This window comes from Xenopus laevis, chromosome 2L (assembly GCF_017654675.1).
Source record: "Xenopus laevis strain J_2021 chromosome 2L, Xenopus_laevis_v10.1, whole genome shotgun sequence".
NCBI classification, from domain to species: Eukaryota; Metazoa; Chordata; class Amphibia; order Anura; family Pipidae; genus Xenopus; species Xenopus laevis.
Window position 1 is genome coordinate 41,168,153 of NC_054373.1, and position 72,089 is coordinate 41,240,241.

The window sequence follows — 72,089 nt, forward strand, 5'->3', positions numbered from 1 at the left end:
TTGCTCATTAATTACAGCCTTACTGGGCCCCCCGCAGTCACAGGGTCTACTTTCTCTCTAGTGACGCCCCTGCTATTGACCCTTCTACATGTGATAATGGGGTTAATTTGTTGAGAGGAATTTTTGTCTGGAGTGAGATTGATCAGTCCAGTGGTCAGCGAATTTTGTTGAAAAATGCGGGCATTTTGTGCATATGCCACTTTATTTGTGTGTTTTTTTGTGACAATCCTAATGTCCATCATTTACTAACATATGTACCTCACAGAGTTACCCAAAGTGACCAATTAACCAACCAAGCAATAGCCTTGACATGATCTTAGTAGAACAATGAAAGCTGAAATTTAAATGGGCACCGTGCTCTTCTATTCTGCTGTAGAAGGAATGATGTTACTTGTCACACTGAATAGATATTACATTAGATATAACACTAACAGTCTAACTCCCAGTTAAATATACTGTATGAGTTCTCTTGTTGTTAATTTATTGGTGTCCCATATACTCATCTTCCTTCTGAAGTTGCTGAACTAAGTTGCAGCTATCCGTGACATTTGTCCATGGAGATGTATCAATCTCCCTCCCTGGACTGGAATTCAAAAATAGGCCTTTGCATTTTAAGTACACAGAGGCCAAACAAAAATAGTGACTGTCTATGGCATCTTACAGCAGCCCCTCTAGCATTTTCCAGAATCCACTGATTACCAGTCCAGGCCTGCTCCCTCCCCTAAAACCCAGTAGTCCATGGGTCAAGCAATGTAGCAGATAGAAGTGTAATATAGGCCATACAAGTGACGGATGGCTTGTCCGGTAAGGTTTCTAATCAGCCATGTTATTATTTTATTATAATGTCAGGAGATGTTGTTTTAAAGCAATGTGTTAAAAATGGGAGTTTCTTCTGAACCAGTTTTTCAGGTTCCCTTTAATTGGTCACTGACGTTTCAATTGATGGAAAATATGCCCTATCATCCTAACATCACACAAAAGCACAGGATGGCCCTTTCACACACTGAAAAGACAACAAATGAGACAATGCTGAATGATACAATGTTAAAGTTTACAGGTTAAAGGTCTGCAGGGGTCAGGTATCCCCCACAGACAAATACAGTGATTCGGGTAAATACCATACATAATATACTAATAAGGAGTACGTTTGAGTTTGCCGATGTATCATGATTAGAGTTACACAAATCACTGCATAAACTATGCTAGAATGTACTGTGTAAATATCTCCATAATTTACTGTATTCTGTATAGCATAAGCCATCCATACACAGGCAGACCTTTGTGTTATCCAGCTAATAAAATTGTGTCATAGGCTGAATGGTTCCATATTACATTGGGTTTAATGGCAAAATTACATTCATATGCTCTTTCAGCCATTGGCCATCAAACTGGCATTTTCTTGGAAGAACAGATTTATTGACAGAACTGCACTAACCTAATAGGAGCGAAAGACAATTTGTTTAACTGCCCTTCATTCCGATTCCCCTGCATGCTGACTGGTTTAACAGGAATAGTAGTGGCACAAGTTGTGGGAAGCAGATGGGTCCCTAGTGTGGCATACCACTACTTCTCTTAGCTCCTGCCCTGCTATACCAGGCACTCATGTGAATCCTACAGCTTCTGCCACTTTGCAGCACCCACTGCATTGGCAATCCCTGGGCTGAGAGTTATTCAGGAGTAAGAGCATCCCCCAGATATGTGCAGTGGAATTCAGATGTTACTTAAATGGGGATCATTGACCCCATATAAAAATAAATGCTCTGTAAGGCTACAGATGTATTGTATCTTTCTATCCAGACCCCTCCTATTCATAATCCAGTATTTTATTCAAATCAATACATGGGTGCTAGGGTAATTTGGACCTAGATTGCTGACACTGCAGTCTGGAGAGCTGCTGAATAATAAGCTAAATAACTCAAAAACCTTCAATAATACAAAATGAAAACCAATTGCCAACTCAGAATATCACTCTCTACATCATACTAAAAGTTATCTCAAAGGTGAACAACCCCTTTAAACATAATATATTGCTATATTATTATTATTATTATTAACATATTGCGTAGCACTGTATATTAAACTACAAAATACCAATTGCAAATTGTCTCAGACTATCATTCTGCATAATACCAAAAATGTATTTACAGGTAAACAACCCCTTTAAACAGAACTCATACTGCCATTCAACCATCCAATGCCAAGTTTTCGGCTACATTAAACTACAAAATAATAATAAATTGCCTCAGTATATCACATCATACCAAAAATTAATTTACAGGTACACAACCCCTTTAAAATGCTGCTCACAGATGATTAGAGATAAAGGGAAGCGTGTTTTACAAATTGGCTCCAGTAACCACTGATGTTATTTTGCTTGTGGCAGTAACACATAAACTGCTTTGAGAGCTCACTGTGAAAACAAGTGACCGCTGCACCTCTCATGTGCTGATGGGCTGTGGTCCTTTGATTAATAAATTCTTTTTGGCTTATTAATTAAGATGGAGTTAACATGCACTGTGACTCTGTTTAGGATACCTTAGTTACTAAACCTATACTTAGCACCAATCTATGTAACCTCCTAGTCTCATTTCTTTACAAACGTTATCCTTCTGTTTTGCCTCATTCATGTGCCATAGGTAAAAAAAGAAATTTGTTGTTGCTGCAGATGAAATTCTGCTCAGTTAAACAATGTTTGCATGTTATCTTTAGCGCAGTTAATACAATGTCTGCCATTTGTAATATATTTCAATAATGCATGGCAGTGATAACATTCTCATAGTCATTGTCTCTTTGTCTACGCAACAGGTAATCAGCTTGAAAAAGGAACTAAAATGTTCTGAAAGCTTGCTTTGATTATATGTGTTAGCCAATAAAGGTATCACCTTTATACCACTTTTGTTATTTTTTTTTATTGCAAAAGGGTTGCCCTGTAACATTTTTACTGGTTAACATGATACAGCAACTTTACCTTTATCTATGCACAGATGCCATGGATCTATTATTAAAATGGAAAGGGTTATATTTCTGGTTTCTGCAGTTAACACAAGAGAAAACATTACATAAGAACACTTCAGAATCATCTGACTAATAATTATATGGGGGAAAAAAATCCTTGTTATCATTTACTTATATACATCCAGAATGACTAGTGCAGCATGACAGTGTACAGTAAAACCAAAGCAGAGTGATTAGTGCCATCTAGTGTCAACCCTATGTAATTCTATACATGTCATTTCTTTGTCTAAAACTCGAGGGTTTCTATGAAAATCATCCGATAAGCTCTTACAATGTTCTCTGTTCATAGGCTGACTGTGACTTTATTTGTCTTTGCTCTTTGTGAGACCAGTAAGTTATGGGAACAAAGAGAGAGACGGGTGTCTGGACTGAGATTTAGAATAGAGCCTGGCAATTCAAGTACACAGAGGCCCAAACTACCCCCAGTCAGTCCAGGCCTGCGGGGGTTAACACTATCTGTTTAACCCATCACGGCTTAGATGTTGTTGTTTTATACATTGCCACACAACGCAGCAAAGATCAAAATGCAAATTGGAACAATAAAATCCAAGGAGCTGGAAATGCCCTGCTAGTTGTATAGCTGTCCTGTCTCTTTTACAATGTCTGGCATTTTAAGGGTTACATGGTGTTTTCTATAACAAGTATTGGTGATCTGGCTGGAATAAACATTCCAATAAACAAAACCAGGTAGTGCACAATGTAATATTCACCAGCGAATGGCTTTACATTGCGAGCAGTACTAAACATTCGCAAGACGCTATTTTAAATAACGCTTGTGACTTTTAATTACATTCTCCCTTTATAGAAACAGGTTTTCCTTGCAAACATAAACTATAAAACAGGCAATGCTTGAGATAAGACCGAGTCACTACATTTACTTTCCGTTTAGTGATTCATCTACCCTTATCTCATGTATTGCAGCAAGCACAGTGCCATATCTCATGGTTAGGGCCAAGTTTTTGTGTTTTTTATGCACTTTGTGTTCTTGTACCATGAGTCAGATAAGGCAAGAGCAATGTCGCTGTCATGTAATTCCCCTCAGGGCTTATTTAGATTCCTTGATAATGTATATTATTTCCTCAGAGTCATAACCCCAGCTATGACACTTATGTTAATAATTATATTTTATTACTTAAGTTTGCAGTGGATAAAGCTACATATTATTGCATGTTATGGCTCCTGCCCTTTAAAAGCTTAAAGTCCTGTCATTTAATTCTGGACTCATTTTGTATCCAATAATTATTTACTGACATGGGCTGGTATTTGTTTACACAGTACAGGGCTCACCAATGAGCATCTCTGCCTATGGCATACGAGTTCTACAGTGTATGAGTTAGTCATGAATTTTAAATCCATTAGCTGTATTGAATGTTATTCAATGCACAGCAGTAGTAGCACGCTGGAACCTTCACATTTCTGCAATATCTGTCACTGTGCATGTCTATTAAATTATTTTAAATCATTTAGTACACAGCAGGGGCTTATTTCATAAGGGCAAAAAGTGGATGAATAGCTTTATGAGTCTTTATAGGTACAGGAAAATTATCCTATGTTTACGGTTCATTTACCATTAAGGTTTATTAGAAATGTAATAGAAATTAATCAAGCAGGTACAGTATATCATTTGCTTTGCAACCTGGGCAGTGGCCCTCCTGACCTTCGATGGCAGCACCCTGCAAGTTACAAGGAGCTATAAAAAGCCTCTCCTGGTAACTATAAAATCCAAATTTCAGAAAAGTTGCTCACTGCACTAGTGATGTGGCCCTCCCATACCCCTTCTGGCACAGGAAAGGTAGGACACTGGTGGATGAGGGGGTGACATCTTTGCAAAGGCCACCTTAGGGCAACACAGGGGCCAGAATCATCCCTGAATCTGGGAGTAAAGAACATGGGACCCCTGGCCTTCTTGTCAGCTGGGTTATTCATACACTCAATAGTTGTAATCTGTGCTTGTATAGAAGCCCCGGACAGGCAATCTGTCCATTTGGCAAATGTCCAATGGGCCAGTCTATTTAAAAGACCTGAAGCTACTGAAATGAACCAAAGCCATCGAAAAGAGCCAAAGAAGAAGCCACAGAAGCTGCTGTTGCCAAGGAGGAAAACATTTTTAAGGTAAGTTTCCACTGAACACCAATGTGTTTTTCTTTCATGAGAGGGAAAGCCCTGATCTTCAATGTTGCTTTTTACTTTCACTTGGGGGGCTTGTAATAGTGTAAAATGTTGATGGTTTAATATAAATATTTAAGTAATGATTAATACATTTATTTAGCTTTGCCACTAGGTGGGGATAGAGGATAACAGTTGTAAGGGAAATTCGTCAGTAGGTGGAGAATAGTAGGTTATATAAGGGAAGGTTTCAGGAAGTGATTTTGAGAGATGTATCATGGGAGGAAAGCTGAGCAGTGGGCTCTGCAGCAGTAGAGTCTTCTCCTGGAAGAGGTAATGAGCCTAGGTAGTGTGAGGCCTAGTGGTGTAACAGTACACTCAAGAAAGTGTAGCGGCAGTGTGTATTTACTGGAAGTGTCATATGTGGAAATCTGGGAGATTGAGCCCTGTGAAATTGCTGCTGCTTAACTGAAGGCCGTGACAATAAAGAGAACGTGGTTGAACTTTCTGCATTGTGTGTTTCACTGAAGGGTTCTCCCACACAAAAAATAGGTGGTGCATCAAGGGTTAACAATGGGTACGGCACAGAAGATATTTGCCCCTGTTACAACCTGGTCGCCGGTGTTTTTTTTTTTACTTTTACGGGGACACCCTGGCCACCAATGTCGCACATTTAAATGTGGGCTGCTTTGATTTTTTTGCCAGAGCTGCTTTTTACTCCCAGTCCAGCCCTATTTAGTAGTTTGGATTCAATTTCCCCTTATTTACTTAGATGGAACTATAACACGGATATCTCAATTACTCACTCTATGGTCATCCTGACAAAATCCTTCTTCCCAAACGAGGGTCTCTCAAATACTAAACTAAAAATAAATAAGGGCCAATAACAATTTAAACAAACCTTCAACTTTTTTTTACTGAATCTCTACAAAATGGGAGGGGAGACAGTTCTAGTTACAGAGTCAGTAGAATGGGAACATTTTATTGAAGGCTTTGGAAGTATGCTTTGTATTTCCTACTACAAACAGGATGGAGATGTTATTAAGTCGGCACATGGAGTAAAGAAGTGCCACGTTTCTCAATATTCTTTTTAAAGTGTGCTTGTAGCTGTAAACCTATCTAAGGTATCAGCTCTGGCTTTTGAGTGTGTTCAAAGGCAGATGTAAAGTACGGAGAAAGCCTTCACAGGCGAAACGTGTGTCAGGAGTATAACTCCTTCAGCAGATTCGCAGCAATAACGATTGTTGCAGTGAGGGGACAGCACTTCAGGGGGAAGGCAGAATGGTGGAAAATCCTTTCTTTTTCTAAATACAGGTACACGATGGACGGACCTTCCATATCCTCATTACAGTTATACAGACTCCTCACATGGGCAATTGCTCCTTTCCAATACCAGGTGTTGCAATATAACTAGTGATAGGGAATAAGCCAAATCTATTTAGGTGCCTCTGAGAGGACACACCATATTGTATTTTTTTGCCTGTAGTGATGTATTTTTAAGGATATGTTACTTTTTGAATGGTCTGCCTGCCGTTCCTATACACACCATTAATTACTTTATTCATTGTGCCACATATACTCTCTCGTGATCCCCACAACATACTATGGGGCAAATTCACTAAGCGCCGAAGCGCCGAACGCTAGCGTCAATTCGCTAGCGTTGGGCATTTTCGTTACTTCGCAAATTCACTAACGAACGCTGGCGTAGATTCGCTAGTGTTACTTCGCACCCTTACGCCTGGCGAATTTTCGCTACGGACGTAACTACGCAAATTCACTAACGCGCATAGTGTACTGAACGCTACCTTTTACGCTAGACTTCCTTCGCCACCTCAGACCAGGCGAAGCGCATTAGAGTAGATAGGGATTGCTTCAAAAAAAGTCAAAATTTTTTCTAAGTCCCAAAAAAACGCTGGCGTGTTTTCTACATTATGGGTGATAGGCTGAAAAAGATTGAAAATTTTTTTAGGGCTCCCCTCCTTCCCCCCTACATTTCCTGACTCATGGCAACTTACCTATACAGTGGACACATGTGTAGGGCAAAATAAAATTTTTATTTGATGTTTTGAAGGTTTTCTAGGCATTTGTAGTGCTGATACGTATTCCTCCATTGAAATTTGAATTTGGCGCCGTATGCAAATGAACCATCGCTAGCGAAACTTCGCTTCTCTTGGCGAATCAACGCTAGCGCAACTTCGCAAACTTAAGCTACCCCTGTGCGCAACTTCGGATTTTAGTGAATTTGCGGAGTGCTGGCGAAACTACGCCTGGCAAAGTGCGGCGAAGCGCGGCGAAGTTGCGCCTGGCACAACTTCGGATCTTAGTGAATTTGCCCCTATGTGTAACTAGACGGCATTTAGGTCGATGTAAGATCTGGGTGGGACCAGTATATCAATCTATAATACCAGATCAGCATACATCTATCAATTTTAAGTGTTTTTAACTTGTGAATTTTTCCCTCATTTTTTTCTATTTTTAAAGGAGCCATTAAATGTTATGTTTTAATTGGGTTATTTATTTATTAGTGGAAGGTGAACTGCGTACCAGACAATTGGCACTTTACACACTATCAGCACTTTAACTATGAATTAACTTTTTTTGGTTTTCACAATACTCAACAATGACACTCATTTCTGTCTTTCACAATATGAATTGAATTATTGATTGAAGAAACCAATATTTAATTACACCAAGATGTGATTCCCTTGTTCACACTTTATTCCAGCACAATACCATTCATTTTACACTCAATTTGTTATAGATTGTACGACATAATAACTCTCTTTAGCAATTCCTTACTTCTGTAGTACTTTGTTGGGTTTTTTTAATTTATAGAGTTGTCAGCACATCTATTTTGCTATTTTGGACTCGTGAACTAGTGGTTGCAGATGCTTAGAAGGTGCGGAAACCATTTTTACAGAAAGTTCTGAGTCCCCTTGTGCCAAATGTGCTGTACTTGGTTCTTGTACCTCATTGAAAACCAATAGGCAGTAAGTTGTTACAATATTGATAATAAACAAGGCAGTAGCATAATTCATGCCATGTAATGTCGTGTCATATATAGTATTTATACAGATGCATAATTTCACCTCTTTTTTGAGCCCAGCACTTAATCTGTGAGTCTTCTTATATGGAGACAGGGACTCTTCATGTTGCCCCACCATATAACCTCACATAGCCTTGTCATACCTGTTTGGAAGGTCTGGATAACCTGGGGCTAAATTGTCTCGTTTTTTTTCATGGAACTATTTTGGGTCATGGCCAAATTCAACAATTGTCCTTGCTCCTGGGCATTTGCTAAATATATTTGTGTGTGTGGCAAAACACTATGTAAAGGGTTCAGTGAGTATTTTTCCCCAACCTCAGAGCTGATTGCATGAGCCCATATGTCTATTATGAGGAAAAACCTTATGTGAATAATAGAGTGTGAATCTCTATTAGGAGGAATAACCTCGGAGAAGCCCTTAAAGTTTTCTTGTTGTTAGTAACTTTTATTTATAGTGATACATAGCTAAAGACAGCAACAACAGAAAGAAAGGCACACCATTGCAGTACAACTGCTCAACAAAAAAATCAATGGGGTCAATTATTAACCAGATACAAAGGTAGTTTCTGCCCAAAAGATACCAGTCAGGAGCAATCATGAGTTAAATAATTTCTGCAGGAATGAGAAGCTGATAAATAACCCAACAAATGTATGTAATACAGGCGGTAGGCACACTTAAGCCCATATAAGACTAAATACCACATGTTCACCGAGGCCTCTGTACTATATGCCTGTTACTTGATATTCCAGAAGACGGCACTCCCTGCAAAGTATAAAACAAAAGAAAAGCCACTGGCACACACAATCCTAGGGAACTAACCCCTTACTTTATTATTACTCTATTATGTCAAAACCACACAAAGTTTCTGGGATATGTCCCTTCATCAGGTATTGATCAGTGAGTAAACAAAAAACACCACTCATTAATATACACAAGGGCAAAAAAGTCCGTAGATGCAAATGTTTTGTCCATTTTTTTTCTAGAAAATTAAATTGGACATTACAGAATAATCCAATTGGATATAATATAGACAAAACATATGTATCTATAAACTAGGGGACTGTGTTGTTCTCCTTATGTATATTGATGTGGGGGTGGAGTGTATTTAAGCATGTTTTTGTTCAATTACTGATCATCGTCTGACAAAAGGGCATGCCAACAAAACATTGTGTGGTTTTGGCATAATAAAAAGTTAGGGGCTAGTCTTTGTGCACCTGCAGCCTTACTTCTGTTTGGAACACTTCAGCCTCCAGTACGAGCATCTTTGCAGTAATGTGGTCAGCAAATGAGGGAACCTGTGTTTATTTGGGGCTACAATATTGTTGTTACCACATGCAAGCAATAAAACAAGCTACACCCAATAACACTGGTCAAGAAGGTTTTAGTAATTGTTGCTGCTGCTGAAACCCCCCATGGGTGTACATCATAGGGGGGTACAGCTCCAGTGAGCAACACAGCAGCTGCTCCAGCACAGGGGAAAAGTAGGCTTTGATGGACGTATTTTAGTTAAATGGACAAAAATCTTACAGTTATGTTTATTGGTTTCATAATATTTCCTGCAGAATCACAGCATTTATTTAGGAATGACAGGCGCACTCCAGCAGTAATAACACTGCAATAAATAATCAGTGAGCTGCAGATATTCCCATTAATGTGCTAGGCATACATAACAACTATGATTATTTTGACAGCTCCTCCAACTGAACCATCATTCTGAATCCAGTTGGTAGTATGGCTTAATTATTCTAGAGTCTTTGGCTCTGTAACATAATAACAGTAGGGTTTCCCATAATACATAGTTATTTCCCTGTGGCATCATAGCAAGCACAGCAAGTTTGGAAACATGATTTACACCTCATACTGGTATAATCCGAAGCTGTTTGGGCAAGCAAAAACAAGATGCTTTGTAAGAAACTTTATTGTTGTTTCCCGTGTGTTTAATTATTTGCCATTCTCTTCTGTCTCTCTCTGAGGCTTATGGTACACAATGCAATTCAACTGCCCCTGTGCTCAGGTGGAAAACAGAGGTTCAAATCAGACAGGAGTAACAGAGAAAGGCATGACGGTAAATAGTATTATGACATATACATACTCACTCCCATAAAATAATATTTATTAGCAATATAAATATATTAGAATTTTTCAAAGCCTCACAAGGTTCTTCCAAATACTTAAATATACCCAAACTGTATATGTACAAGATATATTTTTATATGGTATTCCTATAGCCCACCCTCAAAAAAGTAAAATGCACAGGTGCAATGCAGGCATAGAAAGGTAGGGTGTGACCCAGCTACATATTTAGAGTGTAGAGAGGCAGCCCACCCTCTTAGTGTAGTAAGAGGGTGATCAATACACCTAAACTTAGTAATTTGAAATTCCCATACAGCGAGGAACTATTCAGTGCAGCAGCTGTAAAATACATTCTGGTTGGGCAGTCAACACTGTCATAAAGGCCACAAAAGCACTGCACTTCTGCAGAGAAGCATTTTCAAAGATGCAGAGACATAGATGCAGTAAACATTGCAGTTGGTCAAGCAATGCAGTTATAAAGGCACACAGTCACATCTGGCAATGCTGTTATAGAAGTGCTGAACTACTACTACCAAACAGAACAATCCACTGAGAATGTTATGTGTCTTATTGCTCTTTAAACACTTGGGGGGCCATCTTCCAAAGCTTTGCCATTCAGATGCAGCATGCTGTTTTGTAAATTATCATTGGTTTCTTCATTTTCTAAAAGATTTTTAACATCATATCTCTTCCGGTAAAGAATTCTGCAGAGGACTGTGACCAGGAACATTTCCATAATGAGAAGCTGCTGGTTCATGTCTGACAAACAAACAGAAATATATACATACGGTATATTAAAAAATAATATAGAGTCAGTCAATGGGCAAGAATGATCTCCCACACTCCTTTGCCTGTTTTCTGGGTTTGGGGGTCCTAGTTGAAGTACCCCAGCATCATATAGTTGGGCTTTCGCTCAAAACATGTTGTATATAGCTATTTACACCCATTAAAACATTGTTCTTTGTATAAAAATAAAGGTGACTTTTATGTTAGGTTATACTATGCTGAATTTTAGCCATTATCTTTATTTTGTTTTTTATGTTCAGGCAATCAGCTAGTCATCTAGAATGCAAACAACCTCTTAGTTTGCTAGATAGTTTTAATAGCAAATTGGGATGTTGGAATAAACCAAGTTTTGGTTGGAGAAGCATTACAAAAATAATGACTACAAACCAACCAAAGGAAAAATATCCTGCATTAAATATACACGGGATGGAAGCCAATGGGCATTTTGAGGCACTCAGGACTGTGGCCAAGATTTCTGATGGTGGCCCTGCCCCTACTGACAAAAAAAACCCATTGTGTGATAACTAAGTAATTGCTGGATGGACATTTAACACGTTTTTATGACTCTTCACACGGGGTCTTTTGAAATATAACATGGAGAGTGGGCAGTTTTCTGTTCTATTTTTGGGTCAGTCTTTGGTTGCTTATTGTATGGCTTTAAGGGCTCAGGTTAAGTGACATGAAAGTGGAGGACTACAGGGAATCTGCAGGTGCATTTTAATTTCCCATACTATAACATGATAAACATAAATAAATAATCTGAGAAAAGTGAAGGTACTTACAGGAGGCCCTTGAGGGGCCAGGGAGAGGAGGAACGCAAGAGATAACACCAGTTGTACCAAGAATATTGATGATTGAGGTTTGCAGCTGGCTCAGAATGACTGTAAACTGTAATATACAAAAATCAGAATATATAGTTAAAACTGGTTTGAGGGTATGAGTGGGCAAATGATAATAAAGGCAACACTGTGACAGTAATAGCCGAAGGCCCATCCTTCATCCTTTGTATACAGTAATGAGCCTTTGTATGATATGTGCCTCTTAGCAGTAAATAAGAAGTGATGTTGTTATAGTTACTCCAAATAAATATGACCATTATGGCAGTGGAAGAATTACCTATGCAACTAAGATGCATTAAATGAGTCATTATAGCTGCTGCTCCATTTTCAGAAAAATTCTGGGACATTTAAACACCTTCATCAGTGGAGGAAAGTGGACACAAACATTCAAATAAGTTATACATGAAATCCACAGTAAGCTCACCTCATTTCCTTCAAGGCTGTAAGAAATAACTTATTGCTAACTTGTAGTTACTTTGCAAGGAAGTGTTTAGTATTACTATACAGTAAGTTAAGGACATGGCCATTATTATGTTCATAGCTCTCCAATATATGTATGATGAATGTCTTTAAGAGCTGACTCATTCAGATGAAATAACAGATTTTTGTAGTATAAAATGAAATTTTTAACTAGATTCCCATAAGCCCAAAGAGGTTTAAATTATTATTTGCAGGAGTAACCTGGCCTAAATATTTGTATGAAGAGCTAGAATGACTGTAATGGAATTATACAATGCAATATGACCTCCCCTGCAGCCCGATTGCATTGCGTTAAGAAGAAAAAAAGGTGCGTGGGGCTGGAGGAGGGGCGTTGTGGTTGGAGCAGGGGGGGCAGAAACCCTAATGAGTTTGACGCTGCAGAGAAAGAGCATTGAAATGAAAAGAGAGATGGCCGGCTCAACTATACTTCATTGTCATTACTCACTATGGGGCAAATTTACTGAAGGGTGAAGTGACCTGAGAAAATTCGCCAGCGTGACGTCATTTCGGTACTTTGCCGATTTATTAACGGGCGCAGGCGTAACTTTGCTAGTGAAGGAGATAGACACAAGCGCAACTTCGCACTCTTAACGCCAGGCGAATTTTCGTTCTGGCGAGCGGACGGAAAACTGCGCAAATTCACTAAGATGCGGATTTTAACTGTTAGCTGTTCCGCCAGACTTGCCTTCACCAGCTCAGACCAGGCGAAGTGCAATGGAGTGTATAAGACTTCCTCAATTTTTTTGGTTTAAAAAAAACAAACGCCGGTGTCTTTTCACTTTTTCAGGGTAATAGGCTGCAAAAGTCCGTAAAAATGTTTTTGGGTACCCGGGTTCCCCCCTACGTTTCCTAACATATGGCACATAAACTATACACTCATGCTCATGTTTAGGGCATTATAACAACTCTATTTTATTGTTTAAGGTTCCCTGGGCTTGTGTAGTGTAATGTATTTGCTGCAACATATACGTCCATTCAACTTTCACTTCCCGCTGTATGCAAATTAGCCAACTGTAGCGCAACTTCATCTTGCTTGCCGAAGTAACGCTAGCACAACTTAGCCAGCTTTCGTCGACCTGGACATAACAGCGCATGTTAGTGAATTTAATCGTTCGAACCTTTATCGCAAGAGGTAACGTTCACTAAAATCTTAGTGAATTTGCATAGTTACGTCCATTCGCCAGAGAGCAAATTCGTCAGGCGTAAGGGAGCGAAGTACCGATAGAGTCTATCTCCTTCGCTAGTGAAGCTATGCCGGCGCCCGATAGTAAATTCGCGAAGTACTGAAATGACGTCACGCTGGCAAATTTTTGCCCGTGTTAGTCATTTTGTCCTTTAGTATATTTGCCCCAAGGTATGAAGATCCAAATTACTGAAGAACCTTTATCTAGAGGTCCAGAGCAGTCTAGATAACAGGTCCCGTGTCTATATTACCTATATACAGTATATTACCTTTATTTAACTCAATAGATCATCCGAAATTTAGCAGCATCCTCCTTTACTCCTGCTGCTCTGAGACTGTCACTGAGAATGAGGATTCGGCACACACCCCCAGATGCAGTGTTTGCCCTTTTTTTATTGGATTTGTTTGTTTGTGAGAAGAAAATACAATGTAAAATGCACCGACAACCTGCAATTCTCTGCACATCTTTTTTGTGAATGTCTGTAGCTGCCAAGGATATTTTAAAGAGACATTTAAGGGGGAGTACGATGATGATCTTACCTGATAGACTGCAAATTTGGGAATAATACTTTTCTCACTCAAGGTGTTTCTTACTAGATTAAACATAATTCCCACTGCCCATAGGGCTGTTATTGTGATAACACCAACGCCAACACTGATCCAGATTGTAGCTTTGTCTGCAGATGACTGGAAGAAAGGAAAAGAGTACACGATTTTAGTTGTTAACCATCTTATATTACATTATAATAGCAGTTTTGGGCCCCAGTCCTTAAGAGGGATTAAAATGAGCTGGAGAAAGTGCAGAGATGTGCAACTAAACTGGTTAAAGGGATGAAAGATTTAAAACATGGGGACATGATTACTCTTTTAAAAGTACATTAGATAACACTAGTGGGGAATCATTTTTAGAATCTGGATCTTAGAAAAGATCTAAAAACCAGAGGCCACCCCATTAGAACTAAACTTTCATTTGAAGCAGCGTAGGTGGATCTTCACAGTGGGGGCTGTGAGGTTGTGGAATGCCCTGCTGGGTGATTTTGTGGTTGCCAATTCTATTAATGCTTTTAAAGGGGTTCTTCACCTTCAAAATAACCTTAAGGATGATATATAAATTGATATTCTGAGACAAATTGCAATTGGTTTTAATTTTATTTTTATTTGTGGTTTTTGAGTTATTAAGCTTTTTATTCAGCAGCTCTCCAGTTCACAAGTTTAGTAATCCAGTTGCTAGGGTCTTTATGGAAAGAAGATAAACACAAATTTGCAATAACAATAGATTTGAAGCCTTACAGAGCATTTGTTTTTAGATGGGATCAGTGACCCCCATTTGAAAGCTGGAAAGAGTCAGAAGAAGAAGGCAAATAATTAAAAAAACTATAAAAACAAAAAAACAAAGGCAAACTAAAAAGTTGCTTAGAATTAGCCATTCTAAAACATACAAAAAGTTTAACCCTTAAAGAGTGACTTGGATGATTGCTTGTTGTACGTATGGAGTTCATTTGGAGAGGTTGATTTTTTTTAGGGACTCTTGTCAACCCAAACTAACTATGTAAATATAATCAGACTATGGAACTCCATATCAGTAACATAAATTACAGGTTTTCCTATGAGTTTATTTTTCTATTAATGGACAGTGAAGCATAGTACATAGAAAGCAGTTTCTATCTGCAAATATTTGTTTTTTATGTAAATAGCAGCAGCCATGATATTGCTCCAAGGGGTCTTGCTATTAAATCCACATAACATTAAGGGTCCTATTTATAAACCATCAATATAACATTAACTACTTCATACACACTTCAATGATTTCCACTGGAACTGTTCATAAAACTTCAAAAAGTACTTTAAGGGGGTTAGTATTCAAGTCTAACGTAAAAAAAATAAAATGAGAGTTTTTTTCACTCGAAAGCGCACATTTTTGGAGGAACAAAAAACTCAAACAATTCTAGTTTTTTTCCCGAACTGATTTTATAAAGTTTTTTCAAGATAAATAGGGTAAAAACATGGATTCTAGTTTGGTCTGACTTTTTTACTTAAAAAAATCAGAAAATAACGGTTTTGATAAATAAACTAAAAATAGTCAAAGTAGTTCTTGAAATGCTAAACTGATACTGAAATCCCATTATTTCAAGGTGAATTGGGCCCTACAGTGCTTTTTCTGATTGAAGGGCGACTAGATGAAAGGAAGAGTGAGATAAGCCAAGGCTTACATTTAGCAAGCTTAGAGGCCCATTTACTAAGGGTCGAATATCATGGGTGAATTAACCCTCGATATTCGACCATCGAAGTAAAATCCTTCGACTTCGAATATCAAAGTCGAAGGATATACTGCAAATACTTCGGTCGAACGATCGAAGGAAAAATCGTTCGATCGAACGATTAAATCCTTCGAATCGAACGATTCGAAGGATTTTAATCCATCGATCGAACGATTATCAAAAAAAGCTTAGAAAGCTTATGGGGAAGGTCCCCATAGGCTAACATTGGTGCTCGGTAGGTTTAAAGTGCCGAAGTAGGTAGTCGAAGTTTTTTTTAAAGAGACAGTACTTCGACTATTGAATGGTCGAATAGTCGAACGATTTTTAGTTAGAATCGTTCGATTCAAAGTAGTAGTTGAAGGTCGAAGTAGCCTATTCGATGGTCGAAGTACCCAAAAAAAACTTCGAAATTCGAAGTTTTTTCAGTTCGAATCCTTTACTTGAGCTTAGTAAATGTGCCCCTTAGTGTAAGCATTTTGAAGATCATAGCCACCTCTAATGTTTATTGAAATCCCATTATTCAAGGTATTTTAGTGACTTTAAGAACAAAAATGAATGTGTCCAATATACACTGATTAAACATTTGTTATTTGTAAATTAATAGTGTCAAACATATGCCAATAACAATTTACCATTAAAGCTTCCTGCATTATTGCTATAAACACATAGGAAGGTTTTTCTAGATCCCAGGAGATCATGCAGAGTAGAACCAGGCCTGCACAATATGAACCTCAAAACATAGATTTTGCTATAATAAATGAGTCTAAATGAGTCTAAAGAATTTGACCGATTTTTACCCATCTAGATCATGCAGAAACATTGCAATTTCCTATAAATCTTTCATGATTTCACAATAACACAGATAAGTACTTACATTGCCAATTACAAAGGTTCCATTTGTCCAGAGAACCACAGCCAGAAACATAAGTACCGGACGTAGCAATGCAAACTGAAAGGTACCCAGCTTCAGGATGAATAAAGTCCGTCTACAAACAGGACAGAGAGCACAGTTTTGTAATGAAAATTGCTTTTTCCTGTACTCAGTTTTGAAAACATTTTTTTTTTTTTAAAAGGTTTTTATTTAGCATTTTCAAACAACAAACAAACAAACAAATATTGTATTATGCATGGTTCCATCTTAGTGTAAACATATCACACAGTATATCAGCATTTGAAATATTTGAATCCTGTACATTTGTATATACTTTAATTCGGGTATAATTCTGGATCTATTGCCCCTAGGGCACTTAAGTAGGTGATATAGATATAAATGACATTGACATCTTGCCATCTCTAACATTAAGGCTCCTCAGTGGCCTCCAGCCAGTCCCGCCACACTCGATCATATTTCTGAGGGCATCCTCTTGCAGTATAGGTGAGTTGTATTAGGGGGAGTGTTGTTTTTAGCAAGTTCAACCAGCCATTAAATGTGGGTGGTTGGGGGGACATCCAATTCAGGAGAATACATTTCCTGGCATAGAACAGTAATGTACGAAAAAGAATTCTCATGGCCGCCCTTGGGGTTACCTCATCTACTACACCAAGAATACACACCTGAGGGGTTATCAGGTTGGGTAGTGACGTTTTATCCTGAATATAGTTGAGAACCTGAGACCAGAAGGCTTGGATTCGGGGGCATGACCAGATGAGGTGTAGGTAAGACGCCTCTGAGGCCCTACACTTAGGACACTGTGGTGAGTCGAGTCTGTTCATACGAAACAGCCTATTTGGAGTTAAGTGGAGTCTATGTAGGATCTTGAACTGAATCAATCTATCTCTGGTCGAGACGAGATAGTCATAGGCCCTATCAGTTGCCTCCTCCCAGTCCCCATCCTCCAACCCTGGGATGTCTCTGCTCCAGGCTGCACCCGCTGCGTTAAATGGAGGCTTAATAGTAGCTAGGAGAAGCGAGTACAGCCTGGTAACAAGTTTCTTGGTGGTAGGGGCTCTCAGGGCTGATTCTATCTTGGATGTTGTAAGGTTCATAGCGTTCCCCTGAAATTGAGCATTGGTGGCCTGTCTAAGCTGGAAATAGGAGAACCAGGGGAGAGATTCCTGGGTTTGGACATGTTTAATTTCGGTCCTGGGGCATATCATTCCATCCTTAACCAAGTCCCCTAGTATACGTAGGCCCCATTGTGGCCATATTTTGTACTCTGCTATATGTTGCAGATGTGGGAGAAAGGAATTTCCCCATAGGGGTAGATGAGGCGACAGGAGGGGTAGTGCTAGATCGCAAACTTTAAGCGATGCCACCCACGCTTTGTATGGAGTTAGTATAACTGGGTGGATTGAAAACATTTTTAGTGGATAATCTTGTCATATATTTTGTTTATAAATAATTTTTAAGTATGAAGAAATATGATATAGGATTAAAAGTTAAGGTAATAAATCACTAGAGCTCATTTACAAACGCAAGTCCAACTGTGATCATTTAAATGACATTCACAAAGGTTCATGGCAATCCATGCTCCTCTAAATTGGCGCATTGTTCCATAATGCCACTTCTATTCACTCTGAATAATATGCAAGGTGTAAAGTACAGGGCAAAGGAATCGGATCCCTGGGACTAACACCTACCTACTTCCAGGTATCCATATATGTGTCACAGCTGTATTTGCACCAAATGAATTGCTTGCTGAACAGTTACCGGCATTTTTCTATATCTAGAGCCTTCATAGTGAGCACTGTGCTTATTATATGGATGAGGGGCTAGGGTGTGCTGATGAGCTATTTCCACAATGTTGGAAATTATGCAACTGAAACTCCTCCCACTAATACCATCAAAATTAATATGCAACTGGCACTGCTAAGCCACATGCATGCTACTTAGTAAAACACTCACTTTTGGTAAGTGCCCTCTTATCCTGACTGTCCATATCACATCAAGTCTGTGTTGCTTATTTTTTTCTTTTGCTCTAAGCAAAGAGATTCCATGAAACTGACCTGTTGATGTCTTTATGTGGCAGGCACAGACAACAGCAGCAGAAGGGACCAGTGCTAATCTTGAGCTTCGTATCACCAAATTTCCTGAGAAATTCTCTTCTTCCCCCACATTCATTTACCAGCATGAGCTGAAACTTGTGTATTAGCATCGCAAGGAACCTTTAATAGAAAGTGGGTTAAAATGCTTGACTAAATGCACATAAATACTATTTCTCTCTGTTTACCCACTGAAAATTAGAGATTTTCCCTCTCAAGACAAAATAGTAAATGAAAAATTACATGTCAAGAAGATAAAAAAATCAGTAACAAGCAGAAATCAGTAGCAATACAGCTCTGAATTACGGAAAGGCCATCTCCTATAGAATCCATTTTAATGCAATAATTAAAAATTTAAAAGTTTAAAATTATTGATGCCAACTAAGATATAAATGCTCCTTATTGAAGGCAAAACCATCCTACTGGGTTTATTATGGGGGTTATTTACAGGAAACTTAAATTTATCTCATGTTTTTATTAAACCAAGCTCAACCAAACTCCTATCCCCAATTTTATCTTGTTTTTCAATAATATAACTTGGGGTCGTGAAAAAAACTTGATAAAAATTGGCAAAAACCCGAATTGGAACTTTTTCAGATTTGACGTTCGAATCGCATGATTTTTTCAAGTTATAGTCCGAGAACCCTGAATCACAATATCTTTAAATTGTAAAAGGGACATCTCCCATTGACTTATACATGACCTCGACAGGTTTGAGATGAAAGATTTTCGTATTCTGACGTTTTGCCCAAAAAACCCAACTGGAAATATTGTGGTTTAGTAAATAACCCTTTAATAAATTACTTTTCAGTAGACAAGTTATCCCCTTATCTGGAAAACCCCAGGTCCTGAGCATACTGGATAACAGGTCCCATACCTGTACAATGTATGTCTATGAGAAGCATAGACAATGGGAGAATGACCACTGGTGGCCATAATATTATTTACAATTTTGATGGTCTTTACCCAATGTTCAAGCACAAGTTTTATCATCACACAATTAAAACCCAGGAAAGTACCGAAAACGTACACATTGGCTGTGAAGTCTGTAAACATGGTGCTCCGTGGAATCCACATTCCAAAGCAGGATGTTGTTGCAATCATCTTAAAAATAAAAGACAAATATAATCAGATGTTACTCAACAAACAGAGGGCCAGTAAGTGCTACCTGTTAAATGGTTGCCATGCATTACTAGACCTTCTGCAGATGTGTCTTTTTACATTACCCCCTGTGTTAATGTGCACACTTTGTTGTGGGATCCGTTATGCAGAAACTCATTATCCAGAAAGCTCTGAATTACAGGATGGCTGTATGCCATAACTTCATTTTATTCAAATAATCCAAGTTTTTAAAAATGATTTCCTTTCCTCTGTTATAATAAAACAGTACCTACCAGGCCACTGAGAGCAACATCCAGGGGGTTGGTGAACAACATGTTGCTCAAAAGCCACTGCCTTAAAAAAATGTAATTGTTTAGCAAGGGGCAATTCCAAGTATCTTTTCAGTTAGTCTTTATTATTTATTTATTTTTTGTTTCTTTGTTTATGTTTGTTTTGTTTTTGCTGCCTTCCTTTCCTTTAGACTACAACTGAAAATGCTATCTGGGTTTATTTTATTTTCTAGTATTATCGAATCAATTTCAGAATTTCACTATGGTAATCAACTCCTAGCAACCATATAAAAGTTTACATTCCAAGCCTGAGAGCTGCAGAACAAAACACATACAGAACAAAAGAAAAACAAATGAAGACCAGTTGTAGATAATTTTAGCATTGCTGATTTTTCACCCAGACAGCTCAGTTTCCGGAATCCAGATGAAAAGTGACTGCCGAATTTCAAAATTAGGAATTCTAGTCTTTTAAATGAATGGCGTGGCCAATCGGCCATCACCACATCATAACCCCACCCCTGTCATCACGGGCACGCCCCTGGATCAGCAACCAACCGTCCCCCTGACGTCATCTGCCTGATCTCTTTCCGCTCTCGCTGCCGACATAAGTTGGTAGCCCTAACTACTGGTATTTCACTACTGTCATTAGAAAACTGCTGCTAAATTAATTTCATATTTATGCCCCCTATGGGAAGTGAAGGCAAGAACAAAGGAAACTTTTCATGGCTGTAATGAATGGCAGACTTACCATGGCTCCTGAATTTATCCAAATGATTATGGAATTTTTGGGGCTAGCAATTTTTCTGTACATATAGTAAGCTTCTTCCAAGAACACCAACAGTGATACCAGCGTCATAAATGTCAAAATAGCAAAGAGCAATATACCAGTTATATCAAGACCTAGAAGAAGAAACAGAACAATGGCATTTTTAGTTTGCTTGTAGTATGCCACCTTTTTTTATAATCTGATAAAACAATTTAAAGACTGCTGGCCTTAGTTACATGGTTTTGTAGTTACATACATAGTTAATTTGGGTTGAAAAAAAGACCATCAAGTTAACCCTCCAAATAAACCCCACTGCATATTTACACACATACCTATACAGAGCAACAATACTCACATACATGAAATTATATATAAAAATACCTATACTTAACATCTACTAACTGTAGATGTTAAGATCACAACTGGTGGCATATGTATCGCTTTGGTTTTCCAAAGTCACCCGAAGTTGCCTCACGAGGAAATATTCCTGATATCTGCCTCTAATGTCCTGTAATCTATATATATATTAAAGACTAGAGCCTAAAACTGCACTGCATACGAAAGGTGACGCCTTACCAGGGATCTATGAAGAATTTTTAGTTTTGCACAGTTCAGCCTCAAATTCTCTGGTTGAGTTTTTTTAGGGGAAAAACTCAAATCTTTAGAGGGGTTAAAAAAAACTCAAGTTTTTCGAGATTTATTATGCTCCAAAACTGCTAAATATCCGAATCCGAAAATATTCCAGCTAAAACCTGTCAAAGTAATGTAAAAGTCAATGGCAGATGTCCCGTTTACAATTGGAAAATATTTTTTGCCTTCATGATGTTCAAAGGTTTTGGGCTGTTTGAAGCTGGTCTTTGTTCGAAAATCCGAAAAATGTGTGGTTTTCAGGTGACAATTCAAAAAAGCTTTATGATTTGAATTGTCATGCGATTTTGTCAAGACTTTTCCCGCACGTACAATTTTCGTTCAAATTTTTTAGTATATTAAGCCAAATCATGGTTTGGGAGTTAGGTTGTATTTTTATTTTTAAAATAATGAGAAATATTTAAGTTTTAAAAAATACCCCCCTTAGTATCATCAACAAAAATGGAGACAATGCTTATAATGTCATCCTCAAGCAAAGGACAGACCTTTAAGACCACTAACAACACTGGTCCAATTAAAAAGGCAATTTAATTTGTCTCGCAAGATCTTTTGAACGTAAAACCATGCTGACACAAATTCATATAACATTGTAATCTGAATCTGAATCTCTAAACATGTGGGTTTTTTTGTATTTCTCTAAAACTATAAAAATTCAAGACTTTTTAAGTGTAACAACCATGAAAAACTCTAATACACAACTTCTCCTAGTAGAAGCTGTTGAGGTCCCATAGAAGTCAATGGGATCCTATTGGACCTTTTTTTTTAATATACATTCAACCGTTTAGAGGTCTTTGGATATTTTTCGTTTGTAATTGTCCAAAAAACGAAAATAATTAATAGATACAAATAAATACAAAGTACAATAAGAAATACTAATAGTTTAAAAATCAAGATTTTTCTCTGCTCTCGTCAACCAATTTACTATCCTCTGATACTAAGGGTCCCACCCCTTCATTTTTTTACTATTTGCATATATCCTTTTTATTAGGGTGCTCAGATGTTGTTGACACTAGAGGATTTCTCTTTATTGCAATATACTATTCTTTATGGGTCTCCAAAAGCGCAGTTTGAAACCAGCAATATTATCATCAGGTAGGAAGCCAATATTACTATTACCATTTTAGCAGAATTACATTATCCTCTATATGTCTTGCACTTTCTTGCCACACCCCACCTCTCTTCACTGGTTCATGCATTCCTTCATTCTTTATGTAAGTAGAATTACTAATGGCCCTGTTTTTATTTTTTTGTAGGATTCAAACCAAACAGAAGGTAACAACAGACAAAACCTACATTGCTAGTGGTCTGGTAAAGCCGAACATCATATTTATTCATGTTGGTTTAACTATAGATGATCACATATGATGTGACCTTTGTTATCAATTGTATTTAAATACGTGTTTCCTTACCAGTTCTTTCCATGTTCACACACACACAATTTCAATGCATATGAATGGCAAAAGCTACATCTTTGTTGCATTATATATCGTGCAACTAGTGTGACTATTCATTTGCTGCCTGTTAGACACAATAGGATTTTGGAAAATATGAGGACATTAGAAGTCACCTCAGAGTTCCATGTCCTGTATAAAAACATATGGTCATGAAACTACTCGGTAACTTATAATAACCTTATATTTTACAATAAGGGGGTACTCCACTATATAATTACAGGTGACACAAAGGAAATGCATACAAACTCACTGCCCCTCTATTGTTTTCAAGGTACAAATATTTTTAAATCATCTAAAGACAAGCTAATTGAAGGCACGTCCGGTATCATTTAGGCTCATAAAGAAAAAGCACTGACCCCATCAAAACTAAATACAGTGAGCCTTAAAATATAGCACCAACACTACACATTGTTTGTGATATCCAAAATAAATACAAAGAGTGGTCCTATTAATATACCTAGGTGGGGGCCCATGGCTGTATTGATGCAGCCTAACACCTATGTTTCTAGATACTTACAAGGCAACGTGGAAATCTGACTTAAGAGCAAAGCACATTTTAAATTTCGACATTTCGAAACATTGTTTTTCAGTTTCTTCATTCCACATTCACACAGATGCAACATGCGGCCCTCAGATCTTTGCTTTCCTAGGCCTGGGCTTTTGTGGCCTGCCCAAAAATCTGAGCCTATAAATATATTTGAATAAATAGGGCACTCTGGGCAGAATAACCTACATCTATATTTTTAAAGGAACGAGTGAATTCATTATATTAAGTATTAATGAATATTAGCAGATGGTTTTGTTTGCAAACTATTGCACCTTATGCATTTGATTTTGATGTGTCAAAGCACATGCAATTGCAATTTCACTTTCTTGTAAATCAAATTCAGTTGTACTGAAATTTGGCATAATTTTCAGCACTCATCTTCAAAATGATCTCTGCTTCTTGTGGCACAAGTATGCTCCTCCTATTGATGCAGGTTGCTGTGGGAACCCTGGAGCTATCTGCACCTTTAAGGTGGCAGTAGCTCAATAGTCCCCCTGCATCAATATGCACAGAATATGGAACAGATGCAGTGGTGCTAACTTCAATTATGCAGAACTACAAGAAGAGATTTTGTCTTTTTTTGCCTTGATCCCTCTATCCGTTATCGATTGTATTCATGTATGTAATCTGTATGTTCATTGTACAGTGCTGTGGAATATGTTGGCACTTTACAAATATGTGTTGATTATAATAATGAGCTCAGTAAACTAGCCCAATGACTAGGTACATTTTTGAGCAATCTCAACTGCAGTTCCGAACGTAAATGGGCTCTCTGGAAGTTTATCAGAAACACAGATATTTTAGTGAATGCATAAATGGAGGATTTTTGGGAGGTTGTTTACTAAAACTCGAGTTTATTAAAACAAAGTTAACCAAATTCCCATCCACGAATTGAACTCATTTTAAATCAGAAATTTGTCTCACTAGTGCAGATAGCGCAATTGCTTAGGGTCAGGCTACACAAGCAGATTCAGGGAGATTCGTCGCCCCAGCGACAAATCTCTTCTTCGGGGCGACAATCTCCCCGAACTGCCTGCCCTCCGCCTGCTAAAATGAAAATCGTGTCGCTTCATTTTCCGGAGTCACCCGAAGTTGCCTCACGAGGAAACTTCAGATGACTTCAGAAAACGAAGCGCTGTGTGTGCCTATCCCCAGGCAATTTTTATTTTAGCCGGCGGAGGGCAGAGGAAAGGCAGTTCGGGGAGATTGTCGCCTCAATGAAGAGGAGATTTGTCGGTGGGGTGACTAATCTCCACGATTCTGCTCGTGTGGCCTGACCCTTAAAGTTAGCAGGAGAGGCTTTTTGCAGCCCCTTGGAACTCGTGGAGTGCTGCTGCTTGAGGCGAGTTTCTCAATTCACCTCATTGCTGAAGCATCCCTGATTCTGGTTATATTTACATTAATACTGGACAATGACCCAATGTTTATCTTTATGAGATGCCGGTGAAAGGGTGTGTGCACTTCAGGTATTTAATTACAGACCTGAAGAAGTTTCCAGCACTTATGGGAACTTATTTATTTATAACTGTGTATTTCTAAACACAGTATGATACTGCATGGTACAAATGATTGGACACAGTAGATATAAGCTGGTTATGGCTGTGCTCCAAACTTGCATCACAGTGAAATTACTGGTGTCACTAACCTTCAATAATCATAGAGAACAACCATAAAACTGTAAAAATGTAGGTGTGACTTTCACTGGTAACATACCTATAGGTTATTCACCTTGTCACCATAGTGCCCTTAAACTGCAGGGTACAACCTGTGTGCCATTGGCCTTAAAGCACCTAGGTAAGCCCTGAAATAAGAATGTCATTAAATGAGGTAAGTAAAAGAGCAGTTTCACTGTAAATTGATCTAAAGGAGGGCTAAGCCCTGAAACAAGAATGTCATTAAATGAGGAAAGTAAAAGAGCAGTTCCACTATCTGTAAATTGATCTAAAGGAGGGCTAAGTCCTGAAACAAGAATGTCATTAAATGAGGAAAGTAAAAGAGGAGTTCCACTATCTGTAAATTGATCTAAAGGAGGGCTATGAATTGAAGATCATTTTGCAAATTAAATTGCAAAATGTAGGTGTGCTACATTGATAGAGACCTATTCAAACAGCTAATACAATAAAACTGTAGCCTCACAGAGCTTTTTAGCTGATGGGTCAGTGACACCAAAAACCACATTCCATTTGGAATTGCAAGCTGTAAATAAGCTTTAGGTTCTATTGCAAGTCTCTGGGGCAATGTGTTTTTGGAAGGGCTGAACATCATAGAAATATGACTGAATGTAACACGAGTATACATATCATATGCATTTATATTTACTGTCAAACTCAGATTCTTTTGGTTGAATTATTTCCAAATTCTTAGCGTATTAGAAATTTTAATTCTTCTCCATTACAATTTAACCTGTGTAACCATTAATCTCAGCATACTTTTTAGTGTGTATTAAATATCAAGGCTTTATCACACTGGATGTGCAGATGGAGATTATCTCTCTAGGGGGCAGATTTACTAACCAGCGAAAATTCGCCAGCGTCCACTTCGCACCCAGCACAACACATCTCCAGACGAAAATTCACTCAACGCTATTCACTAAGTTGTCGTGAGAGCCGAACGCTGGTGACTTTTTGCTAGTGTTACTTCAGCAATGCGAGCATTTGATAGTGAAGATGTGCTAGCGTTCATTTCTGCCTAGCGAAACTTCGTAAGTGATCTTGCACTCAGGTCAATTTGCATAGGGCGGGAAATTTAAAGTTTTATGGACGTCTTTATGCTAAATATTGATGTTAAATATGAGATAAAGTAATTGTGCATGTTTCCTGTTGAATCTGCTGATGCTGTTCTAGTACTAGAGTCTTATGTTTAAGGCTTCGTGTTGAATCTGCACAGTTGGTGCATGTACTTACAGATTACACTTTTTAAAACACATGTCCAGGGAACCTTAAAGAGAGTTGTTATAATGCCCTACACAGGAGCCCACTGTAAAGTTAATGTTCCATATGTTGGAAAATGTATGGAGAAAATCGGTTACCAAAAAAAGTTTTTTAAGGACTTTTGCAGCCTATCACTCTGAAATAAGGAAAAGACGCCAGCGTTTTTTGAACTTTGACGCATTTTCCACTCACAGAATATGATGTAAGTGACAAAAGATTGTGGAAGATCTATATACCCCATTGCAAATCGCCTGGTCTGAGCTGGCAAAGGCAAGTCTGGCGAAAGAAAAATCTGCATTTTAGTGAATTTGCGGAGTAACATCCATTTGCCAGAGTGAATTGTCACCTGGCGATAGAGTTGCGATAGCGCCTGGCTCTTTTGCTAGTGAATTATCGACTGGCCAGTTAGTAAATTGGCGATGTCTCTGTGCATGGTAATGCTAGCGAATTTACGCTAGCGTAAGCCACTTTGCCCTTTAGTAAATCAGCCCCTAGGACTGTGCTGTTAACATAAATGGTAATCAGCACAGCAGTCTGTATTTCTGCAAGTTAAACAATTGTTTTTCTCATTTTCTACAGATGTGGTGAGTGGAATCTGTCAGGACACCAGCTTGAAGTACAGTTTAATCTTCTATTTGCAGGCATCATGTCCACAGCATAAATCAAATAAAGTGTCCTGACATATCTTATATATTAAGGGAGGTAATTGACTTGCAACAACCTCTTAATTTCTCAGCTGGAAATCTCTCTGGAGTTATATCGCCCTCTTCAAAATTAAGAGTTATAAGGTGGGGAGGATAGGAGCCAGATAATTTTGTTTTTGTGTTTTTATCAACAATTCAAGGAAGCCAACAAACTACTCAGTCATATGCTCTTTTGATTCTTCCAGCTTATAAATACCTTCAAGTACCTAATTTCAGTGGTATAATCATGATCTAACTACCTTGCCCCAGAAAAGATTACAGCAAAGGCACATCTGGCCAAGCCTCTTTGCAATATAAAGTATATACCATGCTTGAAACTCTCATGACAAAGTACAACTCACATATTATAATAAATGGCACAAAGACCTACACCCACACAGGAGAACTGAAAACACATACTAGGGCCAGAGACAGCCTGTTTCAATGAAAGTTGTTAAAACCCATACCTGTACTCACTTTGTATATATTTGTGCATTGTCTTGCATCCATTCAGCATTATACTGTATGATCAGATATTTTGTACTTGTGTCCTATTGTTGTATTAATAAAAAAAATCACGTACTTAGAAACTCACATGTCTAGTCCACTCAAATCACCATTTATCTATATTATTGCTCAATCTTGATTTATTTTCACTTTTGCTTAATCTGATGTATATGTCAGCTGCCTATCAAAATAAACAATCTCCCACTGTTTCACTTCCCTAGTTGTAAAAAAGCCTTCCATTCATTCCCAGTGTAAATCATGCAGTAATAATAAACTCTTATAGCATTCACTGTAAACCAACACTATCATTAGTGAGTGGTACCCTGCTCTCTCCTGCACCACAAACCAATTCCTAACCTGCAATCTCCTATGTATTAACACTTTAATTGTCTATGGATTTTACTGGCAGGTTTCTATAAACTGACTGACTGTTTTAATGGCAGTTTTACAGATAAATGATAGTTTATCTCTTAATAAAAATGAGATCTGCAGTTTACACTTGAGACTAGTGGCATTATAAACTTATAAACATTTTCATAACTTAATGTGGGATTATGTTTACAAGTTGTAACTGTTAAATATATGTTATTTACACTTTTTCAACCAATTGAGGGGCATGTCACATTTGTTTTAGGGTGGGCTCATGTCTAGGACAATAGAGAATCTCATTTGTCTTTCTTTTGCTTCCTTGGAAATTTTTAATAAGAGGCCACTTCCAGTAATTTCACCAACATCACAAATAAATACATATATATGACCTTCAAATACCCGCCATTTTTAAACTGACGTAAGTGCAAGTAAGTTAATGAAGTTTCGCTAGGAAGAAAGTAACGCTAGAGAAAATTTGCTACCCCAGCGTTCTTTTGCAGAAAAATAATTGCGCATTTTTATAAATACACTTAATTATGAATCATGAATGTCTGACGTAGTTGTGCGCCGTATGGCAAAGTTTCCTGAAGCGAAAATTTGTAGGCAAGTAAATATGCCCCTTGGTCTAAAGAGGACATGTCTCCAGTTTATATGTATGGTCACCATGGTCACCTGAAAGATAAAAAATTATTTTTCTCCAAAGTTGCAAAAATGCAGAATCAGAAAATCCACCATCTCAAACCTGTCAAGGTCATGTATAAGTCAATGGGAGATGTCCCTTATACAAGGGACAGGTTTTACAGTTTATTTCCCGACCTGACCTTATTGAGATATTTTTTTAATAAATAAGATAAAATTGTGGATGGTAGTTTGGTCAAGCTTGGTTTAATAAAATATGAGTTTATTCTTGTTGACATCCATAGCAATCAGTGATGTGCGGGTCGAGAAAAACTTGACCCGCACCTGGTCGATGCAAACCCGCCCGCACCCGGCTTCCCCCCTCCATTTATAGACCCGCACCGACCCACCCCGCGGATGATGTCACAAAAGGAGCCGGGCAGGTACGAGTCTATAAAACAGGAAGTCGAAAGCCAGCAGTCTAAGGTCACTTGACCCGCACCTGGTCGATGCAAACCCGCCCGCACCCGGCTTCCCCCCTCCATTTATAGACCCGCACCGACCCACCCCGCGGATGATGTCACAAAAGGAGCCGGGCAGGTACGAGTCTATAAAACAGGAAGTCGAAAGCCAGCAGTCTAAGGTCACATGTGGGGAGAGCGGGCAGAAGAGCTCAACCTGCACCTGCCTGCAACCCACCTGCAACTCGCAAGAGGAGCAGCGAGATCCGCCTGACCCACAGATAAACTTGCAGGTATCGGCCCGGCCTGCACGTCACTAATAGCAACCAATAAGATCTATGTTTTCTTTTTTTAAATGTTAGTAGTTGTAACAAAACTTGTTACTCATGCCTGACACTGATCCAGTTAAGCACCCATATTAGTCATCTGAACTTCAATGAGAAATAAATACTGTACTTTATACTTATCATTGCAAATTCACTAAAGCACAACAAAATGTTCTTTGTTTTCATATTTCCCTTTTCTGACACAACATACCTTTTCAAATGGGGAGTGACTGGAAATGAGAGAGTTGCATTAGCTGCCATTGTGCCAAAAAAGGGGACAGATTCACTAATTGGCATAATTTTTGCCAGCATCAGCTTCGCACCCATCGCACCACTTCGCCAAGCGTAAATACGTTACAAATATACTAATTCACTAAAATGAGAAGTTTCGTCCTGGGTGTGGAATGCTGGCGTCATTTCGCTAGCGTTACTTTGGCTTTGCGAGCATTTCATAGTGAAGATGCGCTCGCATTCATTTGTGCCTAGTGAAACTTCGCTAGTGATCTTGCACTTAGGTCGATTTGCATGGGGCGAGAAATTTAAAGTTAAATTTAAATGTTGCTGCAAATGGTTTAAGTTACCGGTTTATATTACACATGTCCAGGGAACCTTAATAAAGACAAAGAGTTAATATAATGCCCTACACGAGCCCACTGTAAAATGAATGTTGCATATGTTATAAAATGTATGAAGAAAATCGCTTACCCAAAAAGAAGAAGATCTAGTTGTTTTATAGCACTTCGCCTGGTCTGAGGTGGCAACTCTGGCGAAAGAGCTAACGTTCAGTAAAACCGCGTGAATTTGCGGAGTAACATCCGTTCGCCAGAGCAAAAAGTTGCTAGTGACGCCCCCGTTCGTAAGTGAATTGGCGTCTGCAACTGTTAGTTAATTGGCGATGTCCCTGCAGGATGACCGCTAGCAGCGCTCCTGTTCGTTAGCGAATTGACACCTGCGCTAGTTAGTTAATTGGAAATGTCCCTGCAGGTGGCAACACTGGCGAAAAGTAGCTAGCGTTAGCCACTTCGCTCTTTAGTAAATCTGCCCCTAAGACTCGTCCGACTACTAATGCTGAATACAAAGTTGGGTTAAAAGGTTTTATTGGCACTTCACAAGCAGTAACAGGGTGGAAAAAAAACTGATTTGTTTCTCTAAAGTGTATAATAGGCAGCATACTGTATTAGTTTGTTCCTGGGTAATGGTAGCTTTCCAAGGACAGATTCTGGCTACCCATTTGGCTGTTTTACAGTAAGTGACTGGTGGGGCCCCTGCATTCCTCAACCCCACACTCCAGTGCAGACACATTTAGACACTACTGCCTGTATCCTGCCACTTGCATCTAGCTAGGAATAAGACTCATTGTTTTCTACAAAGGGTATAAGAGGCCACTTGCCCCAAAGGAATCTATTAAACCTATTTAAATCCACTTACAAGTAGCAGCTAATTTCTTTGAGAGACAAAGGATTTAGAGAGTTTGCTCAAGAAATGTTCTTGCACTGATGATTTGTTTTCTGCTTAAAAAAAACATAAATGTATGAGATCACCTCTTGTTGCAAGTTATCATCTGTGTAGTAGTAGCAGGTGCAAAGTTTACTCCTGTTCTACAAACCCATAGCAACCATCAGAAGGACACATATACTGGATAGTAGTTTGAAAACAAACATCTAATTGCATGCCATGAGTAACATTTTCTTGTTATTACTTTACCCTTTAGTACGTATACATATATAAAAGTATTGAATGCAGGGAACCCACCTCTCCTCCTTTAAGCCATTGGCCAAGGTTCAAAGATGCATACATATGTTAGGGTATTCTCCCTGAGATAATTAGGAAGTGTTTGTCCTTTGGTAGGAATGGGGGCAAAAAGTTATTTTAAAGAACCATATCCCCCCCCCAAAATTGCAATCCTAAACTGGGCAGTGCACATATATGTTTCAGTATGACCCAACACCCTTCACCAAGGAGTTGTGGACTCAAGAAGAGTAAAGGCTGACTGGCAGGCTCTTGCCCCATCTCTGCTAAGAAGTAGTGGTCCACATTTAACAAACAAGTTTAGTGCCTAGTGTCTCCTAGTGTTTTAGGAATTTCAATCTAAAACTACTGTATATAGAGAAGTTGGATTCATGCATGATGTCTCTGCGTACAAGCATGATCAATCTTTACCCCTACCTATAATGCACACTAAATTCTTGCACAAATCATATTTTTGTTCAAAAACTTCAATTCTACTTCAATATCAACTTCTACTGCTCCTTTTTTTGCAACTGAATGGGCTCATACATTGGCACCTCAAGTTTTTGTTGCCCCTTAAAGGAATACCCCAGCATTTTGTGGGTCAAATCATCTTAGGCCAATGGAGATGTTGACCATTTAAATTATTCTACACAAAGAATGTATTTTTTATACTATTATTTGGTGGGCCCCTGCTGAGTTTTTTGAGTACCTTGATGCCCCCTATTTTCTGCTATTGGGCATAACCAGATTGAGTTTTTTGTATAAAGTCACGGGTACTATGGGATGATTCACAAGTCATCCCCAAATAATCTATATCATAGATTATACCAAGATTAAAGGTATATAAAATCATTGTCATAACACTAATAATGTCATAGTCATTGCTGGAGAAAAATGATGATTTAGGAAGGCTTTGTCTCCTCAAAAAGATTTCAACTGCCATATACCTTTACACAGTCATATGTTCTCTAATTGAAAGCTTTCTATTGGTAGCCTTAAGCAAACTCATAACCTTCACCCTGTTCATACAAGCAGCAATATCCAGGGCGACAAATAGGCATTCACCCAAAATCTAACAACACTAGCCATCAGTTTTGGCCCCACTGCTTTGAGCTATAAGGGACAGGCAGCCATACGGTTAGGGAACGTATGCATTACAGGAGAATATCTGTAAGTACCAACTCTGCAGCCACTGCAAAAGATAGTAATGGTGGGAGCTGCAGCATGATGATATAATAAAATGATACTAATAGAAATGGTGAATATTGGTGAAAAAATTATATTACATCTTACAAATAATGGTTAATGGTCTTACTAATAAATGGTTACGAAAATACACTCTGTGGCCCTCCTGCAGTTAGTGAACTACAATGCCCAGAAATCACTGTTGGGAGATGCTGAGAGTTGTAGATCAACAACTGTTGTAGGGTTTCAATTTGAACATTTCTGTTAAATAATCAACATTTCCACCATCTGAAATGTGTTTGGGGAATGCCAGAATTCTTCCTCCTCTAAGGAAAAGAAAGCACAGCAGAAAATAAAGCAGAGCTGAACTACAATGCCCTGCTATCCAAAACTGGACCTGAGAGTTGCACTTACTTTGCAGGATTTCATAGGAGTAAGGAGCCTGCCTGGTGGCACAGATGGGGTTGAATGGCGGTTGGGTAGCATTTTCCTGGGGATCCATTTATTCAGTGTGTTTCAGGCTTATTCTTGTTCAGTCTTCCTGCTGGTTGGTGCCTCTTCTGAGTTTTCCTTGTACCTTGCTCCTGTATGTGTGTAAATGGTTATAAGATACAGAACAATAAAGCCACGCTCTATCCTTGCCAGGTACTGAGGATCTGAGACTAAAGAAAAGCCTTCAGTCGGGAGAAAATAATGTGTGCTGTGCTGAAAAGACTCCTTCTCTCCTATACACTACTTCTTATTATATCCTGTAGTACAAGTGCATGGGCAGGTCAGGTAAACATCAACCAAAGGATATAAAAGTAGATTGTAAATCAGTTTTACACGTGTCTGAGACAAGTTTACCAGTGACACAATATACTCCCAGCTGAAAAGAGAACAGAGGCATTCCTTAGGGCTCCTGGGATTGCATATTCCTTTGCCTGCTAGAGGCTCACTATAACCTTATCCTTGTTTGCATAATATTATTAGAGATTGCATTTACATTGTGTTGCTTTGAAGGGGGTCTCCACTATAAAATCGTGATTTTTTTTTTGCTGCCTAGAGAAATAAATGTAAGTTTAAACAACTTTCAATATTGTTTAGCTTTACTTTCCTGGGTAGACTCTACTAATGATGGTAAAGTGCTTGAGAGAGGTAACATAAATATGGCATATAAATATAACATTAAACCTTCTCTACCAGGATCCATAACAGATCACTGCTGCTGACTTCATGTGTTTGGAAAAACTGGTTTTTGGAGGACCAAACTGATAGAAGAGAAGGGAGTGCTGCAAAAGTGAAAGGGCAAGGGGTATGAGAGCAGAGCATAGATAATATGGGAAAGAGTAAAGTAGTGAATTGGAAGAGAGAATGAAAAAGGAGACTACAGCATGAAAAGGGAAGAAGATGTAAGCAAAAGACAAAAGGGAAGCAGAAAATACAGTGAGACCCAGATTTTCCATCCCCTGAATTTAAGTTTTCCTGGATTGTTTGCCTATTATTCGTGGTCTCACGCTTTTATGCTCCATTAATATTTTCCTGGATTTTACACTTTCCCTATTTACCTTTGTTTCGATCGGTCCCTTGGGTTTTTACTGTAATTGTGCAGAATATTTATAAAATAATGGATAAAGAGATAGATAAGAGTATGTGACACTATTAGGGGAATTTAATATGTTTGTTGGCGTCCTTTTTGACTGATTACAGACCTTGACGAATTCCTTGCAAAGCTAGATGTTAAAGGCTGTGTAAAGGAAAAAAAATAAAATCCCATTTTTACTTTTTTTAATGAAAAAGAAATCTATCTCCAATATACTTTAATTAAAAAATGTGTACCGTTTTTATAAGAAACCTGACTGTATGCAGTGAAATTCACACTTCATTTTACTTGCTCTGACTGCTGCAGTTAGGAAACTTCAGACGGTCCCTAACTGCTGTGCAGAGAAACGATCAAACGACAGGGGGAAGCCCCCCACCTTTTTTCCCAGAACTCGAGCAGCTTTGTTTGTTTCCCTGTAACAACTGTGTATGGATTTGTATCCAGAGACCCAGTGCAGTCTGCATATTCTGATTAATAATCAGTCTTGCTGTATCGGCTTCTGGCAGATATTATTTGACTTGTGCTGTTTTGATCATTTATGACGATCCCTAAGCTTAACCTCCCAACTGAAGAGCAGACCACACTGAGCATGTACGTAGTCTTGTTATTGCAAAGATGTTTAATAAAGTTACGAGATGACAGCCCCCTGAGCCAACTTTAAAGGCAAAAATCATTTGCTTAATTGGGCTTTTGGTGCAGTAAGTTCATGTTTATATTTAGTATACAAAATACAGCATTTCTAACATTATTCTATTTTAGACTTTAGTTGCCCTTTAACTCTAACCTTTGCTTAGCAATGTACTATAGCTAGCTAATGATTTTACATTGTGAGCAGCACTAAACATTCACAAAAACGCCATTTTAAACATGCTTGTGATTTCTAATTACATCCCTCCTAAAGAGTGTGAATGGGCAAGATGAGGAGTCAGCAAGGTGAAAGATGTGGCATTGAGCATTGAATTTATCAGCATATAATGTACACTGAAGCTATGCTAGGCTAGATTAGGGGAAGCTTCTCGAAAGTAACATCTTTTCAGAAAACTTTTAAGGCAGAGACATTGGGGGAAAGTTAGTCAGAATGTGCGAGTGAACTCCAGAGAAGAGGCGCAGCCATAGCAAAGTCTTGAATGCAAGTATGTGAATTGGTAATGAGTGAGGAGCAGGTCAGTAGATGAATGTAGCATGCCATCTGAGTTCCTTGAGATGAGTTCAGATATGTAGGCAGGAGCAGAACTGTGGAACTGCTTTGAATGTCTGGGTCATTAGTTTGAATTTTATTCTGAAAGGTAGTGGAAGCCAGTGCAGAGCCTGACAGAGTGGCATGGCAGTGCAGAAGAGGTTGCTAAGATGTATGTGCTTGGCAACAGCATTTAACTTCACAGATTATCAATTAGTCGGCTTCCCTGGTCTCTGCAAATAGGTCTGGCCCTATTACATTATGTGAAGGCCCTATTACATTATGTGAACATTGTAGTTAGGATCAAGTACAACAGGGCTGTCCAACTGACGGCCCATGGGCCACATACAGCCAGCGCCCCCCCTTGTGTGGCCCCCCATTTGAAATTCTGCTGTGTCTGCTTACCATTTGTAAAATTTAAAATGTATCAGTGTTGAGATTAACTGGCCCCTGCATTGTTTAAAGATCAAATTTAGGCAGTAATCCCCTGTATTGTTCACACATGTAACCCCCTGCATTGTTCACACTTGTAACACCTCTATTGTTCACACCTAAATCCCAGACTGAAACTGCCCACATTGTTCACCTGTTCACACTCATACAAACTGCTGAAGGGGCACCAGCACTCTGTTCTGCCTAACCTATGCTCCCTGTGTGTGCCATACTCTGACCACCCTATACTAACCTGTGTGTGTCATACTCTGCCTGCCCTATACTAACCTGTCTTACTCTGACCACCCTATACTCCCTGTTTGTGCCATACTCTGACCAGTCAGAATGGGTGTGGCATAAAACAGGGAGTGGCTAACGCTGGCTTCCATAATAGGCCCTCCACCATGTAGGCCAGAAAAATTGCAAGTTGGACAGCACTGGAGTACAAGGTACATTTTTTTTATTGCTGAGAAAAAAAATTATTTTAAAAATTAGAATTATTTGATTAACATTTAGTCTACAAATTAAGTTACAGGTTTCCAGATAACAAATCCCATACCTGTATAAACTTCCATATTAAGTAATAAAGTTCACCACCTGGCTTGTATGATTCACTGTGTTCACTCTGAAACCAAGGGCACACATACTTCCCTGCTTATCCCGTTGTTGACAGAGTCATTCATGGGGTATAAAAGATGGTGGATAAGGTGGTATTTTCCATGTTCTTTTTTGGGTGAAACACCTAAAGGGGAAATCCTCAAGTTGGGAATTGGCAGGGAATCGAAAGGGCCTGTCATTCTACCTAGTTCTACCTCCTTATTCAATTTTGCTGCCACTGCTGCTGGATTCTCAAGAACTGATTTTTTTCATGGTATTTTCCATGTTCTTTTTTGGGTGAAACACCTAAAGGGGAAATCTTCAAGTCTTCAAATCTTCAAGTTGGGAATTGGCAGGGAACTGATTTTAAGTTGTTAGCAAAGGTCAGTTAGGTGGCACCCCAGAGGCCTAACCCCCGCAAAACGAAGTATCCCTTAATGAAGGAGGCAAAGCAACATTTGTATTAACTTCCACCTGGCCAGGAGTTCCTTCAAGCTTACCCATAATAGAACGTAAGGCCGTTCAGATTTTAGAATTGGCTGAGGAGTCCCCCCCCCCATGCGCCCATACAGGAAGACTCAGACCCAGACTTTGAGGAGCAGCCACAGAAATGGCATCTACAGCTGAAGAAGCCCCATGACGGGATTCAGTGGCCCTGCTCGTGTAGTTTTCTTAGTAGACCACCTGGTGTGGAGGCAATGATGTGTAGAACCACTGGAGGAATAAGTATTCTGGGAGGAGTAGGATGCATCATACTCAGAGATGATTATGAAAATGATGTTTTCATCCCTTGATTAATGCTAATTTTTATGAAAGACAGTACTTTTTTTTTGCTATAGTAGCCACAGAATGGCACTGCCTAGAGTTATACAGCTTGTTATACACAAAAATCCCCAGATCCTTCTCAATTAATGATAGCCCCAACACACTACAATTTAGATCATGCTTGCTGCCATTGATTAGCAATGTATTCAAGTATCTTACCCCTTCCGACAGCTTCACAAATATCAGACTTACATGCCTATAGTTTTCAGTCTGAGAATGGGATCCCTTTTTAAATAGCAGCACCACATTAGCAATTCATCCATCTCTTGGCACCATGCCTCAAGTAAAGAGGTTTTGCAAATTACAGAGCTAAGATAGTACTGATCAAGCTTGTTTTGTCAAAAACTAGAATTTTTGTGGAAAAAAAACCTAAAATTTTTTCAAGATTTATTATACCCCGATGCTGCAAAAAACCTGCTACCATGCTACTTTTTTCGGGGGGTTTCGGTCAGAAATTCGGGTTTGGGTTTTTGCTCGATTTTTTGAGTTTTCACAATCCGATTAAATTACGTTTGTTTATTAATAAATAAGCTAAAATTGGGCAAGCTTTTTTATTAACATTAGGAGATAAATTCAGATTTTAGTAAATAACCCCCTCAGTGGCAGAGTGTTTTCTATGGCAGGGTATTTTCTGGTGTTTTGCAGGTGGGTTACAAATAGAACGGTGTGTCATTGCCCTTAGATTCCTTGATAATGAAATTCCTTCATAATTGTGCAAAACCCCAGCTATGGTATTCATGTTAATAATTATATTTTATTACATAAGGTTCAAGTGGATAAAGCTCCTTCCCTTTAAAAGCTATTTACTGACAGGGGCTGGTATTTATTTACACAGTGCTGACCAGAGAGAATATCTGTCGATGGTACAGGAGTCCTACAGTGCATAGAAATCATCATTCATGTATTTAAAACCAGCTGTATTGAATGCAAAACAGTAAAGTAACAAGTTGGAACCTTTATATTTTTGCAGTATCTGTGGCTCTATTAAATCATTTACTAAACTGCAGGGACAGATTCAATAAGGCAAAATGTTTATAAATAGCTTTAGAATAACTATGTCCACAGTAAAGCAATAAATCCAGCAGCACTCCGATATGTGATTCAATTGTTTATTCGTGCCACTAGCAAAGCGAAGTAACACAAAAAAAAGAGCGTGTTTTAAAATAATGAAAATATAATGTACTATTGCTTTGCACTGGTACAACTGGTGTGTTTGCTTCAGAAACTCTAGTATAGTATATATACTGTAACTATTTCTGAAGCAAACACACTAGTATTACCAGTGCAGTGCAAAACTATATTATATTCTCACTCCTTTAAAACACTTCCATTTTTAGATGTTACTGTTCTTTCTAGCATGTATATCATTTCCTTCAGACCACTGGAATTCTTATAAAGGTCCCCATAGACGCAAAGATATTTCTTTGGTGAACGACCGATTTTAGTGAAATCCGACCAATCCGTCAAATTATCGTGAAGTTAGTGGGAATCAAACGATCAAACATCTTACGATTTTTTTGTCCGATATCAGTCAGAAAATTGATCGACCAGGTTAAAAAAATGTCATTGGTCCCAGTGCAATCTATCTATGTTTGCAGGGTCAAGCAGGCAGCTACCCTCAGTTTTCCTGGCAATATCGCCTGAAATGGTCTTTTTAGTTGATGGACAAATCGTACATTTGAACGATTGTTTTGAGCTAATCGTGGTCTCACGATAACGAAAAGATCTTTTAAAAATCTTTAATCTATGGCCAGCAATACGCGTGGGTATTCTCCCACTTGCAGCCTATAATTGTTTAGTTTGAATACCATTTCTCTTTGATTACATAGGGGGAGGCATAGCACTAATCCCCAATTACTCACACTATGGAGGGCCTGACAAAATCCAGTTTACTAAACCTGGGTCTCTCAAATACAGCATTCATTGGGGGTCCTAAATAAATTAATCTTGAAAGGGTTTCTAAATTTACTGAAACTCTACAAAATGGAAGAAGTGGCAGTGCTAAGTAAAGAGACAATAGCCTGGGGAAATTTTATTGCAGGCTTAGGGAGGCAAACAAAGGATGGTGGTTTTATATGTGAAGGGGGCACTGTATTTATCTTGCCATGCGTTATTATTCATGAAATTGACACTATATTTATGATTCCATGCAGGGTCGGACTGGGCCGGCAGCAAATCGGGAAGAAACTTGGTGGTCCCCTGATTCTTGTGGGCCGGCCGGCCCAGATCCTCAGCCTGCATCTCTTCCTCTCTTCCTGCTGTGACCAGACGGTTGTGGGGAAATCGATTGTGCGCTTGGGTTCACATATGGCGGAGGGGAGCCCTGAGGCAGCAGCCCCAGTCCAACCCTGATACCATGTGTTCTGGGGACTTTATGTATTGAATTGACACAGTATTTATCCTGCCATTTGCTCTGTGATGTTTAAAATTTGCACTCTAGTTAATCTTGTCATGTGTTCTGGTGTATTTACCCCTGTCTGTTATTTATGGCATGAACAACCAACCGGACATTTCAATCCCAATCTAAACCTTTTTAAGGCAGCCATACGTTTAACAAAACCAAATATATATACAGGTATGGGATCCGTTGTCCACAAACCCGTTATATATAGACTCCCATAGACTCCATTTTATCCAACTAATCCAAATTTTTAAAAATGATTTTCTTTTTCTCTGTAACAATAAAACAGTACCTTGTACATAATCCAGACTAAGATATAATTGATCCTTATTGGAAGCAAAATTGGACTATTGGGGTTATTTAATGTTTACAAGTAGTAGTTGGAAGGAATGAAAATCCAAATTAGGTAAAGATCTGTTATCTGGAAAGCCCCAGGTCCTGAGCATTCTGGATAACAGGTCCCATATTTGTACCTATGAAAGGCATCTCAATAGGAAATGAAATAAAGGAGGGATACATGCATTCATTCAGGGATTTTATAAGTGACAATCCTAATTATGATGGCCATCTGCTAAATGTTTTTTTTTTTGTTTATATCATACAATAATTATTTTACATTTGAGAACTCCTTTTTCCTCCAACTGGCACTAAAATGGGTTCCAATGTAGCACCCACGTCAGCAAAAACCTTCATGCACTGGTATGAGACTCACAGTATTCTTTATCATCCCCTTTTTCATTGGGGTCATATCAGGCACTACATTGACAATCTATTGTTCCTGTTGGTGTGGTACTGAGGAGGATCTCAGACAGTTTGGGGATGAATGAAATCATATACGGTATCTTCCACTATAAGATTTTCTATGCTCAATGATATGAGCATTATTCATTTCCTAGATGTGATTGTGTACAAAGGTTGGGTTTCTAATCAACTACAGACTGGGATTTATCAAGAACTAACAGACAGGATTTTTTTGCTACACTACACTAGACACCTTCCTAAGTTTTTTTTTACCCCTCTCTAAAATGGTTCAGAAAACAAGTAAATGTGAAAGGGAAAAGGCTTTGGATGTTACGGCAACATGCTTTCTAGAGCTCATGTTCACTACTCATAATGTGGCCTCATTTATTATGGAAGGACTTGCAGGCAGTTGAGAGAGGGAGGCATTTTGGACATATGAATTCAATTGTGTCGCCCCCTAGGGGCCTCAACAGCTCACTGTCTCTGAACTGTTTTCTTAAAAAAGACTTGCTTGGTGATTGTAAAATCGAGGATATATGTTCAAAGATCTACTCTGCTTTCCAGGTTTTTTAAGATGATAAAGTAACTTCTATTTATGCAGACAACACTGGGCTATACATTTGTAGGATATGAAATTGATTAATTATGGATTGTATTAGAGGTGTATTTTGTTTCCTGCTGTTGGTGTGATATACTGTACTTTATTTGTTCATTTATGGAATAATGAGGGGTTAAACATGAACCATGAATGTGGGTCCCCACTGACTCGGTAGATCACTCAATTAGAATAGCTTACAGAGTGAAAAAGTAGTAAAAGTATTTTATTTTAGTGTTTTCAATTCAAAAGAAACATGTGGTTTGATTTATCTGATTATTTCATTTTGTGATTAACAATTATATATATATAGCAATTTATAGGATAGGGTATATGATAAAATATTACTATACATTATATATTTGTAATTTATAACTTTCTTGCTTGCTTTCACTTTTATGTACTACTCACTTTAAGGTGTTCCACTCAGATGTCCTTTACTTGGCTTTGTTAAAGGAAAAAGGTCCCGATGCAAACCAAAACATCATGGTTGCTGTTAAAGCTACAATAAACACTAATAATTTTTTTCAAGCTTAATCCTGGCCATGCTAGTCTTATCTAAAGTATGTATAACTGTTTACAGCACACCAGGGTGGATTTTGAAGCATATAGACAAATATAAGAAGTCCTCTGCACTCAACCCATTATCAAAATATTTAAGACATTTTGTGCATACAGCTACTAAAAAATGCCTTACCCTTTAAACAAAACAGGGATTGTTTGTCCATATATTGCAATATATTTAAGCTGGCCAACTACGTCAAAGTCATCCCATATCTGGCCAGTCCTACGCTCAACTTTCATCTGATTCATTAAGAATTCTATTGCTTCATTATACATTTTACACAGGGACTAACTTTTACCTGCAACTTACTTGCTGCTTTCAAGGTTAAAACTCCCAAACATGGTTGCCCTTTTATTAACCACCAGTGGGATCACCTGACTATAGCTGGGTAGGGTGGGAGCTACAACATGGAGCTGGCCACTGCTCCTGTTTTAGGGGGGGGGGGGGTGTGACCACAAAGAACAAATACTGTATACACTTGTATTTGTCTATATGTATTTTGCGGTCACAGCCTCATTGCACCCCCGCCTAATGGTTTTAAAAATTACTGGATATTGAAGCATTATACCACCTGAAAAGGATTTTTCCTACAAGGAGTTCTAAGAGGTATTTTACATAAAACTGCCACTGCATTCATCCTGCCATGTGTTCTGGGGTAGTATACATTAAATTGGTTTTAAAAGTATCTGTGCAGAAAATATCTTGAATTACTGTATGAAAATACTGTATCTCTCTCCACCTATGGACAACAGCAGTTTTAGTCTGACCCAACAGGACAGTAGGAAAAACTCTGCATGGGCCCTCCTGTTCCACTGTGCCTTGTATGAAAACAAAGAGGAGTAATAGAGAAATTTTATGATTGTATAAAGAAGTATGAAAAAGAGATGAGAGACTAGGAGAATAGATGCCGAGTGGGGGCCAATGAGGAGCTATCGATGTCAACTACCCCTGGGCTAGGGAACTGAATGACAATTATATTACCATTATCTCTCCCTGAGTTCTGAACAGTTTTATCACCCATCCGATATTAGTCTTTCCCTATTCAAACAACAGACCTTGGCCACAGAACACAGAGGGCCTTTTGGTGTTAGAATGATATGCAGTGTGTGCAATACCCATTTAAAACCCTTAAAACTGTTGTAAAACATTAACACTGAATTACCTTCAGTTGCATTATATGGAATGCACTTACCAAAGATCGAGTGCCAACTAAGGTATCATCTTTGTCTTTATAGTTTTTTCCAAGGTGGGTGTAAAGTACAGTACACTGGCCAGTACACTGGCCCTTGCACCTCACTCACAACCAATAGGCAATAAGGCACAGGTACATTGGGTACTACACTACTAACAATAAACAAGACCTCAGCTTGACTCATTCCATGTAATGTCATGTATCATATATAATATTTATGCAGATGCACATTTTCACCTTTTTTGAACTTTATATATGTGGTTTCTTATATAGATACAGGGAGGCACCATGTTGCCAAATTGTCCCACCACCTAGCCCCCAAGACCATGTCCTTGCATATTTGAAGGGTCTAGATAGTATGGGGGTAAGTATTCTCACTTCTTCATGCAGCCATCTTGATTTACAGCCATGCCCATATCCAACAAGTGTGCTATGAGCTCACAGCTCAGTTGGTGGAAATAATTTTGCATTGATAGGTGCCCTTTAAAGTTACAGATTCCCTGATAGTAGAAACACCCCTTGTAACTGCCCCTGGTGCTGAAGCCCCCATGGGTGTACATTATAGAAGGAGCACCAGCTGAGTGTCCAGTGAGCAATAGAGCAGCTACTCCAGCAAAGGGAATACAAGAGTTTGATGGATGTATTGTGATTATGTGGACAAAGATCTCACAGTTTAGGTTTATTGGTTTTATACACTTTCCTGTAGAGTCAAAGCATTTATTGAGGCATGACAGGTACACTCTAATAGTAATAACACCGCAGTAAAAATCCAGCGAGCTGCAGATATTAATGTGCTAGGCATACATAACAACTATGATTATTTTGACAGCTTCTCCAACTGAACCATCATTTTGAATCCAGTTGGTAGTATGGCTTAATTATTCTAAAATCTTTGGCTCTATAAGTAACAGTAGGGTTTCCCATAATACATAGTTATTTCCCTGTGGCATCATAGCAAGCACAGCAAGTTTGAAAATATGATTTATACCTCATATAATTCTATTTATAATTCTAAGCTGTTTGGGCAAGTGAAAATGAGATGCTTTGTAAGAAACTTTACTTTCCCATGTGTGTGTTTAATTTTTCCTCTGTCTCTCTCTGAGGCTCATGGTACAGTGTAATTCAACTGCCCCTGTGCTCAGGTGGAAAACAGGTGTTCAAATCAGACAGGAGCAACGCTTACTCACTCCCATAAAATAATTAATAGCAACATAAATATATTATAATTTTTCAAGGCCTCACAAGGTTCCTCCCAGCACTTAAAAATATACCCACACTGTATCCATGCAAGATATATTTATTTATGCTATTCTTATAGCCCACTCCAAAAAAAGTGAAATGGAGTCAGATGCAACCGCTACATATTGAGAATGTAGAGAGGCAGTGCAACCTCTTAGTGTGCCAGTACTTGGAGGTGTGCTGGAATTTATAACTTCACTACTGTGACTTGGTAGCTTAGAATTCCATGTACAGTGAAGAAATATACAATGCAGCAGCTGCACTATAAATTCAAAGCAATGGTAAAGGCCACAAATGCTCTGCACTTTCTTGTAGACCGGGAGAAGCTTTTCTAAAGATACAGAGCCACAGTGCACGATGCAGTTGGTCAGTCAGTGCAGTTATAGAAGCACCAGTGACAGCTGAACTGTATATTCGTAGTGGTCAGGCAATGTGTAAAATAGGTGCTGAGCTACTATAACTACACTGAACTTTGTACATGTTCCCCAAAGTGTGAGATCTAAAGTTTCAGTACAAGAAGTTAAAACACAACAATCTACTGAGAATGTGTCTTGGTGCCCTTTAAGTACTGTAGGGTCCATCTTCCAAAGCTTTGGGATTTACATACACCATGCTGTTTTGTAAATTATCATTGGTCTCTAGGTTTTCTATAAGATTTTCCCCCTCGTCATATCTCCTCCGGTAAAGCACTCGGCAGACGACTGTGACCAGGAACATTTCCATAATGAGAAGCTGCTGGTTCATGTCTGACAAACAAACACAATATATATAAAGAGAGAGAGAGATGGAGAAAGTCAGTTAAAGGGCAAGAATGATCACCCACCCTCTTGATGTTTGATGGATTCGGGGGTCACAGTTCAACTACCGCAGCATGAAACAGAAGGGCTGCAGCCCAAAACATGTTGTTTATCACTAATTACACTCATTAAAGCATTATTTTAGAATATTGTAAGCAGAACTTGCTTTTAACAATTATTCTTATTTTGTTTTTCTGTTCAAGAAATCCCCTTTCATCTAACATGGGAACAATTTCTTATTTGCTAGGCTAAGTTGACCCTGCCATAAAAAACTGCCATATTAAAAAGTCTCAGAGGAAAAAAAATTAATCATTCAAAAACCATAAAACCTGTTGTCCTGTTAGAATACCTGCATCTAAATTATACTCATAGCTTGAGTATGACTTTTAATACTGCCAGGTTTCTATTCTTCTTCTTTAAGGTCAGGGCACACAGGCAGATTTGGGAAGATTAGTCGCCCAATGACAAATCTCCTCTTCTTCGGGGCAAATAATCTCCACCAACTGCCTCCCCTGCCTTCCCGTCGGCTAAAATGTAAATCACCGGCAGGATGGCATTTGGAGCGATTCGTTTTCTGAAGTTTCCCAGAGTTGCCTCACGAGGAAGCTTCGGGGCGACTTCGGAAAACGAATCGCTGTGAGTGCCATCCAGCCGGCGATTTACATTTTAGCCCACGGGAAGGCAGTTTGGGGAGATTTGTCACCGATTTTCGCTGGGGGGCGACTAATCTCCCCGAAATCTGCCTGTGTGCCCTGACCCTTAACATGAGGAAAGGCTTTCTAGGATATTGTGGCTTGAGGTGGGACATTTAATGGTTTTACAAAATACTTGAAAAATTGGGTTGTTTGTTCTATCTTTGTGGCAGCCTTGTTTTTCTAATGACTTTGTGACTGGAAGGATTCAGGTTAAGTGAAATGAAAGGAGCACAGCAAAGGGAATGCATTTAATTTCTCACAACATTACATTACCATGCCATAGCAAATATAACATTAAGAGCTTTATTTACCAAAATCCGAATTTTTCTTATTATTTTAAAGGAGAAGGAAAGGTCATTTTTATTACCTATCTTTAACTGTTGCCTGATCACACCCCTCCTGAACCGCTATAGCGTCACCAGCCAATTTGTTTTCCTGCACTTACACTGTGCCAGCGAAGTTTTTCCCCATTACGGCCGCCATGTTGGCCATGTACGCGTCACATCCTTCGTCTCCTCGTTAAAAGTGCGCATGCGTGCAACATCACCCACACACCACCTGACCTGCTTAGCATCGATCGCATGGGGGAAGTAAGGCAATAATGTGCGCATGCGCAGGGCTTGCAGAATTTCTTCTGCGCATATGTGAGCCCTGATAGTGCCGGTTTTGTTAGCGGGAGGGATGTCTTCTGTATTCCATGCACCTAGCAAAATGTTTTACATCGACCTCTGAATACAGCTAATGGGGAAGACATACAGAGCCACGATTGTTGTAAGTAGTTCTCCTTTTTGTGGCCAATATATAGAAATGTATTTGTTTTTTACCTTTCCTTCTCCTTTAAGTAAAAAAGTCTGACCAAACTAGAATCCATGATTGGACCTTATTTACTATTTAAAAAGCACAATTTAATCGGATCGGTGACAATCATGAAAACATTTAGCAAAAATCAGAATTGTACAATGTTTCTGGAGAATGTAATCGGAATAGTTGGAAACATCCAAATAGGATAGGGACCTCTCCCATTGACTTATATACAACCTCGGTAGGTCTGAGATGACAGATTCTGACTTTTTCCAACCTTGGGTTATAATAAATCTTGAAAAATGTGAGTTTTTTCTCCACAAAAAATTTTGATTTTATAGTAAAAAAAAACTAGAATTTTACAGGTTTTTGGCATTCGGACTTTAATACATAACCCCCTAAATGATCTAATCTGGGGAAAGTGAAGGTACTTACAGGAAGCCCTTGATGAGCCGGGGAGAGGAGGAACACAACCAATAATACCCATTGTACCAAGAACATTGATGACTGCAGTTTGCAGTTGGCTCAGAATGACTGTAAACTGTAATACACAAAAGTCAGAATATGCGGTTAAAAGTCGTATGAGACGGAAAATGGAAATAGAGGCAGCGTGGTGAAAGCTATAGCTCAAGTTCCATCCTTATAAATTTGTACATCCAATTTAGCAGTGAATAAGAAGTCATGTGGGGTTATATAGTTTGTCCAGGAGCAGTAACTCATAGCAACCGATCAGCAAGAAGCATTTCCTGGTCACCTGTTTAAAAGCAAACATTGTATTGGTTGCTATTGGTTACTGCTCCTGAGCAAACGTATTGCCTTGTATTACATATGGGGGATGTTGTTGTATGTATTCTAAACAAGTATGGGCAATGTGGCAGCAGCGAGATATCAACTAAGCTAAATGAGTCATTATAGATGCTGCTCCATTTGCAGACACATTCTGGGATGCTGTTAAACATCTTAACATCACTAGAGGCAAATGGATACCAAGGGGCAAATTCACTAAAGAGCGAAGTGCCTAACTCTAGCGCAAATTTGCCAGCGTGACGTCATTTCATTACTTCGCTGATTTACTAACAGGCGCAAATTCGCTTGCGAAGTGGACCTACTCTAGCGCTACTTCGCACCCTTACGCCAGGCAGGCGAAGTTGCACTAAGGGATGTAACTACGCTAATTCACTAACTTGCGCATTTTACTGAACGTTACCTCTTGCGCCAGACTTGCCTTCTCCACCTCAGACCAGGCGAAGTGCAATAGAGTAGATAAATTTTTTTGGGGTACCCTCCTTCCCCCCAACATTTCCTAACATATGGCACCTAAACTATACAGTGGGCACATGTATCAAGCAAAATAACAACTCTATTTTATTTCATGAAGGTTTCCCAGCTTGTGTAGTGTAATGTATTTGCTGCTACATATATGTCCATTGTACTTTAACTTGGCCCCGTATGCAAATTAGGCATCGCTAGCGCAACTTCACTTGACGAAGTAACGCTAGCGCTACCGTTCGCCTCCCTGAGTGCAAATTCGTATTTTAGTGAATTTGCGTAGCGCTGGCGAAACTACGCCTGATGAAGTGCGGCGAAGCTGTCGATGGCGCAACTTCAGATCTTAGTGAATTTGCCCCCAAGACGCAAATAAATTATACATAAAATAACAGTAAGCTCGCCCCATTTCCTCCAAGGCTATAAGAGATAACATAGCTCCGACATATACAAGGAAGAGTTTAGTACTACAGGTATGGGACCTGTTATGCAGAATGCTCGGGACCTGGGGTTTTCCGGATAACGGATCTTTCTGTAATTTGGCTCTTCATACCTTAAGTCTACTAGAAAATCATGTAAACATTAAATAAATAGGCTGGTTTTGCTTCCAATAATTAATAATTGTATCCTAATTTGGATTACGTTTACGGTAAGGTATTTTTTTATTATTACAGAGAAAAATGAAATAATTTCTAAAAATTTGGATTATATAGATAGAATAGAGTCTATGGGAGAAGCCCTTTCCATAATTCAGAGCTTTCTGGATAATGTGTTTCTGGATAATGGATCCCATACCTATACTATAAGTTAAGGTCATAGACACTTTCATCTTCATATAGTAGCTCTCCAGTATAGATCTTTAGGAGTCATAAAAAGCAAATAACACTTTAATTACTTTTAGAACTTTTTATAGTGTAATGTGGCCTTTTTATCTGGATTCTTATCAGCCCAATGGGACAGAAAAAGGGACATTATTTTTATATAGTGCTTTTCTCCTGAAGACGAGGTACGCTCCCAAAGCCACTAATGATTAAGGATCTACCCATACCATAATTGGACCAGATATAAATTAGAGCAGAATGTGTTACTTGCTACATGTAAGTGTTCAAGATCTTCACAACATCAAACCCAATCCTATCGCTGGAGGGAAAGCTGTGAATAAATCAACAGTACCGGTGGGCTTTGTTGTATTTGCATTTAAATGATGCATTGGTAGCCTTTGTGAGAGGCTTTTACCTAACTTTTAGTAAAAGAATGAGGGTGCTCTTCTTTTCATTTTAAGTTTTTAAAAAATTAAATAAACCCAATAGGCTGGTTTTGCTTCCATTAAAGATTAATTATATCTTAGTTTGGATCAAGTACAAGGTACTGTTTTATTATTATAGAGAAAAAGGAAATCATTTTGAAAAATGTAATTATTTGGTTAAAATATAGTCTACGGGAGACGGTCTTCCTGTAATTTGGAGCTTTCTGCATAATGGGTTTCCAGATAACGGATACCATACCTTTGTATATAGAACTCGAGAAGTCAGCCCAAATCGGCCAACAACCTCTTTTGTCCTTCTGGTCTGTCAATGAAAATGATAATTTTGCACGGCCCCTGAGATGCAGGTTATGCCTTCTTATTTTAAAAATGCAATGGCAACCTGCAGAGCTCTTTGCATCTTTTAGTAAAATAATGTATATAGTTAGACATGAGTATGATGTCTCTGATCTTACCTGATAGACTGCAAACTTGGGAACAATATTTTGGTCATTCAAAGTGTTCTTTACCAGATTAAACAAAACTCCCACTGCCCAAAGTGCTGTTATTGTCATAATAGCAATGGCAAAATTGATCCACATTGTGGCATTATTCAGAGATGACTGGAAGAAAGGAGAAGGGAAGAACATTTTATCAGTAAACTGTTCTAGTTATTGAACATCTTATATTACATTATAATACACAAGAGCCATGAATATCCTGTAAATGATATCCTTATAAACGGTACTTAAAGGGATACTGTCATGGGGAAAAAATTTTTTTCAAAATGAAGCAGTTAATAGTGCTGCTCCAGCAGAATTCTGCGCTGAAATCCATTTCTCAAAAGAGCAAACAGATTTTTTTATATTCAATTTTAAAATCTGATATGGGGCTAGACATTTTGTCAATTTCCCAGCTGCCCCCAGTCACGTGACGTGTGCCTGCACTTTAGGAGAGAAATGCTTTCTGGCAGGCTGCTCTTTTTCCTTCTCAATGTAACTGAATGTGTCTCAGTGGGACATGGGTTTTCACTATTGAGTGCTGTTCTTAGATCTACCAGGCAGCTGTTATCTTGTGTCAGAGAGCTGTTATCTGGTTACCTTCCCATTGTTCTTTTGTTTGGCTGCTGGGGGGAAAAGGGAGGGGGTGATATCACTCCAACTTGCAGTACAGCAGTAAAGAGTGATTGAAGTTTATCAGAGTACAAGTCACATGACTTGGGGCAGCTGGGAAATTGACAATATGTCTAGCCCCATGTCAGATTTCCAAATTTAATATAAAAAAATCTGTTTGCTCTTTTGAGAAATGGATTTCAGTGCAGAATTCTGCTGGAGCAGAACTATTAACTGATTTTGAAAAAAAAAAATTTTCCCATGCAGTATCCCTTTAAAGGAGAAGGAAAGCTACGGAGGCATTTATTGCCAATTGATTAGCTGCAATAGTACAAGCTAGAATGCTATATTTATTCTGTAGAATGTTTTACCATACCTAAGTAAAAAGCTCTAGAAACTCTCTGTTTGTTTAGAATAGGAGCTGCAGTATTAATGTGGTGTGACATCACTTCCTGCCTGAGTCTCTCCCTGCTCTGGGCTCAGATTACAGTAGAGAAGGGAGGGGTGGGGGGAGCGGAGCAAACTGAGCATGCTCTTGCCCAGGGCAATGGGGTTTAAGCTGAAGGCAGGAAGTCTGATACAGAAGCCCATGTTTACACAATAGAAGGAAAGAAATGCAGTATTTCTTTTGACAGGGGACTCATTACTTTGAGGGTTTACTGGTATATTTAGATGAACCTTTCTGATAATGCTTACTTAGTTTTAACCTTTCCTTCTCCTTTAATGATATTATTGGTTATAATCGCAGCTTAGTGAAGTCAATTCTGTCACATGACTCACTGAAACTTGTGTATTATAATAAATAAAGTCACCTGTTGTAAAATATGAGGATATTAGAAGTCACTTCAGAATTCCATGACCTGTATAAAAGCACTGGGCCTTAGGGCCTCTTGCTTTTATATGGTCATGTAACTCCTCAGTAACTAATAATATCCTTATATTTTACAAGAGGGGGTACTTTATTCACTATATAATTACATTATAATTGGACTGTGGAACTCTGAGCATTAACATCATCCTTAGGAATGAAAAAAGTATGACATTAAAGGAATTGTTCAGTGTAAAAATAAAAACTGGGTAAATAAATAGGCTGTGCAAAATAAAAAATGTTTCTAATATAGTTAGTTAGCCAAAAATGTAATGTATAAAGGCTGGAGTGATTTTATATATAACATGTCAGTCAGATCACTACTTCCTGCTTTTCAGCTCTCTTGGTTTACACTGACTGGTTACCCTGGCTACCAGGCAGTAACCAATCAGAGACTTGAGGGGGGGCCACATGGGTCATATCTGTTGCTTTTGAATCTGAGCTGAATGCTGAGGATCAATTACAAACTCACTGAATAGAAATGTACCATGTGGCCCCCCTTCAAGTCGCTGACTAGCTCAGAGTTATAGAGCTGAAAAGCAGGGAGTTGGATTCTGGCTGTTTTATTAGACATCTGTTCACTCCAGCCTTTATACATTACATTTTTGGCTAACTAACTATATTAGAAATATTTTTTATTTTGCACAGCCTATTTATATACACAGTTTTTATTTTCACACTGAACTATTCCTTTAAAAGGGAAAAAACAGCTGAGTTGAAGATTTACATGACATTTATTCCCCTTTAAATGCATAGTGCAACCTGATGACCAGAAAGCAGTTTCTCTTTGCATAGAGCAGTTATCATTATTGTGACAAAGTGATTTGCAATTAAATTCTTATCAAATTAAAAGGCATGTTTCTAAAACATCAGCATAGTTTTGTTAACTAAAACTCAATCAATGGCTTCTATAAATGTTGGAACTGTCTATAAAGCTTAGAAAAGCTTCAAAAGCAATGTCAAAATAGTTCTTGAAATGATAAAACTGCACTGAAATCATTGAATTACTGCATTCTAGAATTGTATTTAGAATTTTTTCATTATTCAAAATGTATATTTGGGTTAATATCCCCTTTAACTATACTACTAGTTGGTAAAATAATAGTGAGAGTGGTTGTAAAATATTTTTTCAAATGAAATCATGAGATTTCAGCAGGTCTGAACGGCAAAACAACAGATGTCACACTTTTTCATCTGTAGAAGAAAAGGGTTGAATTTAAATTCCATCAAACTTTAGTGTAAATGGAAGGTGTCATCAGAAGTTGATCATTTTTGCCCAAATTCAACCTTCTAAACACAGCCCTAAAGATTGAACAATGAGGATTCAGCACAACGTGAATCACACAAATGCTATTGTACTGACGCACCCCCAAAGCAAATCTCGAGTTCTACTTTGATCACAGTATTGTGTTCAGCCTTTCAGTGTCAACTGTTAATTAAAAAAAACCCTAACCCCCTGAACACAGGCTATAACTCTGCTGTACAAGACATTGCAGAAAGGACGCTGAAAAGAAACTGCTGCAGGCATAGTACAGCGCCCTCTATAGTTGTACCAGTGGTAAAGGCACAGATACTGTATATACAGTATGCTACACAAGGAATCTCTCTGAATTGCCATTTAGGTTAAAACTATAAAATTATATTTTTGCTTAAAATCCACAACTTTATGATATTCTGTTAAAGGGGAGAAGGCAATACAGGACACAGACGACACAACTGTGAACCACATGACCTAGAATTTGCTCTAAGAAGAGTCTACAGAAATCGTCACAATGTTAACTGTCCATATAAAGACTATGGTGCAGAGGCATTTCTATTTTTTCTAGGAAACCTTTCATCATTTCATTTTAACAATGTGTTTATTATTTTTCATCAACAAGTCAATAATGGAGCAGTACATAAAATTCCAAAATATTGAATATAGAAGTATACAAATATAATAAAAAAGTAATGATCTTCATGAACAAACTTAGAGCAATAGAGATCCAACTTAAATCATAAAAAGAAATCTTGAAACAAAAAAAAAATGATTACATAAGAGCAAAGAAAAATACATGAAATAAAAGCATCAAAGCACCTGGAACATTAAATGGGAAATAATTAGATAGTTTCCGTGAAAACCTTTCATAATTACACAGTAACGTAGAGAAGTACTTACATTGCCAATTACAAAGTTTCCATTTGTCCAAAGAACCACAGCCAGAAACATAAGTACCGGGCGTAGGAATGCAAATTGAAACGTACCCAGCTTCAGGATGAATAAAGTCCGTCTACAAATGGGACAGAGAGCACAGTTTTGTTAATGAATTTAAATAATAATTTTAAGAATGGGCAAGTACAATACTGGATTGCGGTAGCTATTTACTAAACCTCGAATTTATCTGGTTGCGATTTTTGGGGCAAAAACTTGACTTTTTTTGTGGAAAAAAACTAAAATTTTTCAAGATTTATAATACCCCGATGTGGCAAAAAGCCTGAATCTGAAAATCCGCCATCTCAGACCCGACGAGGTCCAATATAAGTCAATGGGAGAAGCACCAATATCGATTTGAAGTTAATGTGGTTTGCGCTGAGTTTAGCCTGAAAATCTGAATTTTTGGGGGGGTTTCGGCAAAAACTCAAAAAAAATTATTTTATTTTAGCTCTATTGAGTTTTTCAGCAATCCAATTAATTTACCTTATTTTAGTAATAAATAAGGTCAAATCAAGTATGGGAGTAGGTTGTGGTTTTTTTAAATAAAATATGATTTTAGGAAATAACCCCCTAAAAGTTCAGTTAATACATATTCATTTCCCTTTTGGTCATACGGTAACTCTACAAGCACACTCACACTTGCATGTGCAAGGGCAAAAGCCAAGAGCATTTAAATGAACTTGTGTCAATACAGCTCCTCTAAATTGTGCCTGGTTGATAACACCAGTCGCTTTCCTTTCTGTAAATAAGGTGCAAGGTAAACGAATCCAAGGGAGCCCTGGACCTGACACCTGTCTAGGACTGTTTATCAGTTGCTGGTACTTCCATTTCTAATGACCAATGCCATGTTGTGGTCCTATAGGAGTTTATACCTGAGTGAGCTCTCTCTCTCTCTCTGGTGTGCCAGTATTATATATTCTGAATCCATACTGACCTCCTATATTCCTTGCTTATTATTTTGGATGATGCGAGGGTGCACTGGTGAGGTATGTCCGGAAATTTGAACCTCCATTTATGCCATCAAAATGAATACACATCTGGCACAACATGGACACCATTTAGTATCTGGATTGCTTTATCATGTGAATGCTGTGGTGTGTGCTACTTAGTAAAACACTCCTTATACCAGTTCTTGTTTTCTACACACTACTCACTTTTTTTTCCATTTTGCTTTAGTTAAAATGTATTTTAAAAAAAAGCAAATAATATATACTGTATTACCGTATTACTAATTATCGAATATCATTATATGGTGCTTAACTCCATGTTGGGATTCCATGATACTGACCTGTTGATGTCTGTATGGGGCAGGCACAGGCAACAGCAGCAGAAGGGACCAGTGCTAATCTTGAGCTTCGTATCACCAAATTTGCTCAGAAATTCTTTTCTTCCTCCACATTCATTTACCAGCATGAGCTGAAACTTGTGTACTAACATCGCAAGGAACCTGTAGAAAGCGGGTTAAAATGAATTGCATGAATATGTGCACGTGAATACTGTTACTTCCTTTAGAGTTACCTACTGATGTTATAATAGTGAAGTAAAAGTTATATGAAAAGCAGATAAAAACCATCACTAGCAGACATGAGATGTATTATCTAAAATGCATAGGACCTGGGGTTTTCCAGACAAGGGGTCTTTTGGATAACTATGTTTTATCTGAAAGCATTTAAGCATTAAATAAACCCAATAGGATTGTTTATGCAGCTTAGATTGAATCAAGTCAGTGTCAAATGAGGATATCAGGGGCCCACAAGAAAAGCCTTAGACCTTTGGGTTACTCTTCTCACACCTCTCCTCACTCAACCTCTTCATTCTCCTATTCTCTTTTCTTTACATACTATAATTTATACTTCCATGACTATTTCCTCTTTGTTTTCCTACAAAAACAGGGAATGACTGTGAAATAGGCCAAATGATTAGGAGCAGAGGGACCACTGACACCAGGGCCTACCTGGAGCTTTCCTGGTATTCTGAAGGACCAGTCCATTACACATTTCAAACTTCAAAAACACCCCTATCTCAAAATTCTTTCAATGACCTGACTTAATTAGTGATGGGCGAATAAATTTGACAGGCATGGATTCACGGTGAGTTTCCGCTTTTCAACGCCCACGAATAAATAAATGTGGCGAAAATTTGCAGCGACAAAAAAAATTGTCATGCATCGAAATTGTGTGCATAAAAATTGCTGCGCGCCAAAATTATTTAGACGTCCACTGACTGTAATTCATTTTGACAAAATTGTCTAATTGTCTAAATTTGTCTAAATTATTTTGACGCCCATTGACTTCAATGCGTTTCACAAATTTCTTGCTGTTTCGCAAATTTTTCAGTGAATCGAAACGGGACAGATTCGCCCATCACCTATGCCCTGTTTGCATGCACTCTGCCAAGACTTGACCAGAGCCGTATTCTTTGTAATTCAGCAGAGAGATCTTCAGTAGTGATGGGCGAATTTGGGCTGTTTTGCTTCGCCGAAAAACTCGAAACGGTGAAAATGCGCCAGCATCCAAAAAAAACGCAGGCCGGCCGAATTTTCTCGGCGGTTTCGCGAATTTATGACAACTGTGCTTAATAAATAAGTCAAGTCATTTGGTTATTATTGCCAGATGAGAGGCATAGACAATGGGAAGGTGACCACAAATGGTCTACACATGTACCCAGTGTCCAAGTGCCTGGTCTGAACAGGTTTCATCATTACACCCTTATAACACAGTAAAAAAAAAACTTCCTTAAAAATGCTAAAACTTACACAGAGGCGGTGAAGTCTGTAAACATGGTGCTACGTGGAATCCACATTCCAAAGCAGGACGTGGTTGAAATCATCTAAAAAATAAAAGACAGACAAAATGGGTAATGCTGAGCATACAGAGGCAATGTAATTATATGGAGTAATTCAATGAAAGTCACACCGTTTGCACTAGGTCTAGTAACCCATAGCAACCAAACCAGATATTATTTTACAAACAGGTGGCCACTAATGCCACCTGTTGATTGATTGCTATGGTTGTGATTTTTAGCACGCAGTATTTGACTCTTATAGAGTACTGGTGTGGGATCCGTTATCCAGAAACCTGTTATCCAGAAAGTTCTGAATTATGGAAAGGCCATCTCCCATAGGCTCCTTTTTATCCAAATATTCAAAGTTTTTAAAAATTATTTAATTTTTCTCTGTAATAATAAAACAGTAGCTTGTACTTGATCCCGACTAAGATATAATTAATGCTTATTGAAAGCAAAACCAGCCTATTGGCCTATTTAATGTTTACATGATTTTCTAGTAGACTTAAGAAGATCTAGAATTACAGAAAGAAGACCTAAATTGCAGAAAGATCCGTTATCTGGAAAACCCCAGGTCCCGAGCATTCTGGATAACAGGTCCCATACCTGTACTACATTCTTTACTAAATCAATTTCAAGCCAGTGAATCCTTTGACATGCTAATCTGGCTACACACTATGCAGTCATCAAGCAATCCAATTGTTAGGCTCTGGGTCAAGTGGTAAATTCCTATGCATTGTAGACACCTATTAATGTCAAATGTAACAATCAGGTTCTTTCTTCTTAACTTTCTTTTCTCCTATTTAAACATTGTTTTTTTTTATTAGAAGTCCAGCATAAACAAACAAGTTATTTCACTCTTGTAACAATACAATTTTGTCATTCAATGTTGCATATAGACATTTGTCCAATAAAGTGTTGATTTATACAAGAAAGTGCACATTGTCATGTCTTTAAGCTTATTTAAAGCATGTTGAGCTGTAAGATTTGGTAAGATGAGGTGGTGGCATTCACATCTCTATAGCAACCACTACATCTAAATCAATAGGTGCTGGATATTCCTTTAATTTTAACTAATAAAAACAAAACAAACAATAAGATTAATTAGAATTAAACATTAAACATGCCCCCTTTTTTTTTTTTTTTTTTTTCCCTTCGATGTATAGAGCGTGGGATATCCATAGTCGCCCAAGAGTTGGTGAGTCCTGGGAGGCAGCTGCGATCTTGTTATGCGGGAGTCATTGTTGCTAAGACTAATGGGTTGGTGCCACGTAGGCAATCTAAGTCATACCACGGGGTGTATCGAAAAGTAGAGATTGTAAGTTGTCTAATGTCAGACGAAAGGCTTAAGATGTAGGAGGTCCAGGTGTTGAAAAACCTATCAGTATGGGTATTTTTATTTATGGAAGCTTCCAGCCAGTCCATATGAAATAGGAAATGAAGCTTGTTCTTAACCAAGTTTATAGATGGTGAGGTGGGAGAAAGCCATTCTTGTAGTATAGCTTTTCTTGTTGCTGCAGCTAATCTTTCTGCTAATGCTCTATTGGCTTTAGATATTTGTTGTGTCCCCCTGACTTTGCTAAATAGGGCCCATTCTATATTTGGTTCAAATGTTTGCTTGGTTAATGATTGCCAGTATTTGTATACGTCTAACCAAAATGTATTGATAACTGGGCAAGATCATATACAATGCAGTAGTGTGGCGTCTGTTCCAGAGCATCTAAGACATGTTGGGTTGGGTAATATGCCCATTTTGTATCTCTTTAGGGGGGTCAGGTAGGATTGGTGTAGTATTTGTAGGGCCATGATCTGGTATTGGCTAGACGGTATTGTTCTCATAGAGTGAGAATGAAGTTTAACAAAATCTGTTGCGGTGATAGTCGATATAGCTTCTGACCATTTCCCAAAGGGGGTATCATTTAACAAGGGATCTGGGGTCACCCTAATGAGTTTGTGGATAGAAGATGTAGAGTGTATGGTATTAGCTCCTTTCCATATATGATTCAGAGGATTAGACATATCTTGGTCTGTCATCCTGTGTAGGACATCTCTCACATAGTGAGACGCTTGAAGGTAATAGAAATATTGGCCACGGAGGGAAGGGAACTTGGCGGAGGCTTCTGGGTACGTCATAACAGTTAAGTTTTTGGTTAATATGTCTCTGACACAGTAAATGCCTTCTTTGCGCCAGTTGTTAAAGACATTTGTTAGTAAGCCACTTGGGAAATTTTTATTATCAGTCCATGGTAGATATAATGAAAGAGATTGTGTGGCTTTCCATCTGTGGCGTACATTTCTCCAAGCTTTGTATGTGTTAATAAATAAAGGATTGTTTTTTTGTGTTTGTGTGAGTTCCAGAGGTGAGATGTGGATCAGAGAGTTCAGGTATGTAGTTCCCATGATTTTGGACTCTAAGTTTGCATTGCTATACGTGTCTGTATCATAGATCCAGTCTCCAATGTGACGTAGCAAAGATGCTTCATTATAGTCTTACGCCTCCATTTATTTTAGGATGTTGGAGTTTGAGTAAGGCTATCCTTGGTCTTTTTCCCCCCCAAATAAACTTTCTGAATAGTTTGTTTATTAGCTTTTGATCTGATTGTTTTAAGTAATAAGGTAACATCTGGATTTTGTATAAAAGCTTAGGAAAGTATACCATTTTAATAAGGTATGCCCTTCCCAAAAAAGAGAGACTTAGTGTTTTCCAATTTGCTAGGTCATTCTGGATGTCGGATATGGTTTGACTTATGTTTAGTTTGTAAGTGTCCGTATGGTGGTTCGTAAATTTGATGCCTAGATAGGTAATGTGGTGTTGTGCTTTTTTGAAGGGGATGTCTTGTGTCCAGTCCGTGGGTATGGTGTGTTTTAGTTTGATGGCTTCAGATTTATCATAGTTTATTTTTAGACCAGAGAAAGTGGCATATCTATTAATAGTTTCCATGACGACAGGAATATCGTGGTAGCGAATGCTATTATTTTATGATGTGTTTGTCCAATGGTAAGACCTTGATATTTGTGGTTTTGAGCTAAGTGTCTGAGCAATGGGTCCAGCGCTATGTTGAAAAAGAGAGGGGATAGGGGACAACCTTGTCTGGTCCCTTTACGTATGGGGAATCTATCAGAGTTTATGTTATTCACTGTGAGAAAAGCCGACGGGGAGGTGTATAGGTTACGGAATAGTTTTAATAATTGATGACCGAAGTGTTGAAATTTAAGTAGTCTAAGAAGGTGGGCATGGTATATCCGATCAAATGCTTTTTCTGCATCTAGATTTACTAATATTCCGTGTTTACGTTTCTCCATGTTATGTATATATATAGATGCCAGAATTTGGCGATTGGCTTTCACAGAATGTCTGCCTTTTGTGAAGCCTAATTGGATTGGAGACAAGATTCTAGGTAATATTAGTTGTAATCTATCTGCCATTATTTTTGAGAGTAGTTTTAAGTCTTGATTTAAGAGGGAGATAGGTCGATAAGATTGTGGGTTAGTGGGGTCTCTGTCTTTTTTGGGGAGGAGAATTATACGGGCCTCATTTGCTTCTGGCCACAATGGAAGGCCTTGAAGCGTGTTGTTGAAGAGGGTCTGGAGTGTTGGCGTGACATCAGGTGCTAGGATTTTGTAAAATTCAGCTCTGAGGCCGTCTGGACCAGGGGATTTTCCTAATTTTAGGGTTTTAATAGTCTGTAAAATTTCACTTTCCGTTATTGGTGCATCTAGTATGTTCCTTTCCTCTATTGTAAGTTTGGGTAAATTTGCTTCTCGCAAAAAAGCGAGTCCCTCTTCGGGATTGGGTTCTGTGGCATAAAAATTTTGAAAATATTGAGCCATCGTTTTGGTAATTTGTGTGGGAGATGTAATCCATTTTTGATTACCCTGAAGTTTATGAATATATGTTTGTGGGCTTTGTTGTTTGATGATTCTCGCTAACAATTTACCTGTTTTGTTTCCCCATCTAAAGTATTTATTACGTATGTGGTCTATGTTTAGTTGTGCTCTTTCTGTTAACAGAACATCAAAAAGTTTTTTGATTTCGTTATATTCCTCTTGTCTTTTCTCCTATTTAGCTTTCATTTCAAAACGGATGCCTGGTTGATAAATCCAATGCAACCAGTTTTTCATGCCAAAACCTGAAAGCTGTACATAAATAATATAAAACAAAGAAAACAAAGACCCGTTGCAAATCGTCTTTAAATTGCCCGCTGTTTATTTATACCACACTAAAATTGAAGGTGAGCTGAACCCTTCTGAAATACTACTGTCATTATAAAATTACTGCTGAAGTTGTTATGTTTTGGTAGTCGAGGATGAGTAGAGTATAGCAGTGCTTTATTAGCAGACTCATGCAGCCATTACACAACAGGAAGCAACTCTAACACCACAGGAAGCAACTCTAACACCACAAGCTGTATAGAAAGTCTGCACAGTATAAGTCTTGAGCACAGTGACATCTACAGGCCATTTGTATAAACACCACATATTCCCCCTATAGTAGGAAAGCATTTGGACAAACGTTTCATAGTGATGCCCATATGGGAAATAATTATAAGACTAAAACAATTAAAGGGATTGTTTCATGGCATAACTCCTGTAGCTGGTTATGGACTTACCATGGCTCCTGCATTTATCCAAATGATTAAGTAATATTTGTGGCTAGGAATTTTTCTGTACATATAGTAAGCTTCTTCCAAAAACACCAACAGTGTTACGAGCGTCATTAATGTTAACATAGCAAAGAGCAATATACCAGTCGTATCAAGACCTGGAAGAAGAAACAGAACAATGGCTTTTTTAGTTTGCTTGTAGTATTCCACACTTATTTATACTCTGATTGACAAGTTAAAGTCTGTTGGTATGATTTGTTTCTCAACATGTACACAAGATATATATATATATATATATATATATATATATATATATATATACTGTATATATAAATATGGACATTTATAATGGAGCTGCGAGGTCAGGGACATCTGCCATTGACTTCGACAGGTTTGAGATTGTGTATTTTCAGATTCAGATTTTTAGCAAATTTGGGGTATAACAAATCTCTAAAAATTCAAGTTTTTATTTTTCTGCAAAAAATTCAAGTTTTCCCCCTAAAAAACTGGACCCCCTAAATGTCCATCCTATGTATTACAGTGCTTAGATATTGTTGACATTATCCTAAATGAAGGCACTTGAGATTTGCAGGTCTGTGTATTTTATGTTGAAATTCCTGTAGACCTGCTGTACACAATTAACTAATTGGCAAACAAACTGATTCAGTAGGTAATGAGGGACTTTCCCTGCTCTGGTGAAGTATTGGAAGGGTGAATGTAATGGGGTTTCTAGGGTAGAAGAAAGTTCAAGATCATTAGAGGAGCAAAGTGGTCGATTGTAAACATTCCTGGTAGGGATGCAACGAATCCACAATTTTGGATTCGGCCGAACCCCCGAATCCTTCGCGAAAGATTCGGCCGAATACCAAACCGAATCCGAATCTAATTTGCATATGCAAATTATGGGTTGGAAGGGGAAAACGATTTTTATTTCCTTGTTTTGTGACAAAAAATCACGCAATTTCCCTCCCGCCCCTAATTTGCATATGCAAATTAGAATTTGGATTCGGTGCATCCCTAATTCCTGGGGATAAGGCTTGAAATGGAAGGTGGAGCATTGTTATTGAGGGCTTTGTAGGTGAATGTGAGGACATTAAATTTAAGGCAACAATGTATTGGGAGCCAGTGCAGGGATTTGCAGAAATGTGCAGCAGAAATGGATTAAGGAGAATAAGGTGCCAAATCAAGTATGACCAAAAAGCAAACCTTTGTACTAGAACGATGATAGAATTGTTTACAGTAACAGACAATGATGGTGTAGTGCCTGCGTGTGTGTTTATGGGAATACAATCAGTTCTGTTTAAAAAACAGAGAAGGCATACAAGAGGACTTGTTTCTTTGCCTTCACTGTCCAATTACATCTGTTTTATGCCAATTGCTTTGTTTCCCATATCCATCCACACGTTGTTATACATAAATGAAGAAATTGCGGTAAGACTTGAGGGATGTGCGTGCAGTTGTCATGTATTTTGGGCTAGTCCCAACTTATATGGAACTTGTGCATCTGCCAAGAAAAACATATACACCAATATTTTTAAAGTAGTTTTCCATGTATCCGTAGTATAGTACTTACTGAATAATAAGATCATATTAGCATGATTTTTTGCAAATTATTGGTTAGATTTGCATTTTAAAAATGATGCAGATTGTGCAAAAATGTGCTATGTGTTTTCCAAAATCTTCATTAAATGAAATGGAAAAAACCTAAAGCCTAATTTACAACACAAATGCAATCACCCACAAAACAGTATTTTCTTTTTATAATTGCAGCATATTTTCACGTCACTAACATGTTGTGGTATGTAATACACGTGTGCCAAGCCACATTGAGCACTGGTAGTGGAGGCAAGATTGAGCTGCTGCACCTGTTCAGAATATTAAATAGGCTTGTATGGTTATTTAGGAATAGGTGCACTGTCCTTGGAATTCAGGTTTGCAACTGGAGAGGGTTTGCACATTGGTACGGCACCCTTCAAAATGTTGTATTGTTTTGCCCTTTAAAGCCATACAACAATCTTGTGAGTCACACTGCACATTCAGTTTCTGTACAAACTCACCAACACTAAGACCCCGAAGACCCTGATAACTTCAATTAAGGATAGGTGCCTCTCTCATTGACTTAAACAGGACCTCAACAGGTAAAAATTGTCAAGTTTTCTTTATTCTAACTGTAATAAATAACCCCCTAAGGGGTGATTGACAAGTCACCCTCAAATAATCTGTATTACAGTGTTTTGATTAATTTCTAAGAGTTTACACAGAACATTTCCCAGCCAACTGAATAAAACTTATAAAATGTTTAAAATCTTGCAATACAAAAGCCAATTAACGACTTTGCTGTGCTTACAAACACCTATATGTGCTACATACACAACCCTCTGGTTTTAGAGTTTATTATGTCAGTCTGACTTATTAGCTCAGTGCCCCTGTTAACTTATACAAAGGTATATAGAATCTTAAATCTTGGTATCATGTGTCTATATACTGTACTTAAATATAGACAATAGCATGATTGACCCCTTATAGGAGTCATTGTCTTAATGCTCATACCTCCATAGTCATAGGTGGAGAATAATGATAATTTAGAAAGTCCTTCCAAAACTGTTATATATTCTGATATAGTCCAGTAGAAAGCCTTCAATTAGAAGCCTCAAATAAAATATAACTAGTGAAATAACCAAATCACATGTAATAAAGGCAGAGCTGAACTACAATGCGCTGCTCCAACACTGCTATCCAAAGCTGGACCTGAGAGTTGCACTTACTTTGCAAGATTTCATAGGAGTAAGGAGCATCCCTGGTTCTACAGATGGGGTTGACTGGTGGTTGGGTAGCATTTTCCTGAGGATCCATTTATTTAGTTTGTTTCAGGATTGTTCTTATTCAGTTTCCCTGCTGGTTAGTGACTCCCCTAAGCTTTCCTTGTGCCTTGCTGCCCAGCTCCTGTGTGTGAATATGAGATACAGAACAATAAAGTTCCGCTCTATCTTTGCCCAAGCACTGAGGATCTTGGGATAAAAAAGGCCTTAAGCCAGGAGGATACTGTGTGTGCTGTGCGGAACAGGACCGTCTCTCCTAAACACTACTTCTTATATCCTGTGGGACAAGTGCAAAGGCACATCCAGATAAACATCAACCTAAGGATATAAAAGCAGGTTGTACATCAGTTGTACACGTGTCTGAGACAAGTTTGCCCCTGACACACTATAACCCCAGTTGAGAAGACAACAGAGACATTCCCTATGGTTCCTGGGAGTCTCTATAAGGCTGCTGCTTTGTATATCATTTTGTCACTGGCTCAGCATAACCCTGCGCCTGAAACCACAAATATACTAAGTTAATCATTTATTAATAAAGTTCAAAGCAAAAAGTATTAATCAGAAGTCCCAGCTCCTAACCATATAGCGAAAATTTCCCAATTATTACACTTTCTCAGTCTGGATGTGCAAAGCCATGAACCTGTATCTTATGAGAGCAAATCACTGCAGTCTTAAAACAACTTAACACACCAGCCTTCACACAACCAGATGTCAATTAAAACTCAATTTTATCTATCCATTAAAATCAAATGGCTGATGCATTTCATGCACAGGCACATTTAATCATAGATGCAGAGCTGTAGAGACCTGCATGGGTCTGTTTTTTTAAAACCCGCACCCAAACAGTACCCGCTTCCCACAAAATTTTAAAGATCTCTGCTGCCATATCCAGTCCCTGTGCAGCTTTATGGTTTTGAATAGAATGTACTCACTGGAGTGAACAGTGGTAGAAGTAAGTATGGAATATAAATGCAGAATTGCAACTCATCTACCAGGAAACATAACAGATCATTGCTGCTGACCACACGTGTTTGGGAAAAATGTTTTTAAAATTGCAAACTGATTGAAGAGAAGGGAGTGCCGCAACAGTGAAAGGAGAAGGCAGTAGGAGAGCTGAACAGAAACACAATATGAAAGTGTAAATGTGGCAGAGCATTAGTACGAGAGTAAAGAAAGAAGAAGCGGGGTGGATATAAGAAACAAGGAGTGGGAATGGGCAAGGTCAGGAGTCAGCAAGGTAAGAGATGTGGCATTGAGCATTGAATTTAGAAGCATATAGTTGTCACGATCGGCCTAAATCCAGAACCAATGTTAAGCACCCTGGTCTCGGCTCTTGCTTCTGCGAAAAAACAACCGACTTTCACCTCGGGAGGAGCCCTCGGCTAGTCGGATGCCGCCAGGTCTTATTAAGAGAGGTGCCAAGCTAAGGGTTCTGGACGAGCAGAGGGGCACGATTGTAAAGCAAAAGTCTTTTGGGCAGAAGGTCTCAGTACAAGGAGTAGACAGAAGGCGTAGTCAATTCAGGCCGGGTCGGTGCAGGCAGAATACAAACGGAGTCAGACAAGCAAGGGTCAAAAACCGGGATATCAAGAAGAGTCAAGGCAGGCACATCTTGGATTACAGAGAGTAGAATAGTCGGTTACCAGGCAGGGGTCAGACTCACGGAAGTCAGGGAAGTCAAAGAAAGGCAGGGGTCACTACAGGAATCAGATATCAGACAGGAATTCAAATACAGAAGCACCAGGAACTTCCTAGGAATGATCCGGGCAATGAGAAATTGTTCAAAGTCCCTTTAAATAGGTTTGAATCTCGCGCCATTGCGCGCTGACGTCATTACGCGCCCTAAGAAGCCAGCATTTTGGACAAGGATGGGCCACGTGGCGGGCGTCCCCACGAGTGGGTGGCAGGCGTCCCCGCCGACCCCATCGAACCATTAGACCACCAGGGAGGTGAGTTGTATATGACAGCAATGTGATGTGATACAAGAGAAACAAGCCTAAAACAGAGTGCATGACAGATAATGACAGAGAAGGAGTATATGGGAATGGAAATACTGCAAAGCAGAACAGAATGAGAGGGGGACAATAAGAGAGAAAGGGCATAAAAGGTCAAAATAGGGAGGACAGTAGGGAGACAATGGAGAAATAGAAGAATAAAGCAAAGTGTGATAGAATAAAAGCATGTCAGCTCCCTTCCACAGCTCCCTGGCCCCCCCTTAAAACTACATCCACCAGGCCAAGGTCCCCACTGTGCCCCTCTGATGGTGGCCCTACACATGTTCTTTTGCACTTGTGTGTGGGGGGTGGTGGATTTAGAAAAAATGTGCTATTGGCATGGAGTTTGTATGATCAGTATGTGCTCAAGAACATACTGGTTGAGTTGGCTTAATGGGAAGCACAAGCTTTTAATGACCCCTTGACCAAGCATTACAATAAAACAATAAATTTACAATTACACTCATTATTACCCCAAAAGGAATTCAAATGACCTTTTGTTATCTCAATAATTACACCTAGGAATGTAGCTTAGATAATTGGTGCAGACAGAGTTATCTGAGATATCTCTATGTGATAACTCTGGGTACATCTGTAATACTGAGAAAAAAATGCTGGCTTTTCTGATATTTGCAGTGCTGCTCCCCAGTTTTGTAAGCAAAAGATTTCCTCTTTTATTAGACAAATTACAAGGGAATCTCATTGTTAGCTGCATCTGCAATTTTCATAAAGCTCCCCACTATGGGGTGGTAGTGCCTGTTTCTTTAAAATTTAATGCAATTGTGGAAGGGAGGGACACATTTTTGGCATTTTCCCTAACCAGAATCTGTCACGTGCAGGGTTTGCATCAGGGTGGCACAGGGAGAGAAGTCATTCCAGGCCGCTGAAGGGAGCTGAAACCAAAGCTGCCGAGGTCAACTAAAGCTGCTGCCACCAAAGAGTAGAAGACAGCCTGCCATACTTTATAGTATGTTCCACTGAACACCAATGGTCTTTGTTTTTAAACCCAGTCACTAGTTTTTTTGTTTTTTACTACTTTTATGGGGGGGGGCTGACCACCATTTATTTTGCTGAAACGGGAGACGCGCATCGGAACTCTTTGTGTAGGAGGGCGAAATGAACCATTACCCGCCGTCCGGTAGATCAATTCCACTCTGGTCACGTGGGCAGCAGTAAAGGAATACAATCATGAGCGCACTTAAAGATCACCGGATCGGTCGCAGGGTATGTCTCTCATAATGGAAATATTGGATAAAATCCAAATTTATTAAGTCTTTTTTTAAAAAGCATAAAGCATGGCATAGAAAATGTAGATAGGGCAGGGGAGCGCATGGCTTGACGTGTTTCGTGACTGTGCTAGTCATTTCATCAGAAGCCTCTAGATTTTAACCAAGATTTCCGTTACGAGAGACATACCCTGCGACCAATCCGGTGATCTTTAAGTGCGCTCTTGATTGCATTCCTTTACGGCCACCTTTTTTTTTTAACTTATAGTAGGGGCCCTGGCCACCAACTCTTTTTAACTTGTGAGGAGTGCCCTGACCACCAATGGGTTTTTTTTAACTTTTATGGAGGGACCTTGACCACCAATATTTTTTTAACCTGAAGGGGGTCCCTGGTCACCAATGTTTTTTTTTAATTTTGTGGGGGGGGGGGGCTAGCCAGGGCCGTAATTAGGGGTAGGCAGAGAAGGCACATGCCTAGGATGCAAAGCTGGGGGTGTGCGCCAGGTAAATACCTTACCTGCCTTCTACTCCTAGTCCAGTCCCCTCTCTCCTTGGTGATTCGCGCTTCCGTGCATGTTTATGCACGCAAGCATCTAGACTACAGGGGACCTACTTACCAGATCTTACAATCATACCCATAAATTAATTGTGAATTAAACATTATAACCAAAGGGGAAGGCGTGCATCTGTTATCTGAACCCATTAACGTTGGGAAAAGATAATAAGTGAAATAAAATGAGAAGTACCTGATTAAATATGCAAGTGAATCGTAGTGATGACAATGAGCAGACAGCTATACATGGAACAAGCATAAATGAAAAACAATATTGTTAAACATTTAGGGAACCAGGTGGCTTTACAGTTTTTTCTGCACCGTCAATAGGAGGTTGTTTGTATTTTAAGGACTGATAAACCTGATCTGTCTAAAGTTACTTCTGTAAAACAACTCAAATGTCTATGTGTAACACTAACTAACCATTCATTCCCTGATCCGAGACTGAAACTGGGTATTTCCAAAGCTCCCGTCACTGATTACTTTTTTGATAAACATCTTGAGCTTTAACACTGACACAATACATATGCCCAGTTATTAAAAGAGCAAGGATATGATTGATTAAAAAAACATTCTCTATAAGAAGCTTGGTGTTGTGAAAACAAATGTATGTATAGATATATTTTTCTTAGGCTGACATTCAAGGTATATCGACAAAAGAATTTATAAAACAACCCCTGCAAGAGCAGTTCTCTGTCATTTAGACAAATTTACAATATAATTGGGGAATTGCAAAGTCATGAATTGCAAGTAGAGAATGTTTGTGGAAGATTAAATGAATGAATGCAGAGCTATAGGAAATGATAGAAGTGGAAGCTAAAGTGAAAAGGCTGGTAAGGAATAAAAGTAAATTTCAGATAAATAGTTGGCCAGGTCTTGTTATTGACTATACGAAGGATGCTAGAATCCTTGCCTCATGTGCTGCCCACTTAAAAGGGTTGTTCATCTTCAAACACTTTGTTGTTTTCTGATAGTTCACCATAAAATATTTTCTATGTGTGATCATTTTTTTAATATTGAAGTGTAAATTGTAATTTTTTACCTTCTAAAGCAGCTTTGGGAGGGGTCGCTGTCCCTGTAAACTATTATAAATTGATACATATAGTTGATACATTTCTTATCTTTGTCCCTGCTGAGCAGAATCTCTGGGTTTCATTACAGGCAGCTGCTAGAATTGATACAATAGTTGCTAATACTCCAGAGATGCTGCTGAGAAATGTATCAAATATGGGGCAGATTTATCAAGGGTCAAAGTGAAAATTTGTCAAATTGGAATAGGAAATTGTTAAAATTTGATTTTCGAGATTTATCACACACTGGCCCTTTAAGAACTCGAATTCGACAATTCGCCACCTAAAACCTGCGAGTTGCTGTTTCAGTTAAAGGGATCCTGTCATCGGAAAACATGTTTTTTTCAAAACGCGTCAGTTAATAGTGCTACTCCAGCAGAATTCTGCACTGAAATCCATTTCTCAAAAGAGCAAACAGATTTTTTTATATTCAATTTTGAAATCTGACATGGGGCTAGACATATTGTCAATTTCCCAGCTGCCCCTGGTCATGTGACTTGTGCCTGCACTTTAGAAGAGAAATGCTTTCTGGCAGGCTGCTGTTTTACCTACTCAATGTAACTGAATGTGTCTCAGTGGGACATGGGTTTTTACTATTGAGTGTTGTTCATAGATCTACCAGGCAGCTGTTATCTTGTGTTAGGGAGCTGCTATCTGGTTACCTCCCCATTGTTCTTTTGTTTGGCTGCTGGGGGGGAAAAGGGAGGGGGTGATATCACTCCAACTTGCAGTACAGCAGTAAAGAGTGATTGAAGTTTATCAGAGCACAAGTCACATGACTTGGGGCAGCTGGGAAATTGACATTATGTCTAGCCCCGTGTCAGATTTCAAAACAGAATATAAAAAAAATCTGTTTGCTCTTTTGAGAAATGGATTTCAGAGCAAAATTCTGCTGGAGCAGCACTATTAACTGATTCATTTTGAAAAAAATGTTTTTTCCGATGACAGTATCCCTTTAATGAAAGACATCCTGGGATCAATTTGGAGTTGTTTGCAGCCTTCCTGACATTTGAGAAAACACTTGAATCAACTTCGTTTCGCATTCAATTTGAGTTTTTGGGTCGATCCTATTCACCCGAGTTTTGAAAATTTCACTTTAGAAATACATTTCAATTGGACAAATTTCGAGTTTATGGGGGTTTATGAGAGTTTTCAAAAACTCACATGAACTCGAAATTCGACCTTTGATAAATGTGCCCATAAATGTTGCAAAATGGTAAGAGTTCAGAATCTGCACCTGAATTATTGAGCTGCCTGATTGACAAGACCATTACACATTGATGTTAGATTTTGAAAAAACTGTAAAAAATAAATAATAAAGTAATTGAAAAAAAGTATTTATTTCTGGGGAACAATCTGAAAATAAATGAACTGAAAAAGTGTTTTAAAGGTGAACAACCCCTTTAATAGTTCTAGGAAGGGACCATATCCATATCCTATCCATATCCCATATCCTCATTATATTTCGACAGTAGCAATTATGGAATAAAAGAAACAAAATTTGACCCAGTCAGTTTCTACTAATTGTTTAGGTCAGGCGTCACTTTCTGCTGAGATTGAACCAAGGACCTTTGGGTTTCTGGTTCAGTGTCTTGACCACTGGGCCAGATGAGCAGCCTGCAGTGTTGCTCACTATATATTACCTGGCCTTTGCTGCCCCAACCTAGCAGCAGCCTGGTTGGTTGCAGTCAGCCAATTAGGGCTGACTCTGCCTTATTTTAGGCCAACCCTCTGAACACTCCTTGCTGGAGCATTATTGGCCTTCCTAGTACTGTGGCAGTGCCTCTAGCTAGGTGGTTTCAGCTCTTGCCCTTTTCCCTGTGATTCTTCCTTGCCTAGATCTGGCTTGTCCTTCCCTGTCTTGCCTTGCTTATTTTGTCTAAACCCCTCCCTGTCTTGTCCTACCTTGTCATGAACTTTGTCTTGTTTACCTTACCCCGTTCTGCCTTGCCTTCCCCTTCCGGTCCAACTCCAGTCCTGTCTTTAAACTTGGCTCGACCTTGCCCTGCCCTACTTTCCTTGCTATTCTGTATTTTGATCTGCTTTCACTCCAAACCTTTCCCTGCTTTGACATTGTACTGTCCTTGCCTCACCTGTTCCTAATTCTTGCTTCCTGACCCTGCCTTGTACCGTGTACCCCTCACCTTGCTCTGCATCTTGCCCTGCCTTTTCCAGTCCTCTCCTACTATCCACTCTGGACCTCTCCTGCAATCCACTCTGGTCCTCTCCTGCTATCCGCTCCAGTCCTCTCCTGCTATCCACTCTAGTCCTCTCCTGCTATCTGCTTCAGTCCTCTCCTGCTATCTGCTTCAGTCCTCTCCTGCTATTCGCTCCAGTCCTCTCCTGCTATCCGCTCCTCTAGCTATTCTGCTCTAGTCTCCTTCCGCACACTATCCCCAGTTTGATCTGATCTACGCCTGCACTGTCCTGTCCCATCCAGTCTGTTCCTGTCCTGAGTCGTCGCCCTCTTCGTCCTGCCTAGTCCAGTCTTGATCTTCGCCCTCTCCATCCTGTTCTGCTCTGCACCTGATCCAGTCTGACTAATTGCCCTCATCAACCTGTTCCTGTCTTCCCTTTACGTGGTTCCTAGGCACATACAGCTCCTGCCTCCATGACTCACCCTTCCCCCATCAGTCTCCACAGCGCCCTTACCTAATCCTTGACATAAGGAGTGTTATAGCATTTTCCTTTTACAGATAACAATGGTGTATTTTATTATTGATTTGACCCCTGTTTGTATGGTTTTCTGTACAGCGCTGCATGCACAAGTAGCACTATATAAAAAAATATACATACCTATACACAATAAGCCCCAGAAATAACTCTAAAGGGATAAAATAAATCAGCAGGAAATTGGTGTCTATCAGTTGGGGAAAAGGTTGTGGACAATACAAGGATATTATAAAGAGACTGCAGACGGCGCTGTCCTAATTGCTTGCGGGAAGGTATGAGCGCGGTCTCACAGGATATATTTGCTTTTCTTACGGCTTTTGAAGGCATTAGTCAAACTCACCACAGGAAAAGGTTTTGTCTGAAGTTTAACAAACTCCGCTCTGCTATGACCATAAAAAACATTCCTTTTTGCAGCCGACTGAATAATTACAGCTGTTTCTAATATCTGGCCAAATGGTATATGATTTTCTTTCTGTGCCGATTTACAATTTCACATATTCGAAAACATGGTATTAAGAATGTTAAAGTAATGAAAGAACCACATCAGTTATTTTTTTTAACTGAAACAACAGTACATTCTTCTATAAATTAACACACTATACTATACAGTATGTTGCTAGTGACAATTGCTGCTACTCTGTAATTTTAAAACATTTAACTGAGCAAAAGCCCGCAGACTGGTATTATAGCCAATGTTGAATAAATAGAAATAGAAATGGATGCTCAGCCCGCAGAGTTTTAATGTATAACCCCTATACACAGAAATATACAGTAAGTGGGTCAAGCACAAGATCAGATTAGAGATACATTCAAAATATATTGTACGGGCAGAATGGCTTGGAAATATATATATATATATATATATATATATATATATATATATATATATATATATATATATATATATATAGTGAATATTAGATAAAATGCAATGCTTTAATGCTCCCTTTGTTTTCAGATGAATGTGCAGTTCTTTTGATTGTAATCTGCAGTATTTCTATTTAAAGGGGTTGGTCACCTTTGAGTTAACTTTTAGTATCATGTAGAGAGTGATATTCTGAGACAGTTTATAATTGGTTTTCATTTTTTATTATTTGGGATTTCTGAGTTATTTATTGGGATGCACCGAATCCAGTATTCGGTTCGGGATTCGGCCAGTATTCGGCCTTTTTCAGCGGAATTCGTCCGAATCCTTCTGCCCGGCCAAACCGAATCCAAATCCTAATTTGCATATGCACATTAGGGCGGGGAGGAAAATCCTGTGCCTTTTTGTCACAAAACAAGAAAGTAAAAAATGGTTTTCCCTTCCCACCCCTAATTTGCATATTCGGTTTGGTATTCGTCCGAATGTTTTGCGAAGGATTCGGGGGTTCGGCCGAATCCAAGATTTTGGATTCGGTGCATCCCTAGTTATTTAGTTTTTTATTCAGCAGCTCTCTGATTTGCAAGTTCAGCAATCTGGTTGGTAGGGTCCATATTACCCTAGCAACCATGCATTGATTTGAATGCATCGTTGAAATGCCATTCGAGAGTGGCATCTGATGGTGGTTGGAAGCCAGGCAGATTCAACCTGTGGACCTGCAGACCCACAGTAGCCATCATGTTATGCCCTTAGATTTCCCTCAATGAGAAACATGATTGGTGCCAGGAGCCCATAAT

General features: G+C 38.7%; 2 protein-coding genes across 2 annotated transcripts; both read right to left on the reverse strand.

Annotated features, from left to right (window-relative positions):
- Positions 1 to 10,068: 10,068 nt before the first annotated feature.
- LOC108707449 (organic solute transporter subunit alpha) lies at positions 10,069 to 33,119 on the reverse strand. Its single transcript, XM_041581754.1, has 8 exons — positions 32,800 to 33,119; positions 20,909 to 21,060; positions 19,800 to 19,873; positions 18,734 to 18,892; positions 16,662 to 16,773; positions 14,070 to 14,216; positions 11,810 to 11,915; positions 10,069 to 11,000 (listed from the first exon to the last, which is right to left on the reverse strand). The coding sequence occupies exons 1-8, from the start codon at positions 32,885 to 32,887 to the stop codon at positions 10,819 to 10,821; spliced, it is 1,020 nt and encodes a 339-aa protein (XP_041437688.1). The 5' UTR covers positions 32,888 to 33,119; the 3' UTR covers positions 10,069 to 10,818.
- Positions 33,120 to 43,817: 10,698 nt separating this feature from the next.
- LOC108707985 (organic solute transporter subunit alpha) lies at positions 43,818 to 62,948 on the reverse strand. The gene is made up of 8 exons (XM_018246174.2): positions 62,861 to 62,948; positions 60,102 to 60,253; positions 55,463 to 55,536; positions 53,996 to 54,154; positions 52,672 to 52,783; positions 49,010 to 49,156; positions 46,460 to 46,565; positions 43,818 to 44,477 (listed from the first exon to the last, which is right to left on the reverse strand). Exons 1-8 carry the CDS (start codon positions 62,946 to 62,948, stop codon positions 44,293 to 44,295), a joined length of 1,023 nt encoding a protein of 340 aa, XP_018101663.1. The 3' UTR covers positions 43,818 to 44,292.
- Between the last annotated feature and the right edge of the window lie 9,141 nt (positions 62,949 to 72,089).

What these genes read in the sequence shown, in the direction of transcription:
- LOC108707985 (XM_018246174.2), bottom strand. Translation starts at nt 62,948, where the DNA reads ATGGATCCTCAGGAAAATGCTACCCAACCACCAGTCAACCCCATCTGT. An exon ending in GAAACTTTGTAATTGGCAAT is followed by an intron (nt 49,157 to 52,671) that starts GTAAGTACTTCT and finishes CCTTTCTTCCAG; the next exon opens with TCATCTCTGAATAATGCCAC. An exon ending in CCAAGTTTGCAGTCTATCAG is followed by an intron (nt 46,566 to 49,009) that starts GTAAGATCAGAG and finishes TGTGTATTACAG; the next exon opens with TTTACAGTCATTCTGAGCCA.
- LOC108707449 (XM_041581754.1), bottom strand. Translation starts at nt 32,887, where the DNA reads ATGGATCCCCAGGAAAATGCTACCCAACCGCCATTCAACCCCATCTGT. An exon ending in GGATAAATTCAGGAGCCATG is followed by an intron (nt 19,874 to 20,908) that starts GTAAGTCTGCCA and finishes TTTATTTTTAAG; the next exon opens with ATGATTGCAACAACATCCTG. An exon ending in ACAGACTTCACAGCCAATGT is followed by an intron (nt 18,893 to 19,799) that starts GTACGTTTTCGG and finishes TTTCTATTAAAG; the next exon opens with GTTCCTTGCGATGCTAATAC.